Source organism: Sorex fumeus, unplaced genomic scaffold (assembly GCF_029834395.1).
Source record: "Sorex fumeus unplaced genomic scaffold, SorFum_2.1 ptg000240l, whole genome shotgun sequence".
Classification (NCBI taxonomy): domain Eukaryota; kingdom Metazoa; phylum Chordata; class Mammalia; order Eulipotyphla; family Soricidae; genus Sorex; species Sorex fumeus.
In genome coordinates, this window is record NW_026606297.1 from 7,995,039 (window position 1) to 8,067,127 (window position 72,089).

Here is a 72,089-nt window from a genome sequence, read left to right on the forward strand (position 1 = left end):
TCTTAAATAAACATTATCAGGAACACCACACATGGGTAAGGAGATAGAAATATACTTCACAGAAATAAATTCTACTTAGTTTATTAAAATGGCAATGAATAAAAGTCCAGAGGCAGAATAACGATCTCTGGGAATGAGTTCAGTTCCATATTGGTAAGCCAGGGAGAGCATCACATTTGATTTATGAGCTCGTGTGAGATTGTTTTATTTTCTGGCTTTCAACTCCTTTTTACAGATCTGTCCCTTATGCACCGGTAACTATTCTTTTAAAGATCAAATATCATGAGAACCATGCTATCTCTCACTTTAATATTTTGTCAACACTTGTCCCTGGTACTTGATTTTTTCTCATTCTGGGAAACCTCTCATCTGTTGATTAAATCCAAACCTCTTGCTACTCGTTTGCTAGTATTCATTCAGCTGAAAGTGGCTGGAGAAACACATACACACACACACACACACACACACACACACACACACTCACATCAATGCCGTGGATCTCTCGTTAAATGCTTGACTTTGGTCACAAGAGGGCTGTTCACTGCTTAGTGAGTGCACTACATGTCAAGTCTATTTAATTAAAAAATATTATACCTATCTACTTGTATGCAAAAGCAAATATTAGCAATAAAAGAAAAACAGAAAATATCTCTATCAGTGATTGTGCATTCCATTTCTATTTCACTTTCTGTTAGTCTCGTTAAAATATACTATGGCACGTTATTATTCCAACATAATATATATTCTCTCACTTTATGTTTCAAAATTGTTGGCTTACCATTAGAATTATAACGTTTCCATTCATAATGCTTACAGTTTTATGCTAATTGATCACTGGCCATTTTATTTTTTGACTTGACTTTCCATTAATCATTGATTTGTTCGAGTGGGCGTCAGTAACATCTCCATTTGTCCCTGTCGCATGCTAGTGTAGCCCAATGGCATCTGTTCATTCTAGGAACACTAAGAGCCTCAAACCGATCATTCAGGGTCTTGATGAAGAAGTCTGACCATCTCATAGGTGGGGGGCCACACGATCTTTAGACATCCCATGGAATCCAGTTGTTAATGGCTCAGTACAGCGGTTATCTCCAAATCTCATTATATGTCTATGTCTATCACATCTAATTTTCAACGCCTTGGCAAATGAGACCGTGTCCCTGATTCTTGAGCATTGATGGAGGTCAGAACTCCGGATTCTTTCTCTCATTTGAGTGAAGCATGATATTCCAAGCATAGCTCTTTCAATTCCTCTTTGGGAGACCCGAATAGCGTTCTCATCCTGTTTTCGTAGGGCCCAGGTCTCTGAGGCATATGTTAATGCAGGAAGAACAGTGGAATCGAAAAGATATGCCCAGAGTCGGAGGTTCTTCATCCTCTTAGCTATTTCTTCGACACTCTTGAAGGTGTTCAAGCCGCTCTCTTCCTCCTGCGCAAATTTTATGTTAATTAACAAGAAAAATCTCTTTTTCAAAAATATTTTTACTTTTAAAATGTTTCCTATAACTCTCCACCATTGTTATAGCTCCATCTCCTCATCTCCTGAATCTCTACTCACTGTCCCAGCTGTGAGATTCATCTCCTGGATAACAATATCAGGGCGTTTTCAGAACAAACAGCTACATTTCCTCCCTTCTGCTGAGGCCCCAGCAAAGTTCACACCAACTTCTGCCATTTTGCCTGGCTCAGCACCACATCTCCTGAACTGTGCCACCACATGTGCACCTCCATAACATTTTTCCTCACCAAATTTCACAGTTCCTTTTCAAATTTTATTCTGCTCATAGTTATCCTCCTTATCACTGGGTGAAGAATTGTAGGGAAGGAAAAGAGCATTTTCAGCCTACTTACTCAGAAAGTCTCAGGAGGACTGACTACAAGGATTCACCTTCATCACAGAAGGCACACTTCAAATATCATGGGAAGAATCACAGAACCCAACAAGTTCAACAACAGGAAATGGTAAACTAAACGGTTCAGCCAGTTCAGTAAATGTTCCAAGAATGAATGGTGCCTTTGTGAGGCTCTATCTATCTATCTATCTATCTATCTATCTATCTATCTATCTATTACTTTTGGGGTCACACCCATCAATTCTCAGAGATTACTACTGACTCTGCACTCAGGAATTACTCCTGGGGATGCTTGGGGGACAATATGGGATGCAGGAGATTGAATCCAGGTCGGCCACGTATAAGACAAATGCCCTACCTGCTATACTATTGATCTGGCCCTTTGTGAGTATATTTAATGAGCTCAAGGAAATGATGGCATATGTAGTTAGAAAAGCAAAAGAAATTATGAAATGTGAAATGAGGAAACTGTAAGTAGAAATCAAGTGTATATGGTACAATGAGATTAAGGTGTTCAAGATGAGATCGTGGGAACCTCTAGAAATCAATAGAAGTAGAAAGTTTGAAAAGTAACGCACAGCATATAGAGAATTATGGGTGAATTTAAGAGGAACAATATAATAATCACTGGGGTCCCCAAAGAACATGGACATAAATTTGATGTAGAACCACTGGTAAAATAAATCATATGTAAGAATCCCCCAGCATAGGCCTGAAGGATCCTAGTAAAAATAGACTTAAATAGGAAAAAATCCAAGACACATTTAGGTAAATCTCCAAGACACATTGGACTCAATGGGACAAAATCTAATGATAAAGATAAAATATTGAAAGTGGTAAAATAAAACAAATAAGCAAAAAGAAGAAACCTTACATACAAAGGAAAGCACCAAAATTCACCACAGGTATAGTGTGAGTCAGAAAAGAATGAAAAGATACAATATAAAACCTAAGTGAAATGAACATGCTACCACAAACACTCTATCAAGCTAGACTGTTATTCAGGTTTGAAGAAAGCATACAAAGAAACATTTTAGGAAACTCAGAGCCTGGAGTTCAATCATGCAAGAGATTTTAAGATAGTTTCTTTTAAAAAGAACCAGTTTCTCAGATCTTGGCAGTGAGTGTGGTGTTTACTCATAATGTTTATGGTTGCCCTCTACTAGGTTAAGAAAGCTTTGTTTACTTCTAACTTCCAAACTATTTTATACATTCACAACAGTGAATTAGCATTTCATTTATATTAAGTGATATATACACATATATGTATATATAGTATATATATGATCAAGTTTATATTTTTTCATCCATTGAAGTTTTTATTAAATATTTTACTTATTGGAACATAAAGCCAATATCCTATTTCTTGTGATAAAGCACAGTTTATACATAGAGAGAGAAGCCTATAAATTACCATCTTAAATTTTTCTTATTTCTGTTAAGTCTAACTAAATCTTAAATTTGTAAGTTTTATCTATTTCATGTAAACCTTAAATATATTAGGACATAATTGCTATATACCTATAAAAGGTAAAGCTTCTGAAAATAATTACTTAATCATTTTAAGTGTATTTCAATTACCCGTAATGCCATATTTAATTTATTTACTTATAAAAGTGTAAAGTTTTCGAAAATGTACTTTATCAATTAATTGTTGATTGATAATGCTGTAGAAATTTGGGGGGCTAGCTCAATCCATCTATACTCCTGTAGGGGGTAACTTCACAATAAATAAAATGAAAGAACTCTATCTCATATGTGAAATAAAAAAAGAAAAGTTAAAAAAAGTTCATAAAAAATGTAATCATCAGGGGCTGGAGCAATAGCATAGTGGGTAGGGAGTTTGCCTTGCACACAGCTGACCCGGCTTCAATTCCCAGTATCCAATATGGTCCCCTTAGCACTGCCAGGAGTAATTCTTGAGTGCAGAGCCAGGAGTAACCCTGAGCGTCGCCGGGGTTGACTCAAAAAGCCAAAAAAAAAAAAAGATAATTATCAGTCATCAGAATGTAATATTATGTATAGAGAACTGATCTTATGTGGAGGCTGTGAGAGATCTTTGGAATAGTGTTGGCGGGAAGCAGATACTCTGGTGATAGATGTGGTGTTGGATTGATATGCATGAAAAGTAGAATTAATCACAGAGCAAATCTAGTACCACAATAACATTTTAAGATATTTTCTACACAACCGGCCACTCAGGCTGCAGGTCATGCAGAGCTCAGGACCAGCTTCCCCCTAGGCTCTCCCACCCCCCTTCCCCCAGACGCTGCACTCCCATTGCAGACATGCATGCACACTATGCTTTCGGTTAGTTTGGTCTTAACCAAAATGCTCCCTTGCCTATCTTACTACACGAATCAGCTTTGAAAACAATTTATTTTATTAAATGCATCTAGCTTGATAACATAGGTTTTCTCTTTTGCTTATAATAAACATCTGCGTCCAAAAAAAATAACTTCTGTAGTTTACTAATAAATTGATATTCAAGAAATATTTATTCGATAACTAAATTATGTATTTGGTAATAACTTAATGTTAATCACCAATGTAATCACCAAACTATATAAGTGAGTAGCAGCGGTGGCATGGTCTCTCTTGCCTGCCATGTGTGTTGTGTGTTCGGTGGTCATGAGCTGCTTTCCCACCCCTGCCTGTAGTCCCCACCAACAGGTGCATGAAGGAAGGAACGGGGCTGCCAGGCTGATTGGTGATTAGTTGCCCTTTATTCCATTCTCCCCATGTGCCTGTTCCAGTTTCACTAAGTGCCCCACTCCAGTTTCACACTGCCCTTCATTCCCATCTCCTCCTTCCCCTTTGCCAGTCTCTCTGAGTTTAGTCTAGCAGCCACACCCAGGTCAAGTAGCACATATAAAAGCCCTTCCTTTGGAGGGGAAGCTCTTCTAAGACAAAGATCTCCCTCAACCAGGAGATCTGCTAAAGAGCAAAATAGCAACAACATAGCATAGACCTGTGTTTCTCCTTTCCCTCGTCTAACAACCATCTTAGATTTACTTACTTCTAGGTAAGCTTTTATTTTATTTTTTCTTTTTTTTGCTTTTTGGGTCACACCCAGCAATGCGCAGGGGTTACTCCTGACTCTGCACTCAAGGATTACCCCTGGAAGTGCTCAGGGGACCATATGGGATGCTGGGAATCGAACCCGGTTTGGCTGCGTGCAAGGCAAATGCCCTCCCTGCTGTGCTATTGCTCCAGTCCAGATTTACCTACTTCTAAATAGTTTTTCTAGTCATTTTTTATGGACACAGTAAAGGTAAAGGTAAAGGCCCTCCCGTTGATCGTCGATTTGCTCGAGCGGGCCCAGTAACGTCTCCATTGGAGACTTTGTTGTTACTGTGTCTGGCATATCGAATACTCTCGGTATCTTGCCGGGCTCTCCGAGAGGGGCGGAGGAATCGAACTCGGGTCGGCCATGTTGGCCGCTTGTAAGGCGAACGCCCTACCGCTGTGCTATTGCACAGTAAGAGGTATAATAAGCTTGTAGGGTAGTTCTCCTGGGGAAGTATAGCTATAGATCCCAGTACAGTGCTCAGGTCAGATTAGTCTTTCCTAAACCTAGCAGGATCCTAATCCAGTTGTTACTTTGGATTATGACAGGATTTGCTCATGACCATGATCTTAATTTATAGTTAAGCATTATGGTCTGGCCCATTTTGATGCCAGTGTAGCTCCCCAGTTGCCCTGGCTCCATCCAGTCCCTCGTTGGGACACTGCTTTTGGGGTGCTAGGAACTAAGGGCACCTGAGGCTCAAGTCAAGAAAACAGGTTGCCCAGGAGTGAATATTATTCAGAGTCAGTTAATGCCCAAGTTAAAAATCATAGCATTGTCTTCCTATGTTTATACAAAAAGGACATTGCTCTGAAGTAAACTACCCAAAGAGCATAACAGAAGGTACAAAGCAATATTTCGCTTACAAATACAAATCCAGAGATTTCTGAGGAATTTGACTTTACAAGTCACAGGTACTGCTTAGGGAAAATGAGTGTCTAATAGATAGAAAAAGCAGAGCACAGAGAAGTTAAAGATGAATGCTGAGGAAATTGGAGTGTTTCAGGAGCACTGTGAGTGGTGTCCCCCAATAAACCTAAGCTTCCTGCAGTCAGGGAGAAATGACAAACCAATGTTTAGTCATTACATGGTATAGTCATTACCCTATACTATGCCACTGACATTTAAATTCAAATACATCCCTGAATTATTATTTAAACAAACATTTTATATAAAATTTCTGTTTTTTAAATTTTGAATTTAAACTAAGCCTTGATTACACCCATTTTTGTAATTCATTTTAATTTTGAATAAATATTTTTTACAGCATCAATAGATTTTTACCTTTCTGATATTATCTTGCAACTGTGATAAGAATCCAGAAGGCAAGGATGTTCTGCTCATTTATAAATATGACATTATTCCATGGAAATTCAAAGTAAAATCTTTAATCTTCTTGTTAGGGAAGAGATAGTAAATCAGAGCAGAATGCTAAATATGTAATTTTGATAGATTAAGTAGGATTAATACCTAGCCTAGGAAGCACTGTGTTTGCACATTTAGCAGATCATTTAAGCAACATGAAAGTTCCACGTAATTTATAATTTGTCTAACTTTTAAATTCTAAAACTTTTGAACTAAATGTCTAAACTTCTAGTAACAATAAAGAAGAAATGTCAAATGAGCTTCACAGTAAGTTCATAATAGCCTTGATAGAGTCAGCTTCAGACCTATCTATCTTGTCATGCAATTGATGTGTATAGTAAATGATCATACAGCAGAGATTCTCTCATCCTTATGGAATATATTCTTTGTGACTGATAGATCTTTCTAGTATATAAAAGATTGATCACTTTTATATACACTAATATATTAAAAGTACATTAGCTGGACGAACAGTTGACATTAGAACTGAGCTAATATGATCGGGAATTTAGCATGCCAAAGATTTGTGAAATAAAGACTAGTGGTAAGGACAAATAGAAGAATGTGTGTTTTCAAAGGGCTGGCGATGCTCAATCTCTCCTGTGTTCGGTGGTCTCAGGCCATTTACCACACTCAGTGAGGAGGTCAATGATGATGGACAGGCAAAGAAAGGAACGAGGGCCAGGCTGGTTGGTATCAATTGTAGTTTATTCCAATCTTCACTCCCCTTCTCTCTCTCTCTCTCTCTCTCTCTCTCTCTCTCTCTCTCTCTCTCTCTCTCTTTCTCTCTCTCTCTCCTGAGCCCCTCCCACTTCTGAATCTGCCCTCTGGAGCCCGAGCCCCCTCCGAGTTTACAGTCTTAGTTTATATAGCAATCATGTAGGGTGGTGACACAAAGGTGGGTTGAACATTAACAAATCAACAAAGAGAGGTAAGAAAGACCACTCCTCCTTGAGATTAACTCAAGGATAAAATCTCATCTAAAGAGATTACTTCAGATTACTGGAAGATCCGCTCAAGGGTGGGATCCCAAAGAGGGTGTATTGGTTCTTCCTGAGAATATCTCAATATATATTCATATATATATATATATATACATATATATATACACACACATTGCACCTCAGTCCTTAGGCCAGGTTAGTCTTCCCAACCCCAGTAGGGTCCTAGTCTCGTAGTTACTTTTGGATCATGACAGCATTTGTCCATAATCATGCCTTAACTTATAATTGAGTACCATGGTGTTTTGGCCTGGCCCATTTTGATGCCAGGGTAGCTCACAACTTGCCCTGCGTCCATTCAGTCCCTCGTTGGGACCCTGGTTTAGGGGTCCAAGGAACTAAGGGCAACTGAGTCAGGAAAACAAGATGCCCAGGAGTAAATATTATTCTGAGTCAATCAACTCTCAAGTTACGAAGCATAACATTACTTGTCTTCCTGTGCCCATGCAGAAAGGACATTGCTTTAAGACATAACTTAAATACATGTTAGGTATTCTTAGAAGGATCTTATCTTACAAGCTAACAGAATCTGATTAGGGAGAAAAGGTGATTAGTTGATTGGGGAAGAGAGCACAAAGAAAAGTATACAGATAAATACAGAGGAATGGGAGTGACTCTGAGCACTGTGATGGATGTAACCTGATAAACCTAAGTTCTCTGTGGCAGGGGAAAAAGGACAAAACGATGTTATCTTACAGATAAATAAATGTAAATATCTATAAGAAAAATAAGGAACATTATTTTCGATTGTGTCTACCATATCTAAGGCTTGAATCTAGATCAGGCTATAATAAGTATTCATAAAGTATCATGTTTCTCTTTTACCTCTCCGATAAATATTCAGGTTCATTTTTCTTTCCTTAATTTTGTTCCAGAATTTCACATTGAGTTTTGCTTAAAATAAATGGACCATAAAGTTGACTTCTTGGGTACAAACGGACACTAATATGCTCAGGGCATACTCCTGGCTTTGTGCTCAGGGCTTATTCTAAGCTCTACTCAGGGAAAACTCCTGGTGTTCTTGGAGGATTACATATGGTGGCTGGGATTAAACACAGATTGACTAAGTTTAAGGCACATGCCCCATCAGATGTACTATCTCTCAAACGCTAAACTAAGCTTGTGTTAAGCAAAAATATAGGATTTATATTAATATATATATATGTATGCATGCATGCATGTATGTAGCACTACACTGTAGCACTGTCCTCCCATTGTTCATCAATTTGCTCGAGCAGGCCCAGTAATGTCTCCATTGTAAGACTTTTTGTTAATGTGCTTGTCATAATGAATACATCATGGGTAACTTGTCAAGCATTGCCATGCGGACAAGATACTCTCAGTAGCTCGCCAGGTTCTCCAAGAGGGGTGGAATAATCAAACTTGGTTTGGCCGGGTCGGCCTCATGCAAGGCAAAACGTCTACCCACTGTGCTATTGCTCCAACCTGTGTATGTATGTATGTATGTATGTATGTATGTACGTATATAATTTTTTAGTGAAATAAAATTTTTATTCAAATGTAGAAAATTGTGAGGGGTGAGAAATAGAGGAAATAAGTATTTAAGAGAGAACTTGGGCTTCTCCAAAATGGAACAAAGATACACGGAGGCAGAGAAATGAAATATGTGTTGCACACTGAGTTAATAGATTTTATTTAAAGATACATTTTTGATGAATTATTTTACACCTATTTTTAATCTTCTGCTACTTTCTTTGCTGTAGAAAGTAGAAAGTTCTGCTACTTTTAACCTTGTTGCGAGAATGCTGCTCTATGAAGTACCTCTGTCTAGAGACAGAGACTCATTCTTGATTCTTCACAAAAGTCTTTATGAAAGACTTCCACATGATTATACAAATTGTATACAAATATAGGAGTTGAATCATGGGGTTCCAGAAAGATTGCCAGTGATATATCATGTACACTGACTGGGGGTTTATTACATGTGCTATAGTGAGAGAGAGAAAAAAAAAGTAGAGAGTGGCAGAGAATGAGAGTTACAGATGGATGTCATACCTATACATTTACAAACACATATGTTCAAATTTACACATAAACATATACAAAGATATTTTTTCTCTCCAGTATACCATTCCAGGAGAACTAGTAGATGCATTGAGCTACTGAGTAAACTGTTAACCAATATTCAAAGATACAAATGTTAAATTTTCATCACGATCACGATCACGACCATCCTGTTATTTGTCGATTGCCTCGAGCAGGCCCCAGTAATGTCTCCTTCATCCCAGCCCTGAGATTTTTAAGAAAGTGCCATATTCAAGGCTCTTTTGGAGAATGGGACCCAAATTTTCATGGGCTTCCAAAATTGAAATTACTGCTTCTTCAAGTCAATATCACCTTCACTACACATGATTGTGCCTCCACTGTTGTACTTCATCTGAGGTTATAAAACACTGTCACTTAAATAAACTTATTAAAGCAGAAGTATAATTATTCCAGTTAAAAAAATCTATGCTCATGCACTCTTCTGTCATAAACCATATCTTTAGACCATGGATTGGTACAAAGTTGTTTCTAAATAATTTAAAAAGTAGAACAAAGAAATAACATGGAAAATATCAAGGTTAGAATTTCTTTTTCCCTTTACATTTTGCTCTGTATCTCAAATATGCTGTTTGGAAAATATGATTCAATTGCAATATTAAAATATTACTATATTGCTAAATTTGGAACTTTCATTACCAGTGAAATGACATATTAAGAATACACACACTGTCACACTGTCCTCCCGTTGTTCATCAATTTGCTCGAGCAGGCCCAGTAACGTCTCCATTGTGAGACTTCTTGTTACTTTGTTTGGCATATTGAATATGTTATGGGTAGCTTGCCAGGCTTTGCCATGCAGGCGAGATACTCTTGGTAGCTTGCTGGGCTCTCCAAGAAGGGCAGAGGAATCAAACCCAGCTCAGCAGGGCTGGCTGCATGCAAGGCAAATGCCCTACTGCTGTACTATAGCTTCAGCCCATATTAAGAATATTGAATATAAGTTTGGAAGTTGAGTTGGGTTATTTGTCTTAAATTTTTTTTTTTTTTTACTGTAGTACTGTAGCACTGTCCTTCCATTGTTCATCAATTTGCTCAACCGGACACCAGTAACATCTCCATTGTGAGACTTGTTGTTACTCTTTTTGGCATATTGAATACACCACGGGGAGCTTGCCAGGCTATGCTGTGCGGGCAGCATACTCTTTGTAGCTTCCCTGGCTTTCCAAGAGGGAGCAAGGAATAGAAACTGGGTCAGCCACATGCGAGGCAAATGCCCTACCTGCTGTGCTATCGCTCCAGCCAAAAGTCTAAAAAATATTGCATTATTAAAAAAACATACTATTTAATTGGATGAGGGTGGTAAAGTCGGTAGAACTTGTATTTATCTCCTCCCCAAAGTACAGCAAATGCAAACCACAGCCTGAATAAGTCCGAAGGGAAACTGTCTTGAAACCCAGACCAACAAAACAGTTTAAGTAAAGGGCAAGAGGACAAAATCTTGATGCATAGCAAAGATGCACCTATGCCAATAGAAGCCCTGTGATGTGGCAACAAACTTCGATTAATGGGGACTGTACCCTGGGGAGAAGAGGGGATTTCTAAGCAAACAGTGACCCCAATCCTATGATTCTTGTTTCTGCTTTTTCTTTTTGAGTCACACACTGGAATGCTCAGGGGTTACTCCTGGTTCTACACTCAGGAGTTACTCCTGGAGATGTTCGGTGAACCATATGGGATGCTGCGGATGAAACTCAGGTCAGCCGCATGTAAGGTCAATGCCCTACCCGCTCCAGTCCAATCCTGAGGTTCTGTACTTAAGGTGATGAAATGAGAGGGGCAAAAAAACTATCTGGTATAAACTGAGTCAAAATTTCCTGCAGTTGCTGTGTTGGTGACCTCTCGTAACCTTGCAGTTAACAGCACTAGGGGACACCAGGGTCGACCTCACTCACCTGAGCAAGACCCTGAGGGAGGCACCGAAAGGAGTTCCAGACATCTAGAGAGCATAGCTGAAATGACAGACACATGAATAAGCAATTGCTCCTAGAAGCAATTAGAACAAGGCCCCAACTTCCACTGTAACCATGCAAGTGACATAATTACAGTCATCAGACACCCCATGATGTCTGGAGGTGTAGTCAGCCTGCAAGGTAGACCCTGCTTCTGTAGCGCTCCTTTGTAAATTAAGTTCAGGCTCTGTTTCCTGATTCTTACTGGTTGCAATTCTGTCACCCCCTCGGATGGGGGTCCAGGTCTTTTTCCATCCTCCACTGGCCTGAATCCCACCGGGTCTACTCTGGGATTTTACCACGAATCCTTGATGACACCTCAAGCCTGGTTGTCACTGGCCCACCTGAGTTCTATGTCCCGCTGAAGTAGACACTCAAGATTTTGAGTTCCCCTGTTTCTACAAGTCTTTCTTAACTCAGAGCCACAGTTCCATTCATGTGCTCATGGCTGTAAGCTGGCGGTTTCTAGAGAGTATCTTAACCACTGGATAACACAGGGATAAGTGAGTTGCATATTTGAGTGTCTGCATGCAGTGTGACTGAATTAAATGACACTTGGCTGAAGTTGAAGACTGCATAGAATAAGCAAATTTTTCCATTTGCCAGTTTGAAATAGCTTCACCCTTTGACTCTGTCAGATCCCAATGTCTCTAAAATACTTAAAAGACAAGAAAATAGAACCCAAGCGGTCTTTAGGAGAAAGGGCATACAGATGGTAAAGTGCCAAATATCACTGGAAATTATCCTCTGATGGGCCATATAGACCATTAATGGGAGTCCTGAGCAACCTAAACCAGCAGTGTTCATACACCCTAATAAGTGCCTTATGGAGTATGCCTATTGGTGTCATAAAGTATTTGCTATGTTTGGGGTTACTGTTATGTTAAAGCATTTTCATTATTTTATTTTATTTTTTTGGCTTTTTGGGTCACACCTGGCAGTGCTCAGGGGTTACTCCTGACTCTGTACTCAGGAATTACTTCTGGAGGTGCTCAGGGAACCATAAGGGATGCGGCGGATGAAACCCGGGTCAGCCATGTGTAAGGCAAATGCCTTACCCGCTGTACTATCTCTCCAGCCCCAGCATTTCCATTAGTATAAGGCAGTCCACTTGAGAGTTTAATAAACACTTACACAAAAATAATAGAGCTTGCAAATTTTAAGAACGGTTTTCAGATAACTGATTTTTCCTCCTGGATGAAAATGCTAAATAAGGCCTCTAGAATTAACTCTTTATTTAGAATTTGTGAATCGAAGGCCAGTTTTAGGAGTCTACAAGACTTTTTTTACAAGCTAAAATGACTGCCCCAGTTATCTTTGCAGTGAAGGAGGTCTTTGATGCCATCCAGGAGGGAGTCGTAAAGGTTTATGTGCCTTGAACATTTGACATGGCTATTGAGTGATAGAGGCTCAGGTTGGCATAGCAGAAGGCACTTAGAAGAAACCTACATGAACTCAAACTATGCAAAAGAAAAATGTTTTCCTAGGAATGCAGTTTTTAATGGAGCTATTTAGGAAAACATATCCTATAAGTGTTTTGGGAGACTAACTAAAAATTCCATCTTTGAGGGTGGAGCAATATCTCAGTGGGTATGGTGTTTGCCTTGCATGCAGCTGACGCGGTTTGGATTCCCAACATCTCATATGGTCTTCCAAGCACTGCCAGGAGTAATTCCTGAGTCCATGAGCCTGGAGTAACTCCTGTGCAACCCAAAAAGTGTGACCCAAAAAGCAAATAAAAAAATTTCATCGTCATTTATGAATAAAAAGCATAATTGGGGAAACTCAAGGCATGTACCTTTACCAAAATATCAGTGCTTAAGATAGTAAAAACACCTTTAAGTGGAATAAGAGTTTTTTTGTAAAATTTTCTAGGCAAAATATAGTATCATAATCATTAAAGATAGAAAATGGTTCTTCTTTTTCTTCTCCTATTCCATTACCCCTCCTCCTCCTCCTCCTTGTTCTTCTCTCTCTTCTTTTCCTACTTTCAGTTGCCCAGATAAACAACCCTTATAAATATTTCAACAGAGTCAAAGTAACAGTTTTCCTTAGTTTTTCTGTAAAGGTACTTACTCTATTGTCATATATAATTTTCTTATTTTCTATTATTGATCTTCGAGGAAAGCACTATTTTTTACTTACTGTTATCTCACTTTAGTGATTATCCTACTGATCTGTAGATTTGTTTTCAGTAACTATGCTTTATGAATAAAATCTATTTTAGCAGAACACTGTTTTTTCACAAATAATTGAGGTATTAATGGTTATATTGCTAAAATGATTTAGGAAGGAATCAGGAGTTATTCTCATATGGATAATGACATATAGGAAAAGAGAATATTATAACACTGACAAATAATATTATATTATTATATACAATATAATATATATTATTATATACAATATATATGGGCTGGAGCGATAGCACAGCGGGTAGGGCGTTCGCCTTACAAGCGGCCAACATGGCCGACCCGAGTTCGATTCCTCCGCCCCTCTCGGAGAGCACGGCAAGCTACCGAGAGTATTCGATATGCCAGACACAGTAACAACAAAGTCTCCAATGGAGACGTTACTGGGCCCGCTCGAGCAAATCGACGATCAACGGGAGGGCCTTTACCTTTACCTTATATACAATATATTGGTCTATCATATATATAATTTTGTATATTGATTAGGCTGCAACAATGACAAATTATACTTATATGATAAAAATAGTACAGGAAATGTTATATATATTTTTAGTATATAATGGATACACTGGGCTGCAGTGATAGCATAGCAGTAGGGCGTTTGTGCCTTGCATGTGGCCAGCCCGGCTGAATGGGTTCAATTCCTCCGCCCCTCTCAGAGAGCCCGGCAAGCTACCGAGAGTATCGCGCCTGCATGGCAAAGCCTGGCAAGCTACTGGTGACGTGACGTATTCGATATGCCACAACACCGTAACAAGCAGTCTCACAAAGGAGACGTTACTGGGCCCGCTCGAGCAAATTGATGAACAACAGGACTATGACAGTGACAATGGATACACTAAAACATATATTACTGGCAAAATACAAATTTAGTAATGACAAAAGTCAAATTTGGGTGTCAACAATGCAATTCTAAAACAAATAAATCATATACCAATAACTGAATTCTGAAAGAACAGCTCAGCAATTGAAATGGTAACCACTATTCACCTTTCTTTCTTTGTTTGGGTCTCCATGTATTGTTTTAAATAAATATCTACTTTTATATTCTGCTCACATTACTGATACTATGTTCAATATTATATTCAATACTGCTAGAGCCCTCTGCTGTATATCAGAAAGATAGCAACAGAACACATCTGTGTCAAGGCACTGGAAAGAGAGCTAAGAGCAAATGAGCTTGTAATACCCTTCTTATGACTCAAAAAACAACATTTGGGTCCATAGGCTCTCGTGCTATGGCTTGATGACAATTTTGAAATTTAATACGCAGCAATTATGGACTGTATTCCTAAGCCTGAGATTTATAGTTGTAAACACAGAATTTATGCACACATGGGGAGAAAAAAGAAAGTATGACTCAATATCCTCTACTCAGTTTACTTCTTCATTTTTTTCTTCATTAAATACTGTTTTACAAACTTCTGTTTTATTTTAGTTTTTTTTTTTGGGGGGGGCATACCCAGCAAAACACAGGGGTTACTCTTGGCTCTGCACTCAGGAATTACTCCTGGCAGTGCTCAGGGACCATATGGGGTGCTGGGAATCGAACCCGGGTCAACTGTGTGCGATGCAAATTCCCCCTACCCTCTGTGCTATCACTCTAGTCCCTGTTTTTTTTTTCTTAGTGCATTTAGACATCATGTTGCTCTGTTTTAAATAGAACTCTATATTTTAGATTTAGCGTCCATACAAGGCAGTGCTGTGGGAGCCTCGTCTTGGCACTGTGGTAATAATGATGTAGTGTCAGTGATTACGTCCTGGCCCTACGCTCAGCCCTTTGATGTTTCTCCCCAGCTCCTTGAGTATTGTTCACTTTCTCTCCTGCCTTCCTTGTTCTGAAGTTCCTGTCCTCGTTCCTTATGGTTTTTTTTTCTTTTATTTATTTTTCTTCCTTTCTCAGAATACAAAAAAATGGGCATAGGAAGTGGATTAATGCAAAATCAATCTCTATCTTCAGTTCTATATTCAGGGGTCACAGAAGCCAATTTTTTCAATTCTAATTTGCTTTGCATTTTTGGGGCAGCACTATTTCCAGTATAATTCTTATGGCATTAGACAGGAAATTTAATTGTCTTGGGCACAGTTTCTTTACAACTTAGAGACCAGAAGTATAGGCAGAAAAGAGGCTCTCTGTGCAATTGTACAAATATTTGAGAAACAACAATTTGTTGTTGTTTCTCACCATACACCTCACTTTTACTTTACTCTAGGGATAATTTTTTTTAATTATCTCTTACATTATTTTATTTTGGGATTTATTACTGGCCACTGAGAGTCATGCACACACATGTCTTACTCTAGGCTCCGTGCTCTGGAATCACTGCACAGAATCACTGGGCTGGGGAACGATGTAAAGTGTTAAGGATGGAATCTAGGTATGCCTTGTGAAAGGCAAGTGCCTGACCCAATGCATATTTTCTATGGCCTGGAGCCTAGTTTTTAACACTAAATTAAAAAAGCAAACTAAAAATTAAAATCTAAATGTTCAAAGGCTGACTTTAGATTTTTCGCATGTGTCTTTAGGGCAATTGAGACTTTCCTACAAAGAAAGACTCATTTCATTTTGAAAGTTGAGTGAATCATTTTCAGTATTTGGAATAAAACACACAAATACTAACGCTTTAAGCCCTCATTAATTCCCTAGCATGTTCACACATTGCATTGTACACAAATCATTATAACCTGAAGTTGGTTCAAGAAAATTTATTTCTCCATAAAATAAAATCCATAATACTTTGAAAAAGTTATATCTGCAATTTCAATGAGGATATAGTTATACAAAACTTGTAAATTCTACAATAAGCTCTATAGTCTATATATTCTCATAAAGAAAAAAAAACATAGCTTAATCTCTCATATAATAAAGAAATTTTTTGAATTAATTACACAGATTAACTTTATAATATTTTTGTTTCGAAAATATCACTATTTTTAAAAAGTCTGTACTGGCATAAATGTGTGCATAATATATTTGCAATCATTTTTTATTAACCTTAAAGGAACATTACTATTGATTTAGTAATGATTATGTGAGAAATTACCTAGTTAATCTCTAATCCTGGCAGTATGACTGAATACATTTGTGTTACCTTTAAAATATTTTTAGACTATTAAAATTGAGAAATTTTTGAATGCTTGTAAAACAGTGATTACTATATAATTTAATACCCAATTAAATTAAATCTGTAACTATACTTTTAAGAGCATGCAAAACTAGTATTACAAAAACTAAAATATGTTTCTATTATTATAGGGGCATGATTCGATAGTTGTCTATCAACTATTTTTTCCTAGGAGAACCATCTGGGTCTCCATGTCATTTAATAAACACTGAACTTAATGGTGCTTTGAAATCTGGTTTCCATAGTATCTGCATGCTTTCACATTTTAAATTCTAAATTTACTCCACAGCATCATATTGTAAAAGATTTTTACATAAGACTTCCAAAATGAGCAAAATTAAAATGTGATTAAAAACTTTGTGGAAGCATAGTACTAGCTGAGAGCTACAGTGAAGACAGAACCGAGACATAAAATGCCAGGAGGTTTGAAAGAAGATTTAAGAGAGCAGCAGATTAGGATGAGAAACCCTAGTTACGCACAAATTAGGGATAACAGAAGATATGCTGAGGAGGTAAAAGGACATTTTTTGCATGTATATTATTTTTTATTTGGGGGATCTGTTGTTACTGTGTCTGGCATATCGAATACTCTCGGTAGCTTGCCGGGCTCTCCGAGAGGGGCGGAGGAATCGAACTCGGGTCGGCCACGTTGGCTGCTTGTAAGGCGAACGCCCTACCGTACACAGTGGTGGCAGAGACTCTGTGTTCAGGTGCTCAAGGAGACTTAAAGGAGTTCTGGGGATCCGAACCAGCTCAAACATATGTAATGCAAGTGTCCTACCTGCTGTATTATCTCCCGACCTTCTATTTTCAAAATAGCAACAGACAATACAACACACAAAATATAATTGAGACATTATCATTCAAAAATATTTCTGAAACAGTAGTTTATGATGTTCTTTATAAAGATGGAACTAAAATTCTTTAAAAGCCAAAATGAATAAAGCTGAGAAGGTAAATATGCTACTTGGTAACATAAAAATTAATTTTTTTTTTTGCTTTTTGGGTCACACCCAGCAATACTCAGGGGTTACTCCTGGCTTTGCACTCAGGAATTACTCCTGGAGTGCTTGGGGGACCATATGGGATGCCAGGGATTGAACCCGGGTCGGCCGCATGCAAGGCAAAAGCCCTACCCGCTCTGCTATTGCTCCGGCCCCCAAAATTAACTTTTTAATATGAAGAATAAGCAAAACTTGTCAGTTGAATATATCTTATAAGAAGTAGTCAATAATAAGTACTTAATAAAATTTGATAAGACTTTAATAATAGTGCAACAAAAAGCATAGGGGTTAGAGTTGGCATCCCTGGAACCACAGGGTAACTGGAGCATTGCAGATGCAGCCTGAAAGCATCCAGCACTGCAAAGTGTGGCTTGGGTACCACCCACACTGCAAAGCCTCAATAGTATCGCATCCTCAGTCCTTAGGTTGAACCTTCAGTCTGGATGGCAGACAATCACTGATGGGTCCCTTGATCCTCCTGAACCAGCCCTCCAGTCCAAATTATAAGAGGAAAACTTGTATCTTGGAGAACTGGAATGCAATTCAAAGCCAAAATAGCAAAAGAGCACAAAATCAAAGAAAAGTAATTGAGGGGAAAAATTTAAAAAATCAATAATACTACTAAGTTAAATATTACAGACGTATATCTAAATACACTGAAACAATAATTTCATAGTAAAAGTTACACATCATACTATATAACTCAAACTTATATTCTGATGTATATAAATTTCTCAGTAAAACTGGGATAAGTAAATCTAAATATTAATAATAAAAGTTGAACAAACTAAATGTATGTTCAAAACCCTTTTCAGAATTGACTAAAGATTTGTACAATCTAGCTACTTCTGATCATGAACAAAACTATAACTGCTATTAATGTACAAAATAAGTCACTGCAATATGGTATATCGGGAAATTTTTCTTGTTAAAGAAAGTCACTATCTATATGTAGGTAAATTAATTTTGGATATAAAGAGTGAAAAATAACAAGAATATACCCACATTTCTATAGGATAACCATTTGTGCAGTACTAAATGCAAAGAAAAATAGAAATTCTAATTAAGAATTAACAGCCAACCCACTTCAAAATTCCTCCAACTAGATTTTCTGTATCATCAAAGTAAAGATTTGTACAGTGATCTTTAAGAAAAAAATCTTATATTACATAAAAAAAATTATCATTTAGCTTAAGTGAATGTCATTTAAGGTAATTGTGATGAGCTAAAGCAAGTTTATAGGATAATCACTAAATCCAATATGAACAATATGTACTGTTTTCTTATTTCTTTAGTAAAATTATTTTGGTAATCATCAAGCAGTACCAACTCTGCCAACTCTTTGTTTAATATATAGTCATATTTTCTTCTTTTTCTAATTGCCTTCAGGATTGCAATTACGGATGAAAAGATTAAGTGGCAAAAAGTAAGGTCAAATAACAAAAAAATCCACAAAGTTGGAAAAGCTATCCTACTAATTTTATCATTTTGATTATATGATAAACCAATAAGTGCTGATTTATACATCCATTTAATAAATTTTAATTGAGTCCAGCTGAGTTTTCTGAATAGTTGTAAGCACTGAATAGAAATCCTTCACTATTTATAAATCTAAATCCCAGTTCAGAAATAACAAAAGTCCTAGCAGAAAGTTTATAAAAATAGAAAATTAGAAATTCATTATAATGCCACAGCTTGCTTCTCTGTCTCTAATTACATTGGGAAGAAATAACCACAACTTGTTAAACCAGATCTTTCAATAGATGCTCTAATTAATCTATAATTTCTAAGTGTATCAGTTTCTATGGATGGTGGAAGCATAGATATTAAAATAAGTAATTAAATAAGTTTGTAAACCACAATTATAGATTTATAGATGCTCAAAACACAACTCTGCATAAAGTAGCAGGTTTTAGTTAGTTGTTATACTTCTTTGTTCATTCTAATATTTCAGCAAAGATAAATTCACCACTCTTGACCTCATTACATCTACGAATAACAGGCAGTGAGCCTAGGAGTAAAGCAATAAAATTCAAAAGCTATACGAATGATAAAAATTTGAAGTCCAATTTTCATTGCTCAGTTGATAATGTCACATATTAAGTCTCAGATGTAAATTGCTACACAGTCTTGGCCCAACTTGTTATCTGATTTACAGGTTCTTTCTGATTTTTGACACTTATTCTACCAACTGGGAGATCATACCTGCTTTCTTTTCCAAAAAGTGCCCTGTGCTGAAAGGAGTTCTCTTACACAGATCTAGTTCCCTCTCTAGAAGTCCCTTTCTGTGTCTGATCGTGATAGGTATATGAACAACCAACCCAATCCCAAAAGTCTCGCAGACTCTTCCAAGGCATCTATAGAACTTCACTGCAGCTCAGCTTCTTGAAGCTTAGTCCTGGTTGTCTCCAGTTGTCTCAATTTGAATTGCGTAATATAAAGCAAACCATCATTGAAATGTGTTGCCTTAGAAATCTCACCAATTACTGTCAGAATTCGGTATAGAACATAGACTCTAAAATGAATTACTAGCACTAATAATTAGCAGCTGACAAGAAATATTTTACCACTGGCACCAGGTACTCAGTTAAGAGTACTCAGAGTTTCTGAAAATGTTTCAATTGTTAAAAATTTCACTAGACTGATTTGAGATGGCATAATATTGGAAGAGATGAATTGAAATATACAAAGTTTCAGGAGATTGATAGATCGAGCATAAATGTGAAAAATAGAATTATGGTATTGAATGGTTGCTGTTTCCTGATATCAATGCAGGAAGACAGAACAATCATATGGCTAATTATCAATCTGAGTAGAATTATGAAGACGGTTTGCTCACATAAGACTACTTTTCTCAATATCTACATTAAACTGGAGAAAAATACTAAATTAATTTTTAGTGAAGCTCCAAGTAAAGTCCAGTTCTCAACATGAATAAATCTTCTGTACTAAGAATGATACCCAGATTGTAGTAGAGAGACATCATGATGCTTGAAATAAAGAAAAATAGTTTTTTTATTTTAAATATCTTATCTTTATATTTCTCAAAATTCTATGGAACTGCAAGCATGAATTGCTCTGTTTAAGTCTAAATTTCTAATTTGAAGATAAATAAAAAGGGCCTTCCTTACAAGGGTATACATAGTACCCTCAGAATTTCTTCTCTATTTCTTTTTCAAACTTTGGGACTTTAATCCAGGATCCATGACATTTTCGATATGCCAAACACAGGAACAACAAGTCTCACAATGGAGACGTCACTGGGCCTGCTTGAGCAAATCAATGAACAACAGGAGGACAGTATTACAGTGCTATAAGTGATATCAAAGCCTTTTAATGGGTATAGTTTCCTTTTTAAAACAGTACATAAAAAATACAGAACAAATTCCTTATATTCCCAAATAGATATCAGAACAACCCAATAGATGGCATAAGACAAGTTGGTAGAAATGTAAACAACTTTATGTAGAAATTATTTTACAAAGAAGAACTTGTCATAAAGGATTTAGCAACGTTAGAAAGATAGGAGGAAACGACATCCAAACACTGTCAGCACAGGATCATGTCAGCTTAGGAAAGATATGATTGTACCTAATAGTATTTAACAGCCAATCCATCCTGACAGATACTGGGAAAATGTTTTAAAATTTTTAGAAAAGGAAATGTATCCATGCATACAGAACCTCAGCAAAGGAAGGCCTTATTAATTCCATTACATAAAAATCCTAGTGTGGAACGGATTCAAAACACACTATCAGGATAACTCTTGAAACATCCTCCACTATATATGGATGTTTATTGGATAAAAGCTAACAGTCAAAGACAAAAATGGCATGGTGGTCAAAGGAGCAAGTTCATAAAGTATGAAGACTGTGTCACTCTGTGTTGCCTAGAAAAACAGTGGTACTGATACCGCTGTTTTGGTAAAGAAAAGATACAAAGGGGTAAAAAGACAAATGAGAAAATGAATATTGATTTATTTTTTGAGATTTATTCATTTAGTTAAGATTCAAGACAAAGTTTGCATCAGGGGACTTTTCATTTTGGGGGAGGGGGAGATGCAGAGCTTAGGTACTACCAAGGCTGTACATACCATAACACTGTCACTGTCACTGTCACTGCAACTGTCACTGTCCACCCGTTGTTCATCGATTTTCTCGAGCGGGCCCAGTAACGTCTCCATTTTGAGACTTTGTTGTTACTGTGTTTGGCAAATCTAATAAGTCAGGGGTAACTTGCCAGGCTTGGCCGCGCAGGAAAGATACTCTCGGTAGCTTGCCGGGATCTACAAAAGGGGCGGAGGAATCGAACTCGGATTGACCATGTTCACTGCGTGCAAGGCAAACGCCCTACCCGCTGTGCTATCACTCCAGCCCATAGCGGTAGGGCCTTTGCCATGTGCGCAGCTGGCCCTGCCGAGCCGGGTTCGATTCCACCATAACATTAGTCCCTAAAAATGCAGTGCTGGGGGGGGGGGGGTGGTCAAACTTAGGACCTCACATTTGTTTTAGTGAATAACCCATATCTTCAACCCTGAAGTTAGACTTTTTAATTTTTCATCATATAAATTTCCCTGAAAAAAAAAAAAAACACCCAAGGAGCTGGAATCATTTCCCATTGGTACAAGCTGATTCTAAAAAGCCAGAGTATAAACAAAGATCGAGAGGGACTGTAGTGAGTATTCCTCAGACCTCTCAATACAATTCAGCACTTTTTTTTTGTTGCTAATAATCACTTCTGTGTTCTCTTTAAGAACTGTTCTTTTTTGTTTTGTTTTTTAATTTTTTATTAGTGAATCACCGTGAGGTACAGTTTCAGTCTTACAAACTTCTGTGCTCGCATTTTAGTCATACAATAGTTGAGTACTCATCTCTCCATTTTTTTTTATTGAAAGAGGTAGTTACAAAATCTACAAAACTACCCTATTATATTTTATATTAAATATTATAAGTACATAAGTATTAATATGGCATAAAATCAACTTGAATAATATATATGTATATATAATAGCATATATCCATATATATCAGGCTATTTTATACATACTAAAATATAGATGAGTTATGAAAGTATTTAGAAAAGTATGATATAAGACAGTATAAAAAGCCACTTTTCCATATGTTATTCTTGTTGAGTGGTATGTCGGCAGGTGGACATGGCTATCAAAGAGATTTGAGTAGAAGTCATGGATAATCTTCTCCTTCTCCATTGCCCTTCTGGAAGATGTGATAGATCCATCAGGACGTCGGAGGGCAGTCATCTTGGTCTTGTAGTTGGCGAAGGACAGGCGGGCGTTACAAATACTTTTCCCGGCTTCTGCCGCATCTACCAGCACTTCTGCTCTTCTCTCTTTGAGGTCTTCCTTGATCACATCTCTGCACTGCTTTGCGACCTCGGATGTTTCACTTGAATGAGAGAAAGAATTTGGAGTTCCGACCTCCGTTGACGATCAAGAATCCGACGCTGTCTGGTTTGCCAAAGCATCAAAAATCAGACGGGCTGATCACGTAATGAGATTTAGAGATGACCGCTGGACTAGAGCCATTACCAATTGTATTCCACGGGATGTCAAAAGACCGTGAGGCCGCCCACCTACCAGATGGTCAGACTTCTTCATCTAGACTATGAACGATCGGTTTGAGGCTCTTTGTGTTCCTAGAACGAACAGACGTCATTGGGCTACACTAGCACATGACAGGGACAAATGGAGACATTACTGGCACCCACTCTAGCAAATCGACGATTAACCGGAAGTCAAGTGATCAAGTAATTCTTGTTGAGAAAGTGAGTCATGACTTTTAATGAAATTTGAAAAATTATAATGTAGAGCTGGAGACATGTACATCTGATAAGATATTAGCCTTGCACATGACTAACCTGGGTTTGATACCCAAACACCACATATGCTCTCCCAGGCACCACCAGCACTGATTCCAGATTGCAGAGCAATCAGAAGTAAGCCCTGAGAACTGTCAGGTGTAGCCCCCAAACAAAAACAAAATGATGTACTTAGTAAAGCAGCCAAAACATATTAGTGATCAGATATGGTTCAAGTAATATCAACATAATTAATATTAAAAAGCTTATTTTTATACCTGACACTGTCACTGTCCTCCCGTTGTTCATCATTTTGCTCGAGCAGGCCCAGTAACGTCTCCATTGTGAGACTTGTTGTTACTGTGTTTGGCATATCGAATACATCACGGGGAGCTTGCCAGGATCTGCCGTGCAGTTGAGATACTCTCGGTAGCTCTCCGAGAGGGGTGGAGGAATTGAACCCGGGTCTCCCGGTTGGCCTTGTGCAAGGCAAACACCCTACCCGCTGTGCTATCACTTGGGAATTAGAACATATATATATATATATATATATATATATATATATATATGTAGGGCATCACAATAATACTAAGAGCACTAAGAATAGCAATACTAAATATTGCCCATAAGACATATTTGTGGCAAAAATATTAGCAATAAATTTACTCATTTTATTCTTTTAATGATAGATTTTTTTGTGTGTGTGTGTGGAGGCCACACCTGGGTTTGTTCAGGTTTTATTCTTGGCTCTATGGTTCAAGAATCAGCATAGAACATTTGAAGTGTTTGATTTTTGTTTGTTTTGTTTATTTCACTTTTATCTGTTCTTGATGTTGAATCATTCCTTGATTTTCCCCCTGTCTTCCTTTCTTCTGTAGATGACCAACTATTGCATTAGGATAATGTATTCACAAAGAAAAATATTGTTTTAATTTTTTAAATTTCTATTTTTTACATATTGCTCTATTGTTCCATATAATTCTCAGAGATGAAAAGAGTTCATATTTTGCAACACTATTCAGACAGTACCCTAGACTTAGCAGTATATTTTTCAGAAAGGCTCTTGAAAGTCTTTGGTTTTATTTTGATTTGGAAGAACTTTTCTGTGCCAATCTTAAATTTACCAAAAGGTATTAATACTTTTCTATCTTCTAGATAAGACTATTCAATATTAATACCTCCTTTTATTTATCTAAAATATATAAGAAGTGTTTTTTATTTCTATAAGAGGATTTATTTTAGTGTGATGTCTTTACTAGATATTTAAAACTGTAAATTGTACATTGCAATGTTGGTTATTGATATGCAATGTTCTATAAAAATATTGTTTCTTGGGCCAGATTGATAGTACCATGGGTCGGGAACATACCTTGCCACATAGATGGCATAGGATCAATCCCACTTTATAACATATGGTTCCCTGAGCCCCGTCAGGAATGATACCTAAGCACAGAGCCAGAAATAAAACTTGAGTACCACTGGGGTAGCCAAAATCAGACAAACAAAAAATTAACCTTACAATATACTTTACACAGTGTGTATGTCCACTTTCTTTAAAATTTTCTTTTAAAAATGCTATATCATAACCCTTAAGCTCTGTGACATGCATCTTATAAAAATGTACACATATGATGGAAAACTTAAATTTTAACTTAAGTAGAATATTTAAATAATTTATACACAGAAAAAAGATTTTTCTCTGCATATTGACTATCCATGAGTAGACATACATATTTATTTGTGGACACATTAATGTTTATGTGCATACACACATATATATTCTTTTTGCCATGCCTGGTGAGACTCCGCTCTCAGAGATTATTCATGACAGAGGTTGGGGAACCATATCAGTTTCTGGAGTTCGAATCTGTTTGGACTATGTGCACCCAACTTGCCCCCAACTTGCTGTACTATCACTCTAGCTCTATATTCTTGAATTAATGATCTAATAAAAAGATCTTGTATACTTTTTTTGCTCTCAAATCGCCATTTTTATCTAAATTCTTGTTTCCCTATCAGCTATATCATGTTTAGTAATTAAATGTATATGTTTTTGCAATCATCTAATCATTTATCCTTATATATATTTTATAAAAGAGACTATATTACTCTCAAAATATTGAGAAATAATACTGTATATATGTAGTTAAGAGGAATGCTTACATATGCATCATATAAAATTAAGTTGTGGTATATATACACAGTGAAATACTAGTCAGCTCTAAAAAGAGAAAATCTTGCAGTTTACTGTAATTTGTAATGGGATGATATTGATTGAAATAAAAATGAAAGGGAAGGACAGATACTCAATTGTCTCACAAATCTGTGGACTATAGGAAGAGAAAGACAAAAAATAAACTGTTGAGTGATGATAACCTTGTAATACAAAACTGAGATTACTAAGCAGCGGGAGAGAATTGAAGAGGTTAACTTGAAATATAAGTCATGGAAACTTTGATGTGGAGAAGGTGCAGCAATTGTACAGCAAAATATGAAAGTTAAGGCTTATATATAAACTATAATAAAATTCATAAATGACATATAAAGGAAATATTAATTACTAAACATGAAATATTAACTTTTAAGAAGTGTTCACTTTTGAAATACTATACATGTGTGATTTATCAAAAGTTGAGAAGACAGTCATTTCAAAGCAATCTTAAAAAAAGTATTTTGCTTTGTGGGCCGTCCCCCACGCCCCACCGGGGTCGCCAGCTGCCCCCCACGAGCGGCTCTCCGGCACGGCCACGGCCCCGGAGGCACAAGGACTTAGCACAGAGAACCAGCCGCTTGGAGCAGAAAAGCAGATGGACTTGTGTTGATCCGCGCCACCAAGCCTGCCCGGAGGGGGAAGGGCGTTGACCAGCCCGCCCGTTCCTCTCTGGAAAGAAAGATGGCGGCCGCACGGGAGCCTTGTGGAAAGCGGGTTTGAGCCGGGCTCGGGGGGGGGGGGAGCAGCGGGGACCTCATGGGAAGGGGGGCTTTGTGGGCCGTCCCCCACGCCCCACCGGGGTCGCCAGCTGCCCCCCACGAGCGGCTCTCCGGCACGGCCACGGCCCCGGAGGCACAAGGACTTAGCACAGAGAACCAGCCGCTTGGAGCAGAAAAGCAGATGGACTTGTGTTGATCCGCGCCACCAAGCCTGCCCGGAGGGGGAAGGGCGTTGACCAGCCTGCCCGTTCCTCTCTGGAAAGAAAGATGGCGGCCGCACGGGAGCCTTGTGGAAAGCGGGTTTGAGCCGGGCTCGGGGGGGGGAGCAGCGGGGACCTCATGGGAAGGGGGGCTTTGTGGGCCGTCCCCCACGCCCCACCGGGGTCGCCAGCTGCCCCCCACGAGCGGCTCTCCGGCACGGCCACGGCCCCGGAGGCACAAGGACTTAGCACAGAGAACCAGCCGCTTGGAGCAGAAAAGCAGATGGACTTGTGTTGATCCGCGCCACCAAGCCTGCCCGGAGGGGGAAGGGCGTTGACCAGCCCGCCCGTTCCTCTCTGGAAAGAAAGATGGCGGCCGCACGGGAGCCTTGTGGAAAGCGGGTTTGAGCCGGGCTCGGGGGGGGGAGCAGCGGGGACCTCATGGGAAGGGGGGCTTTGTGGGCCGTCCCCCACGCCCCACCGGGGTCGCCAGCTGCCCCCCACGAGCGGCTCTCCGGCACGGCCACGGCCCCGGAGGCACAAGGACTTAGCACAGAGAACCAGCCGCTTGGAGCAGAAAAGCAGATGGACTTGTGTTGATCCGCGCCACCAAGCCTGCCCGGAGGGGGAAGGGCGTTGACCAGCCCGCCCGTTCCTCTCTGGAAAGAAAGATGGCGGCCGCACGGGAGCCTTGTGGAAAGCGGGTTTGAGCCGGGCTCGGGGGGGGGGGAGCAGCGGGGACCTCATGGGAAGGGGGGCTTTGTGGGCCGTCCCCCACGCCCCACCGGGGTCGCCAGCTGCCCCCCACGAGCGGCTCTCCGGCACGGCCACGGCCCCGGAGGCACAAGGACTTAGCACAGAGAACCAGCCGCTTGGAGCAGAAAAGCAGATGGACTTGTGTTGATCCGCGCCACCAAGCCTGCCCGGAGGGGGAAGGGCGTTGACCAGCCCGCCCGTTCCTCTCTGGAAAGAAAGATGGCGGCCGCACGGGAGCCTTGTGGAAAGCGGGTTTGAGCCGGGCTCGGGGGGGGGAGCAGCGGGGACCTCATGGGAAGGGGGGCTTTGTGGGCCGTCCCCCACGCCCCACCGGGGTCGCCAGCTGCCCCCCACGAGCGGCTCTCCGGCACGGCCACGGCCCCGGAGGCACAAGGACTTAGCACAGAGAACCAGCCGCTTGGAGCAGAAAAGCAGATGGACTTGTGTTGATCCGCGCCACCAAGCCTGCCCGGAGGGGGAAGGGCGTTGACCAGCCCGCCCGTTCCTCTCTGGAAAGAAAGATGGCGGCCGCACGGGAGCCTTGTGGAAAGCGGGTTTGAGCCGGGCTCGGGGGGGGGAGCAGCGGGGACCTCATGGGAAGGGGGGCTTTGTGGGCCGTCCCCCACGCCCCACCGGGGTCGCCAGCTGCCCCCCACGAGCGGCTCTCCGGCACGGCCACGGCCCCGGAGGCACAAGGACTTAGCACAGAGAACCAGCCGCTTGGAGCAGAAAAGCAGATGGACTTGTGTTGATCCGCGCCACCAAGCCTGCCCGGAGGGGGAAGGGCGTTGACCAGCCCGCCCGTTCCTCTCTGGAAAGAAAGATGGCGGCCGCACGGGAGCCTTGTGGAAAGCGGGTTTGAGCCGGGCTCGGGGGGGGGAGCAGCGGGGACCTCATGGGAAGGGGGGCTTTGTGGGCCGTCCCCCACGCCCCACCGGGGTCGCCAGCTGCCCCCCACGAGCGGCTCTCCGGCACGGCCACGACTCCAGGACACAGAAACCAATCTCTTAACCAGCTAACTTTTAATAGAAATTCTTCCAGGGTCAATAAGTAAAATAGCAGAAATTCAAAACCGCGCGGCCGCTATCGCGGCCGCGCGACATCATTTTATTCTTAAACCAAGTTGTAGAAAGCAAATCATTTCACAACGCTGTTTCAGCATGTCTGATGGGGGGGGGGGGGGTGGGTCGTAAACTCTTAACAATAATTGTGCATCTTCTATCGAAATAATCTATCTAGTCAAAGTGGATAGAGTATTAACTAGAACTCATCTACCTCACAAGAATTGGGAGGGGTGGGAGGTGGGGGTCTATTGGGGTTCGGGGTTAAAAATGAGTATTGGTAAAGGGAAATGTGTTCGGTATCTACATGACTGAGACCTGAACCCGAAAGCTCTGTAACTTTTCCCACAGTGATTCAATAAATAAATAAATTAAAAAAAAAAAAAAAAAAAAAAAAAGTATTTTGAAATTTTAGTTTAGAATAACCTGAATACTCCAATAAGAATGAGGCATAATGTCACCTTGTTTAGCACCATAAGAAGATATCATTATACCTTATTTCCCACTTACATAGAATAATACATGTATGTATATTATATATATACACACTGGAAATTACTAAGCACATATGTAATAAACAAAGCAATTTATAGCAATATAAAAATAATATTTTTACATAAACTACGTCATTATTTCCATCTATAGTTGTCTCAGTAATAGTTATTAATGTCTGAGAGTTTAAAAGATATTTTATTAACATCAGATTTATACCAAAAATGAAGGCATCTATGTAAAATGAGAGAAAAAATTGTTAGCAATCTCAATGACTCTTGCACAGAATTCTTTCACATTAATGTAGTTAAATGTACATTATGCACAGGCTATGGTACTGAATTCATTAGAGATTCAGGTGACCTCTGAAGTTTGAAAGATTTGCTGAGAAGAAATAAACTTGACATATTGGAAAGAATATCCAAAACGTATAGCTCAATTTTTTAAATGTAAAGAAGTTATAGATTGCATGAATTGAAACTCAGTAGTGACCCAATTTAAAGTGATAAAGAGGAAACAGACCCACAGTCTGAGAAGTATAATTTAAGATGCTAAAGTAACTAATGCCAAGAGTATTTTTATTCTCTGTAGGAAGATGCACATTGCATATTATTGAAGGTGGTAAAGTGTTTTAAATTCTGAATTCACTGACTTTTAACTTCATTGCTTATGGCAAGTGACTTAACTTTTATGCATTCCATATACTTAAACAAAATTTCAATAAATAAAATACACAGAGATATTGTGACCATTTAATTGGCTAGTTCATACAAATTAATAAGAAAAGAATCTTGAGAATAGAAAGCATTCACTAAGTAATACTGAGCATTAGATATATCAGATAATGTCTGAGATCTACATCAGAGCAGGTAAACTTTCTTTCTATTCTGTTTGTCAGTAGGAAGCAAGTTAGAATTCTTTCCTTAAAATTATTAGAAGATATTTTGAAAAACGTTCTCTAACTGCTAATATTAGGTGTAAGGTATATTGATTTAATAATGGATATATGTGTATGTACAAAGAAAACTTAAATTCAAAGCCCAAATATGTCATTAGGGAACACAGAACTTTTTTTAAAAAACTAAATAAATGAAAAACATTTTTGCACGTAATGTTTCAATAAGAAAGTTTCTGATTTGTTTAGTTGGTTTGGATACTTGCTTTATGGGATAAAGGGCATGAAGAGCCTAATACAAGGGTCTGAATAAATATTTCTTGGAACTAGAGATACAAAATCAGTAAAGATTAAGTACAATATTATAAGAATATAATACAATGGGATTTAAATTAATTTTTATCACATATTATGATAAAACATAGGAGATACCAGTAGACATACACTGAAACAAAATAAACCATAGACATGCACTGAAACAAAAAAAAAGAAGGGTAATAAGATTCCAGTACCAACAGTTAAAAATAAAAGTAAGATATTCATTACATTTATATTTCTTTAAAATTATGTTTCTACTAATGCTATTATTTTAAAGGAATCTAGAATATTTGTTTTTTGAGTAGACAAACATATCGTTGGTGTGTTTGGTTCATTATTTACCCTCTAATGAAGGATTGTAAACTGACATCATTATACCACATTAGAGTAATTAACCTATATGTCTCTCAAATGTTTTAATGGAATGATATCAGAATATTCTTAGAAAAAGATATTTAAATATACCAAATTAATTCTACTATTTATGAAATATAAAATGGAACTTAGATACTATTCACTATTGACTCAGGAGTATTCATTGCAGTACTTAGGCAAGAAAATGAAACCATAGTGACACAAAATAGAGAATAAGTCAAACATCACTATATGTAGACACTATAGATAAAAAAAATTCAAAAGTTCCCATGGCCAAACACCAAGAAACTATAAACAGACCAAAATAGGAAACTATAAAATCCTGAATACAGAGCCAGGAGTAAGCCTTGAGTATCACCTTGGGTGGCTCAAATTCAAAAAGAAAAAAAAAAAACCTTTACTTAATGTGAGAAGAGATGTATACATAATACATCAGATAAAATACTAATAATCAAGATATATAAAGTCCTCACAGAGCTCAGCAACAAAAAAGCCGGTAACCCCATAGGAAGGGGATGGGTGGGTGTGGATAAACAGGCACTTCCAGGGAAAGGGCATATAGATCGGCAGTAAACATACAAAAAAGGGGACTCATGGGGTCGGAGCAATAGTAGAGAGGGTAGGATATTAGCCTTGTATGCAGTCGACCCAGGTTCAATCCCTGGCATCCCATATTGTTCTCTAAGCACTTCTAGGAGTAATTCCTGCGAGCAGAGTCAGGAGTTACCCCTGAGCATCTCTGGGTGTGACCCAAAGAAAAAAAAGTTATATCATTACTTATTATCAGGAAAATGCGAATCAAAATAATAAAAGAAGGTATCATCTCACATTAGTGAGATGGCATATTTCAAAAATGCACAAATCAATACTAGCAAGTGTGTGGTAAGAAAGGTAAAGGTAAAGGCCCTCCCGTTGATCGTCGATTTGCTCGAGCGGGCTCAGTAACATCTCCATTGGAGACTTTGTTGTTACTGTGTCTGGCATATCGAATACTCTCGGTAGCTTGCCGGGCTCTCCGAGAGGGGCGGAGGAATCGAACTCGGGTCGGCCATGTTGGCCGCTTGTAAGGCGAACGCCCTACCGCTGTGCTATCGCTCCAGCCCATCGAGAAGAGTATGGGAATTTATCAAAAAGAGTAAAAACAGAGTTCTAATATGACAGAGTGATTCTATTCAAGAAACTGCCCCTGAGATAGAAGAACACAAAGTCATAAAGGTCTGTGCCAACCTATGCTAATTGTAGTACTTAGTACAAGAGTCAAGATATGTAACACCCCAAAATTCCAACAACAAATAAATGGATAAAGAACTCGTGGTATTTATGTACAATGAAATGCTATGTGCCACAAGATATATGATGTATTAAAGGAGTTAATTTTCTAGGGCATCGATTTCAAGTCAGATCCCAAAATAATACCACATATTACTACTAGCTTTCTTGCAAATTGACATCACGAAAAGATTGTGGATTAAGAAGAAGGAGGTGAAGAATTACCAAAAAAAAAATAATGTAGCGCCAATGCAACACTCAAGACATGAAAGAAAAGCAAAATCCCCTATAACAAGCAATTCCTTTAAAATAACAAAGAATTATTGTTATAAGCCATAGAGTGTCAGATGGTTGTATGCAGCACTAAGTTAACTGATAAATTTTATTATAGATTAAAATAACTAAATAGATAGGTTTACTTATTTACTGCTAATAAATTACTAAAGTTGATAACTAATAAGCTTATTAGTTGCATATTTATTTTTAAAACTGATAATTGACTATGTATTTTAAAAATTAGAAATATAAAGAACAGAACATTGTCAAAAGCATATTATATTGGAGATGTAATTAATGACATTAAGCCAATAGTAATATATAGATCATTTTTAAAAAATATAGAGCAATATGTGCAAATTTACATATAATGTTACAGTTGAACTTTTGATCTATCCATGTGTTCCCTTGGGGTTGGGGAGGTGAGCATCCCTTGTGCTCAGGTATCACTGTTGATGGTGTTGGTGTATCTTGTGAGGTGCCTGTAATCAAACAAGGGGCTCAGTCATATGCTGTATGAACCAGCATGTTACTAAGCTGGACTATTTCTTCACACCATTGTTTTACATATTTCACAGTGCTTTACCTGAAACTCTTAATAAAATATGTCCACAATTTAAGTTTGATGAGCCCATCATTTTTGTGACACAAGAAGAAAATATAGCTATGCTACCAAGTTCTAGATTTGAATTCTTTGAAGTGGGAAAGATTACGCATGTAGATTCTATATTGCAGGACAAAAATAGGATGAAAAATCACTATAAGTATTACTGCATATTTTGTCTTTTTAAGACATTAGAAGCTAATAGCTTTATGTTCAAAAACACAAACCCTATTTAAAAACTATTATCAAAATATCTGTTTTGTATATACTGCCTCTAAAATGGTTGTTTTTATGTATTCTATTAGTATAAATGAATAGAAGTTTCTATTGTATAGGATTTTCTAGCTCCAATATTTCATGAGTTACTTTGTTTTTGTATATTATCAGCTTTAATATTCAACTCATTTAGACACATTAAAATAAATCATACTTTGCATTTTGTGTAAAAGTTAACTTTGTGCTCAATTTTAAAATTCAGGGTTTGAAAACCAAGGTAGTTTCTAGAAAAAATCTTAGAATAAAATCATAATCCATTATTAGTTTCAGAAGCTAGAGGAACAGGCTCTTTGGTCTTGTCAGCAATGAAAATTTTATTTCCCTGTTTATTTAATTTAGTAATGGAGCAGACGACATAGCTTCAAATTAACTTTCTTTTTTTCCACTTGAAAAAATGGCATGAAAATTCATGTGTAGGGGGACAGAGCAATAGCACAACGGGTAGGGTTTTTGCCTTGCACACAGCGGACCCGGGTTCAATTCCCAGCATCCCATATGGTCCCCTGAGCACCGCCAGGAGTAATTTCTGAGTGCAGAGCTAGGAGTACTGGAGAGCTAGCTGAAAGGGCAGAGAGTTTAGCTTGCATGCAGAATGCCTGAGTTTGAGCCCTCTCATCACATGGTCACTTGAATACCACTAGGAGTCACTCCTGAGTACTGTGATGTATGAAAGACTCTGTTCACTCTTCTGTGTGTCCCACAGAAAAGAGGAAAAAAGAAGAATGAAAGAAGAAAGGAAGAAAGAAAAGAATGAAGGAAGGAAGGAAGGAAGGAAGGAAGGAAGGAAGGAAGGAAGGATAAACTATATGTATTCAATCTGTATATACAATATAATATGAGTATGAACAATAAACATTCACTTTATGCCGACAATTGGTATGCGGAGAACTTATCCATATAATGGCATGTTTTATATTTTATATTTTATCTATTTAAGGAAATTTCACTTTTATCACAATGTAACACTTTCCAAACCAAGTAAAATTTAATTATAACTGCTGTCAGTTGCTGTCATTTTTATTGAGATTGCCTGAACAAGTGTGAAATAGCTTATGGTTATTCCAATTTTCTCACCTCAGTTGAAATATATACACCAATTATTCCATTTATGTTTGACTAAATTTTGTTTTCACAATATAAGGCAGAAAACTTAGCAGTTGGGTAAGATCTGTAAAAACGGAAAGAACAAGGTTAGAATACTACTGAAACATCTTTTTTAAAAAGAACTGGGCCAGATCGAGCATACAGGAATCAGGGCGCCTTTCTGAACATGGCTGAATTGGGTTCAGTTCCCTGCACCCCATGCAGTTCCTTGAACTCCCGGGAAGGATCGCTCCACAAAGAACCAGGAATGAACCCTGAACACCACTGGGAGTGTCCTCAACCACAAACCAAAGCAACAGCAAAACACTTGTAAGTGTCAAAACTTGACTCAAATTGTAGAAAACACGCCCACCAGATTAAGCCCAAAGTTTGATTTCTAGAAATATATGTCTGTCTTCCTATTACTTACCTGACGTCACCTTGAGAACAAACCAGGCCCAAACATTGAACCATGATGGCTATACGGTCAATGTAAGTTTTATTTTTTTAGACATGTATAAATTCACTACTACAATGTATTAGTGCTGTATTATTTAACATCAGACATATCAAGTCTAAGTCTGATAATCTTAGATTTTCAGAAATTTAGAAAATATTAACATATATTTAACTTTCAAAATAAATATTTTAATAGCAGTTATTAGAGAAAGTGATTCCAAAAGGCATAGTTTTAAGAAAAAGTATTTATTAATTAAGTAAATTAGAATCTAATTAATCAGAAAATAATATGAGAAGAGTGAATAAGGGAAACTATTTTCTTTGTAGGATAGAGATGTGTGCAAAATTCAAATAACTCTGCAGTTGCAGTTTCTGAGATATTAACATAATCATATTTCTATGGTTATAACTTCACTGCTAGTGAATTTCCAAAATAAATTAAAGAGTATTTATCTTCCCATTAGTTGATGAAATTAAGGCCGTTTTTATTCAACAGCTATTATGAATAATGCTCCTATGCACATTTGTGTACAATATTATTTTTGGACCTATGTTTTTTTGTGCACAGTTAGAGAAAGTGATCTTGTTTCATTATCTTACATATGGTTAACTATTTTCAACAATGACTTTTATTTTTGTAAAAAAGTACCTTTTCAATTTTATAGTCTGGGCTCTTTTTTATAAGTTAACTGTCCATATATGTTATATTAATTGATATATATATATCCATATAGATATAGCTCTAAGCTCCTGGACTAAAGATAGAAATGAAGATGAAGCACTGAGCTCCCAATTTGCATATATATGTATACATATATATATAGCCCGCGATAGCACAGCGGGTAGGGCGTTCGCCTTGCATGCGGCCAACATAGCCGACCCGAGTTCGATTCCTCCGCCCCTCTCGGAGAGCCCGGCAAGCTACCGAGAGTATTCGATATGCCAGACACAGTAACAACAAAGTCTCCAATGGAGACGTTACTGGGCCCGCTCGAGCAAATCGACGATCAACGGGAGGGCCTTTACCTTTACCTTTACCTATATATATACTCATGTACATATATGAGTATATATATGTATAGTGCCATACTGCATGAAATACTGAAGCTTTGTTATATAGTTTTAAATCTGAGTAGAAAGGATTTTCTTCTAAGTAGTTATAAACAAGTCTCAATATATTAAATTTATCAAAGAAAATTAAACCCAAAATGACTCTAACTTCTTTTATTATATCAATGAAACATAATTTAAATGTCATTTTAAATATGAGATATAAACACCCAAGAGGGAGGTGTCAAATATAAAATTCTAACTACAAATGAATGAAATACTCTAACTTTTTTGTTCAAATAATGAAATGTTAAAACAAAAATAATATAACCAAAACAAGCCAAGAATGTGTTGCTATCTTAATTGTGATATTTTATGCACTTCACCTCAGCAAAAGATAATTATAAAATTCAATGTTCTACAGAAAATCTATGATTTATTATTTTTCTCTCTCCTTCACTCTATTGATTCCCACAGTTGTAATGATAATGTGTTACAGGCACACAATATTTCAACACCAATCCCACCCTCATTGTCACTTTACCTCCACCGTTGTCTCTATTTTTCCTAACCACTCCTCTAGCCTGCCCCCGTAGCATGCCTGCAAAAATTTATTTGATATTACTTATTATCACTAAATGGCTAAATTTATGATTAGAAAACATTTCTGAAGAAGAAAATTTGTTGCAATTGTTGTATTTCACCATTATATCCTTGTCTGAGATGTTGTTGCAAGTTACAAAGCTGTTGCTGCAAGTTAAGTCTTCTGCGTTAATGCTTTTGTTCATGGAGATTGCTTGGCTTCTATATTACATTCCTTCCAGTCTGGTGTGCTGTTGGGATTGCAGTGTTGTAGAGTTTAGAGATGTCATGTGAGCCAGAAAATTCAAAGTATTTAACTGACATCAGTTAAGTGGCCTGAGGCATGAAGGCGACTTTGAGGTGTGGGAATGAAAACCTTGGCTTTGGGAGAGTGGGAGCTGGCCTGCCCCTTTCCTGAGACTGCCCTGAAGGTCTCAGCCAGAAAACGGTGTCCAAGAAATTTTTATTAGTTGGTTGATCTCTTTTGAGATTTATTTATGTGTCTTTGAAACAAGGCTGGCAGATGAGTGTACACGGTGGCAGCAGTGGGACATGGGTCTAATTTATTCTTTTGAATATCAGAACATTGTGTAAGATAACTGCCAATAAAAATACGTGCTACTTAAAAGTATTCAAAGCAAATAAAAGCAGTTGAGCAAATATTAGACAAATAAAATATCATAATTAAAAAATGTAAAAGTTATATTTAAAGATGTAAAAGCACAGATATGCAAGTAGGGAACATACATGAATTATTGCTGGTGTAGTTTTGAGGTCCTGGATGAGGAAGGTCGAATATTATAAGAAAAAGAAACTTGGATGTAAAAGGAATTCAATAGTGTTGCAGTTATAATTTTGATTCTGAGCTTTTAGTTGATTCTGTGTATTCTGAATCATATCTCCATGACTTACCATGTGACAACATAAAATAGAAAAGACACATTGGCAAAAATCAAGCAATGATTCATGATAATATTAAAGAGGACAATTCCTTATAAATATCCTTTGGGCTTGATGTTTAAGATAAAAATTGATGTTAAGAAAAATCATTTCTCATTTTTGTATTTTAATTTTTGCAGTATGTCGCTGTCACTGTCACTGTCCTCCTGTTGTTCATCGATTTGCTCGAGCGGGCTCAGTAACGTCTCCATTGGAGACTTTGTTGTTACTGTGTTTTGCAGTATGTATACAATTTAATTTTATACTTTTTAGATTTATTTCACGTTCAATTGAGAAGGTCTACATTTAAAATTGATTTTATATTGAAGTTGGTATGGTGCTTCTAAGATTGAGAATTAGAATCTAACAGATTAAGCAAATAAGGTATCCTATAGAAAACTGAAACAATTTTTACAAACATCCATTGGAGTGTTTGAAATGCAAATGTCATATGAATGATTGTGGCTCCATTTATTAGCACTAAGAATTTAATCTCAAATGATGTTAATTCCTTCTGGGCTTAAAATTGTCATTGTTATTTTATTTTTTTAAACTATGAGATAAATGCAAATGGAGAAATTGCCTGGAAATTCATATTGGCCAACATCTTCTAACAATATGTTCTGAGGCATCTGTGATATTTTGCACCATATTTTAGCCCTATTCTAATCTTGGAATGTGGCACCATAGTTAATATGAGCAATTGGTATATCAAGGCCATCTGGCAGTTTTTGGCAAAGAATATTCCAAATTTCATATTGCTATAGGAAATGATGACATATGCTTAGTGTAGTATTCCATCCAAATTGGATAAGTCAATACACTAAAATCCTGAAATTAAACTAACTTGGTACTTAAAATGTTGTGAATACCCTTTTGTAGTGTCATGTGCGTGTTTGTGTATCATTTTTGTGATCTTTTAAAAAATAATATTTTGTTTTTTTTTTCTATCAAAGTGGAAGTGCCTTAAAGCATACATGAAGCAAACCAACATAGTAAAACATTCAGAAGGATCAGGAGACAAGCAAGATTCTTCACCAGTCCTAACCAATTTTCTAGTCCATTGATTAAAATAATGTAACAAATTTTATGCATCCTTTTATATGTAAACTATTGGTCGTTTACATGAGCCACCATATTAGTACCTACTTTAGACTGATAAACTCCTTGCTTAATAAAATTAATATGATTTTAATAAAACTGTAGAATTTGCTTAATTCAAACTTTGTTAGCATCATTGATATTATTTCTAGTGATTGAATTAGAAAAATTTATTATCTTAGTACGTTTATATATTCGTTTATATATGTATATATACTTATTTATATATTTAGTTTAGTTATATACATGTATATCAGCTTATATCTATAATTTTAGTGCACTAGATTTATTTTAAAACTAGAAATGTCGAAACGTGTAACTTATTGCTTAGCATAATGTGAACAAAAGAATATTGAGTTTGAGTACTTTTTGAACAAAAGTAAATAAATCTTGAATATTTAGCATTGTCATCGAATACTTTATAGTGCAAATTAAAATACTTTGGTCCTTTTTAGTACTCAACCTAATATCTATACAAATATGACACTATATACACAGAATTTTTATTTATATTTGTTTCATTTTTATAAATAATTTCACATTTTTCTTGATTCTTTCTATTTGTGTGTTTTGGGACACTCTCAGCTGTGATCAGAACTTAATCCTGATTCTGCACTCAGATGACTTCTGGTGGTGTTCAGTTTGATCCCATAGGCGATGTTGGGATCAAGCCCAGGCTTGGCACATGCAAGGCAAACATCATGACCATTATGCATAGAATTTTATTTCCTTATATTTCACAAATTTTCTTCTGATATGTCTAAGCATCATAATCTATTTACCAAATCCCTTTGGTTCTGTCCTGTTCTTTTCTGTTTACTGTACTTTTATGATCACAGTGTTAATATCCACGTTAAGTTTTAGAGAAATGTTGACTGTATTTCAAATTTTTAAAAGTATTTTTCAAACAATATGTACACTTTTTTCCTGTTTCTTACTGTAATTATTCGTTTCCCACATTTTAAATGTCATTAATTTACCATTTCTTCATTAATTTATCAGAATCCAATACATTTTATATTTATTTGTTTCTAGGCTGCATTTGAATGACACATTATGCCCCCTAGTTCTATTGGCTAAACAATAATTTCTATTTGAATGCTTTATTAAAGAAACTAATGTTTTGGTTACTGTATTTATAATCATTTTACTAGTTTCTGCCTGTCCCCACCCCCCATTCCCCACCTCTCTCTCTCTCTCTCTCTCTTTCTTTTTCTCTCTCCCTCACTACACACCCATTCAATTGAAACATGCAATACTGTTTATTATTTTATCACACAGTTATAACAACTATTTTGGCTTGCAGTCCACGTTCTAGCAACTATTTAATACCATTTTAGTTAACACTGTCATTTTTCAGATGGTGAATAATAATTTAGCAATTCCTACTCCCTGAGTGCAGACAGAAGAGTAAACACTGTGTGTCACTGGTGCATTCCTCTCACTTCAAGAAAAATTAAAATAAAAATATTCTAAAACAACTAATGATAGTTAGCACATTTAAACTAGCAACCAATGTGCCCAATATCCTCTTAGAATTACAACAACAAAATCTTTCATATGAATAATTTCTTTAAATGTTAATGTATATATTAAAATACCAAGAATGACTGTGCCAGATAGATAGCACAGTAGGTAATATACTTTCCTTGCATGCATTGCACTCTGGTTCCATCCCCAGCACCACAATTGGTCCCTCGAATACCACCAATATCTCTGAGGTAGAGCCAGTGGTAAACCTTTGAAATGCTAGGCATGGCTGAAAAGCACAGAAATTTAAATAGAAAAAAAGCTGATGTGATGAATATGTCAGAAAATCTGCTTGCTGCTGCTTACAAGCTAACACAATTTTTCTTTCTTCTTTGAGCTCCTCTTTGTTCGAAGAAATGGAACTCAGAATGAAAAGCTGTGAAAATATATAGACAAATAGTAGGCTAAAATAATCAGGGACCGCCAGTCTTTTATCAGACTAAATAACATTAAAACTAGAGAAAGTAATGACATAGCAATGGATATTACATACTGGTTAAGTGATCAAAAGACCAATATAATTTTACTATACTTGATCATATGAAGGGGAAGCAACTTTATAAAGAATTGCTATTGTGAGATACATTGATGGCAACATGGAGAAGTAGAGAATTTAAGCACTTCACTCTCAACATCAGCCAAGCAGAACATCAGTTAAGCCCTAAATGAGGAGATTCTAGTATAATCGGCCTGTATAGCAATATTTACTCCCAAAGGACAGATAAACAATATTCCCCTGCACATAATACTTAATTCATGATAGAGTACATGTGAGGAAGCATGTGTCCAAAAAAGATTTTTTAAAAATACAAATAATACTAGGAATCTTCTCAGACCACAAGGCTATGAAATTATAGAGCATAGAAGCATTCATATTTATGGTTTTTAATTAGTAAACAATACCAAAAATAGATGGCTTCACATGCAATGTCATTTACACTTTTTTTAATTTCTATGATGGGACATACAAATGTAAAGTTGAAGAAGAATGAACTTGGGTTGAAGTACCTAAGACTTTGAGACCAACAATTGATCTAGCTGAAAATGAAATCATTATGCTTTTTGTTTCTAAGCTTTCTCTCCCTCACTCCCAGCTTAACTGACTTCATGTTAATGTCAAGAAATTGCTTGATAAAGACCATTAGCTCTGTGCTTGAGATTTTTGTAGATACCAAATAGATCTGTCAGTTCACCAAAAGTTTGTCAGACATATATACACACATATATTTCAAGTGTATAATATATGTATATATAACATACAATCATATAATATATAATATTATATATAATATACAATCATATATAATATATAATTGTAATGTATCTATCACAATTAATTCATGTCAGATCTTCCCTTGCAGTCTTATTATTCTGTGGAAATAACCCTCAACTACAAGCAATTGGACATAGAAGGGTGCGCCGTATAAATCACATTAGCCCATAAGAAATTTTGATTTATCCTGTGCAAAGGCTATGTTTTCACTGACTTTTGGAAGTGAAATATTAATTGCCTTATTTATTTTTTTTCTTTTTTTTCCCTTTATTGTATTTTATTTTTTTTAAAGTTGTAGATTTACAATTTTTTGTGCTTTGGTTTCAATTATACAATGATCAGATACCCATCCCTCCACCGGTGACCATTTTCCACCACCATGGATAATATCCCTCCCACCCCCATCCCCCCATCCCCCCTGTCTCTGTGGCAGGGCAATCCCCTGTGTTCTCTCTCTCCTTTTGGGTGTTGTGGTCTGCAAAAGAGGCATTGAGTGGCAAACATGTTCAGTCCATAGTCTACTTTCGACATGCATCTCCCCTCCTGGGAGGATCCTCCAAACATCCTTAATTTGGTGCTCCCTTCTCTATCTGAACTGCCCTTTCCTCTAGGATACCCGGCTGGCCTCTAAGTTATGGAGTAATCCTCCTGGCGCTGATCTCAGCTATTCTTGGGTATTAATCTCTTACTTTGTTACTTTATATCCCCCAGATGAATGCAATCTTTCTATGTCTATCCCTCTCTTTCTGACTCATTTCGCTTAGCATGATACTTTCCATATTGTACCACTTGTATGTAAATTTCATATCTTAAACTAAGAAGCTTCTGCACCTCCAAAGAAACAGTGACCAAAATACAAAGACAGTCTACAGAATGGGAAAGGATATTCGCCGAATACACATCTGACAAGGGGTTGATATCCAGGATATACAAAATACTGGTTAAACTCCACAAGAAGAAAACATCCAACCCCATCCAAAAATGGGGCAATGAAATGAACAGAAACTTTCTCAAAGAAGAAATCTGAATGGCAAAAAAGCACATGAGAAAATGCTCTACATCATTAATCATCAGGGAGATGCAGATCAAAACCACAATGAGATACCATCTCACACCTCAGAGACTAGCCCACATTCAAAAGAACAAAAGCAACCGATGCTGGCGTGGATGTGGCGAGAAAGGGACACTCCTTCACTGTTGGTGGGAATGTCCACTGGTTCAGCCCTTCTGGAAAACAGTATGGACGATTCTCAAAAAATTAGAAATTGAGCTCCCATTTGACCCAGCAATACCACTCCTGGGAATATATCCCAGAGAGGCAAAAATGTATAGTCGAAGTGACATCTGCACTTGTTTGTTCATTGCAGTACTCTTTACAATAGCCAGAAACTGGAAGAAACCTGAGTGCCCAAGAACAGATGACTGGTTAAAGAAACTTTGGTACATCTACACAATGGAGTACTATGTAGCTCTTAGAAAAGATGAAGTCATGAAATTTACATACAAGTGGTACAATATGGAAAGTATCATGCTAAGCCTTATTTATTTTTAACAGATAAATATTGAAGCATTTATGATATTTACCTCCTGATTTTCTGGTTTTGCTTATAACTTCAAGTGCTGTATTAGAGTCATACAAGGTACCTTAAGGCAATTGTGTGACAAGAACCAACAAAATTTTATTTGTGAAAAAGTTATAGCACTGTAGCACTGTCCTCCTGTTGTTCATCAATTTGCTCAAGTGGGCACCAGTAATGTCTCCATTGTGAGACTTGTTACTGCTTTTGGCATATACATCGATATATTTTTTTAACTTTTTAGGCCACTACAATCTACAAAGATTACTTTGCTTCCTTGAGTTGTTGACTGTGTAACCAATATAAGCATATAAATAAAAAATCTATTGAAATAATTCTGTTTTTGCTTATCGCTTTATGGTTGGTGTTATATTTACTGCAACAATAAAATAAAGACACCTAATTTTCTCAGTTCTAAATTAAGGATTGTTTCAAGCATTTTATGGCAAATTTGTGAGAAATAAAGGCCAATGTCCCTTCTCAAAAAAAATTTATTTAAACACCACAGGACACTTAAAATGATAAAACAATAAAATACAATCAAATAATATTTCTTCAGTAATAAAGATTCTATCTTGATAATAAAATAAAACTGTTCATAAATTTCAGTCTGCAGAGGAACAGATGAAATTTAACACAATTTTCAAAAATCTCAAATTTAAAGAAATAACCACATTATATATACTGTCAATTAAATATAAATATTTCATTGTGGAGACTAGAAGTCCAAATCCAGAAGACTAGTGTTCAGACAGCCTTTATTTTTTCAATTGGAGAAAACATTATTTTCCTTCTATAAATCTCAATTTTTACTAGTTAGATCCTCGACTGGACAAAGTCAACCTATTCTGTAAAATATAATTTGCTTTAGTTAATGATCAATCCTTCTCATCCTTCTCATCCTTCCTGCATTAACATATGCCTCAGAGACCTGGGCCCTACGCAAATAAGATGAGAACGCCATTCAGGTCTCCCAAAGAAGAATAGAAAGAGCTATGCTTGGAATATCACGTTTCACTCAAATGAGAGAACGAATCCGGAGTTCTGACATCCGTCGACGATCAAGGATCAGGGACGCTGTCTCATTTGCCAAGGTGTCGAAAATCAGATGGGCTGGTCACGTAATGAGATTTAAAGACGACCGTTGGACTAGAGCTGTTACTGATTGGATTCCACGGGATGTCAAGAGACCGCGTGGCCGCCCACCTACCAGATGGTCAGACTTCTTTGTCAAGATCATGAACGATCGGTTTGAGGCCCTCCATGTTCCCGGAGCGAAGAGATGCCATTGGGCTACACTAGCACGCGACAGGGACAAATGGAGACGTTACTGGCGCCCGCTCGAGCAAATCGACGACTAACGGGAAGTTAAGTGATTAATCACTTAAGTGATTAAGTGATTAATGATCAATCAATAAATGATAATCACATTTTAATGCAAGATCAAAAAGAAATCTTGAAAGCAGTGATTCAAAAAATTATATATATATATATTTTGTTTGTTTGTTTGTTTTTTCTGGAAATATAGTTTGAACTGCTCTCTACTACTATTAGTATAAGAAAATATGACTATTTTTTGAAGAAGGGATAAAATAGAAAAAATAATTTATAACTAAAAATATAGTTGCTATGTTTATCTGCACATATTCAGTGACAGTGATTTTTATATATATACACATATATATGTATATATATATGTATATGTGTATATATATATGTATATGTATATGTATATGTATATGTATATATATAGCACTGTAGCACTGTCCTCCCATTGTTTATTGATTTGCTCAAGCGGGCACCAATAATGTCTCCATTGTGAGACTTGTTGTTACTGCTTTTGGCATATCAAATACACACGGGGAGCTTGTCAGGCTCTGCCTTGCAGGTGAGATACTCTCAGTAGCTTGCCAGGTTCTCTGTGAGGGGCGGGGAATTGAACCTGGGTCTTGTATAATATATATATATCACGATCACGACCATCCTGTTATTCTTCGATTGCTTTGAGCAGGCCCCAGTAACGTCTCCTTCGTCATAACCCTGAGATAGTGCCATATTCAAAGCTCTTTAGGAGAATGAGACCCATCACTGCTACTGGTATTTGGCATATTGGGTACGCCACGGGGAGTTTGACAGACTCTGCTGTGTGGGCAGGTTACATTCGGTAGCCTGCCAGTTTGTCCAAAGTAGGAATGGGATGATAAGATGTCGCGCGGCCGAATTCGCAGCCGTGTGCTTCTGGGAGCTGGCTTTTATAGTCTCTGAGTCTTGGCCCTTGATGGGATTACATGCATGTCTTTACTGGTTGCTGATTGTATATATTTATATACAAGGTTAACTACAGTATTGCTTTTAATTGAAAAAATGGACAATAAAAATAAGCACATATTTACCAACTAGGTTGCATATGAAAGTTTCAATCCTTAAAAGCTGTGTTTTAACTATTTTAACTGGGCATCTGTGAAGACTAATTTTGTCAAGTCAAATTATGTGTCATAAAAGTTTTATATTTTAATTTATAAATTTATTTATCAGACTGTCTTTATTCCCCATGAGAAACTTAGGTCGCAGGGAACTATGACAAGCTCATTTAGGCAAGACAGAAAATTGAGTGTAGCAGACAATTCTTCCTTTCTGCTTATATATTTACAAGGGAATCAAATCAGGGTTAAGATCAAATGGAAACTGAATAGCAACCACTGAAACAATGCAGTTACTTTATCATCATTTATTTTATTGGTGATTTTGTCATTGTGGGAAAGGCACAGAGGACAATGCCACAAACCTGATTGGAAGTCTATTCCTAATCTAGACAGTTTAGAGAGACCACAGGGAATATGACACCCAATGCAGTTTATTAGTTTATAGGATAAAGGCACAATCTAAATCATTCGACAAAGAAATGACCATATTATTTATTCAAAAATATCATGTTTTACTGATGATCTCCCTATCTTCTAAAAATACAGTTCCTCTACTGGCCAATGATAGTATTTGCTCATTCACTTAGCTCAATAAAAGCACATTTATTTTCTGAAAATCTATATTTTAAAATTTCGCCTTATTGATTGCAGCAACAGTAACCATACAGACACTGTAATATAATGAGGTAAATACACGATTCTGCAACAAATTTCTAAAAAATGTATTATTTACTGATAAAGCAGTTACTTTGTGCATTGTCTTCTCAATTTTCATTAATTCTCTTTGCTTAGAAATAGATGAAGAGTGCAGAGATAAACTATCCAATTTAATTAAAAAAAAGTTGTATGCAAAAGGATGTTGCAACAGAAACCACTCATACTGAATTTATTTTTGAAAAGAAAAATGAACATTTTTGTATGGTAAACTACTTCTATTCAGTCTCTTTATTCATTTATTACACATAAATAAATGCATTTCAAATTAATACCATTGGCAAAATTAATAAGTTATTCAGCGTTTATTCATAATATTCACATAAGTGATTCTGAGTATATTTTCAGTATCTAAGACTTTAAGTAGAAAATAAAATCACACCAGAATCTACTTTCAAGTGAAATTATCTATAATTTAAATGTAATATACCCATGACATGTTTGCTGTACTGAGAAATTAACTATTAAGAGATAGCATGGTTGGAAAAAAGAAATTTGTAAAGGTAGGAGAATAAAATGATGAAAACTAGAAGATTATGCAAAGAGAGATATTGAAATAAGACATGACCCATCAGAAATAAGTGAATGTAGTATGAATCACGAGATAAAGGACACTACAATTGAGATGCCTATGTGAACAAATTTGAAAAGTATCAGTTAAGGAACTAAGCAAAGCGATCTACAACCATACACACTGACATTTTATCTGGTAAATGTCTATTTGGAGAGATCATGAGGTAAGAAAACATCAGGTACAGAGTGTGCTCTAACCTACTCAGGAACTGAGAAAACTTTTGTTTGATATTGTTAAAAGTCCATCATGATGAACTTGTACTTTCACGCTCTTGGACTCTTAAATTGGGACATAGCAAAACATCGTTGAGTAAAATTGTAGCTTGTAATTTCAGGATGCAAATATTATGTGATTGGTGGAGAAGTAAAAAGTAGACTCACCCTTTCCTATAGATTTGTTAATTCTGTGTTTATTGTACTTAATATATAATTATAATTAATCCAAGGACAATGTGATTGTAGCCCTTGATTTCCCCTCACATAAACATATTTATATTCCTGCTAAAAATTACTAACTCTAGAGATATTCCAGGTGATGTCTATTTGCAAAGGAATGTGTCTTTCCTTGACTAGCATATGTTACAGCAAGGTACTATTCCTATTAGTAATACAGTGCAAAAATTTTCTGAGCAGAGTATAGAAAGCCAATGAAGGGGCAGGAAAAATTAGTCATTACAAAACACTACCTTAAGAAATAAACCAGTATGCCTCCAAAAATCAGTTTTGTGGGTTCATGTTTTTCAGTGCTTATCTATGGAAATATGATGGCATGCACAATTTGCTTAACTAAAGAAATGCAACAGAATCTTAAACTAATGGGCATGGTGTGCTGTGCTTTAACTTAATGATGTGACACTTTTTGGACTACCCCACTTTATATGTAAATTTCGCTAACCCTTGTAAATGGCAAAATCTCATATAGACTATGAAACATCATTGTATTGCATAAAAATTATATAAAAATGTTTTTCCTTGATGACATACATCCATTAGAGGAAACCCATAAAAATGTTATAAACATATTTGGATCTTGTTGGTAATGATTTTTTTCCTGACAAGCTAATGTGCTATGCTATGAGTGGAAGTGAAGCAATATTGTTGAAAAGAACAAAATGACTTTAGTATCTCTTGTTCCAAGAATTTTTTTTTCAAAAATTGTACTTTCTCTAAAATACCTGTTATTAAGTTAGTGTCTTCAATAAATACACATTTTGGCATGATATTTTATTATATGTGCTTTCTAGATTGATAGAAAATTAATGAAACGTTTTTCTCAAATTGTGATTAAAATTCACTTACAAAAATATATATATCCTTATATAAGAAATAATCCTCCAAATAATTTTCTGTAATTTAACTATGTTTGATAACCAGAACAATTACAATAAACACGATAATTTTCTATGTTATCTTTTAATACTTTTAATATTTACATTGACTACATTTTAAAATGAAGATATACATAGGTGATCAAACTTTCCATTTGTATATAAGTTTTTGAAAACTTAAAACAGACACATACCTTAATCTTGTATTTTTCTTTTTTTGCCTTGATTTTTGGGTCACACCCAGCCATGCACTGGGATTACTCCTGACTCTGCACTAAGGAACCCCTCCTGGGAGTGCTCGGGGGACTATATGTGATGCTGGGAATCGAACCCGGGTAGGCCATGTGCAAGGCAAACGCCCTGCCAGCTGTACTATCGCTCCAGATGCAAAATCTTAATCTTGTTAAATAATCAAGTATTTGATAATTTTCCAAATAAAGATAGCTCTCAAATTCTAAATGTGAAATCAGCTGAAACTAAAGATTAAGAAGCTTATTAAACCAGTCTAAGTAAGAAATATTGTATACATTCTAACAAGGAAAGAAATGGCGCTCCACTTCCTAACTCTGAAAAGAAAATTTTAAGACAAAAGTAATATCACATTTAGCAACTCATAATGCAGTAATCTTTAAATTAGTTAAAAATCATTAAATTTAAATCATTTTAGACTTTGTTTATAAATCAATCACGATCACGGTCCTCCTGTTATTCATCGATTTGCTCGAGTGGGCCCAGTAACATCTCCATCGTGAAACTTGTTGTTACTGTGTTTGGGATATTGAATACGTCATGGGTAGCTTGCCAGGCTTTGCCGTGCGGGCGAGATACTCTCGGTAGCTTGCCGGGCTCTCCGAGAGGGGTGGAGGAATCGAACCCCGGTAGGTCGTATTGGCTGCTTGTAAGGCAAACGCCATACCGGCTGTGCTATTGCTCCAGCCCTATGAACCAATATAACAAAGAAATAAAGCAGTTTCTTCTAACTTTGGAAACATTAATTTTATCAAAATAAGTATTCATTATGTACATATAAATATCACAAGTCTTCTCTCTGATCTGAAGTAACTATTATATTAAGTTCTTAAATGTATCAGAACTTCCTGATACATTTGGCAAGTTTTTGAACTGAGGAAAATTATTCACATTTTGTGCTAATTATCACAAAATTAACTGAAATTAGTAGCTGAAATTTGAGCTAGGAAATTCAAATATTTTGTCAAGATTAGGCACTAGTTTCCAGAAAAACCACGTGTTAGTATACGAGTTAATAAATAAAATACTCCTTAAAATCTAATGTACATCGATAATCATGCAACAGTTAATAATACATATAGTCATTAAAAACTTGTTAGAAATGAACAAAACAATTCACATAGAGACATGGAATCCAAATGTATACTGAACATAAAAGTAATAATTTATAAGCTAATCAATTATATTACATATGTTTCAGACTGGTTAAATCCAAAAGAAAAAGAGAAGGGAGAAGGGAGATTAGAGAGGGTGTAGAATGTGGAGGGGAGAGTTAATGATAGTGAGCGGTAAGAAAATGAAAATAGAGAAGGAAGGAATTAGAGATTTTTACCTACTTTAAGTCTGAATATGTTGTATATGAATGTATGATTAAACCCCGCTAAAAAAAAAAAACAATGCTATTTATGTTATCTGATGCATTCTATTCAGTGGTAGCTCTGTGCACCATCGCATTACAGAACTGAAATGCCCAGAAAGAGGGGAGAGAGGAAGGGAATCATGCAGTAAACTGGAAGTAACATAAAGATGGTCTTGAACACTCTAATAATGAAATTTACGAAATGAATGTGCAAAGGAGGTGGAGTGGAGGAAAAAGGAAAACTTGGACATTGATGAAAGGGTGTTAACGCTGTGGTGTATTTAGATGTGTAACGTTGTAAGCCTGAAATTCTATCTTTAACCCTATTGTAAATCATGTCTAAATGTTTTAAAAAACAGCCTCGTACGTTAATTTAATGGATAAAAGAATGAATCATCTCTAACATACATAGAGTTGTTGGTGTCAGAAACATGTTTTGTAATTTTTCACTTTAAAGTCATTGATATTTTCTTTCATGTGAAATATTAAAGCATTAGTATTGGGGGGGGGGTGAATCAATAGTACTGCACTCTTGTCTTTCATATGGCTAATCAGGGTTTGATCTCCAGCAACTTTTTTTGTTTCCCTGAGCTCTGCCAGTAGTGATTCCTGAGTGCAGAGCCTGGAATAAATCTGGAGCATAACTGGGTGAGACCCAAATTATTTTTTTAAGTAGGATTGGAATAACAGAAGTTTACAAATAAAATTCTAGTGTATAATTAGAGTTATTGTGTTAGACACAATGTATCATTATTGAAAATACCTTTTTTGGAAGTTTCAAAATATAAGACAGATGCACACATATTTTGAAAGATTAAAAAATGATTGCTAAGGGCCCAGAGATATGATACACAGGAAAGGGCCCTTGCCTTGCATGGGACCAACCCGGGTTCATTCCTAGGAACCCCAAACAATTTCTCAAGCCTACCAGGAGTGATTTCTGAGTACCGAGTTAAGAGTTAATGCTGAACACAGAGACAGGAGGCAATCCTGAGTACCTCTAAGTGTGGCCCTAAAACAAATGCTGGAAAGGAAAAAGAAAGACAAAATAAGAAAGCCAAATATATCTCTTTTAAAATTTAAAACAATAAAGTAGGAAGAAGGGGGGAAATAATACTTAAAGAAAAAAATTACTGACATCTTACAAAATAGTGTTTTTTGTTTCATGGACATAAAACAGGAAAAAAAAGCACCACATCTGTAAAAGTACAATGATGCTTTAAATATGTAATGAAAATAGGAGTTGTTAAATTTATATATTTTAAATGCAAAAAAGGAGGAAACTTACCCTGTTCTCCCATGTCCGCCACCAAGAAGTTACTTACACGTAAATAATATAGAATGAAACAAACTTATTAGCAATCAGAAAAAGTTAAACCCAATACAACTTCTACTGTACAAAACTGACAAAGGATAAGAGTTATATTATAGTTTTGTATCTAGCTCAAGTATCTCCAATAGCAAGAAAAGCAACTGAGTGAAGCAGAAAATTTGGTAATGGAAATTACTGAAGGATCGAATTAAAAAGAGAAATATTTTAATATAATTGAATAAATGATAAGCTTGTGAATTTTGTTAATATAACAGAATGAATGATAAGCATAACAAAGACTGAGTAGAATATTATGTTAGAGGCATTAATAAAACAAATGCCTTTGTACTAGTAGATGAGGGTGAGTTAAACTCTTCATTAAAATATTCAATTATATTAGCAAAAAATTAGACACAAAAATTTCTATGTAAGCTACACAGGAATAAAAGGTCCAAAAGAGAGAGAGAATAAAAAAGATATGGTATTAATAAAAATAACATTAGGTTAGTCTTCACTTTGTAAATAAGTTTAATATTTTGAATGAATCCAATGTACTCTGCAAATGCTGGGATATTTACATGCTCTTACTCTCTTTGTTAATTCTTTTGCTGTTCTGGGTTGACAAGAAAAGAAATCTCCTTCTGTCTGCACAGTCTATTTATGTTGTTTCAACAAAAAAGCTGTGAGCTTCCTTCCCTCTAATTGCAGATCATATTCAACAAATTACATTTTGCCAAATGAGACTGAAGCTGTATAGCCATTGACTCTGTCTCTAAACACTCTGCTCACATTCACTAAATTTGGGCTTGTACCCTCATTTAGATGCTCTTAGTGATTACAAACGTCATTGTCATCAGGTGTATATACTGTTTGCATTTTGTTTTGGGTAGATTTTGTGAAGAATACAACTTTTCGTGTAAAGTGCAAAGACAACTTTTCTTAACAATCATTAAATTGGGTTATTTTGAAGTACAATTAGAAACAATGTGTTCAATGTGTATTCAATGCCATCAATATTTCAGAAATCAAAATCATATTTAATTCTTGGCTAGCAAAATTTTAAAATGTATTCTAATAAATTGTTAAAGCTAAATTCAGATCGTTGTGAATAAATAGACCTTTGTTATTTTGAACATCTTTATTGTTGACTGATAAGAAAAAAAAAGAAAAATTTGCTGTTCTGTGTAATTAAGTTCCACTCTGATATCGATCACAAAAATAATGTTTATCATCAGTCCTTGTGATATCATTGTCAGTCCTGGTAGAATTGTTCTTCATAAGCTTAGCAAATAAACATTGATTTACTTGGCTTTCCTTTACATCATAGCTTTCATGCTTCCTCTTTTCTCTGCCTAGAAAATGATACTTTACTATTTAAAAAAAAAATACTTGTCTTTCCAGATGCCAGTTGAATTACCAAGCATTCTTTTTTTTACATTTGGAAATGTCTTTTTTTCAAAGAAATGAATAGTCTTTTAGTAACTGAATTCTCTAGAAGCCATTAACTTGCCATTTCCCACGTAACTTAAAGTAACTTAAAGTTCTTCTATGGAAAAAAAAATTATATCTAGGAATGAATATGTGGTGAAAACTTGAGTGGGAGTGATAGTACAGTAGATAAGGTGCTTGACCTACATGTGGTAAACTAAGGTTTAATCAGGACACCACACATGGTTTCCTGAATCCCACTGGGAGTGATCCCAGGGCAGAGCACCAAGAATAAGCCCTGAGCACATTGCCATGTGCCTCTTAAAAGAAATCAGGAAAATTTATATTCTACTAGATATAAGAAGAAGAAAGAAATGTATGCAGCAAGAACTTGGACATTGTTTTTTTGTGTACATTTCATGTATGCCATACCCACTATTCAAAATAAGATTAAATTAGTGCCCATGTAATTAAAAATAATTAATTAAATATTATATTAAGTAAAAACAATTTTTTTGAGGAATCATAAAGAGAAGTATATCATTTTCATCAATAGGAAGGGAAAACTGATTGCACTATGAAAAAACATAACACAGGAAATAGATCATGAGTTAATATAGGAAAAATGTTAAATCTCAGACAATATTACAGACAATACAGATTTCACAAAGCTGTCATATTTCATATTTATATTTTCTATGGAGAGTTATTTTCTTATTATTGTAATTATTAGTTTAAAGATAACATTAATTTGCTTCTGATTATTATCAGAGGCAGTCAATGAGTTAGAAGAAACTTTCAATGTAACAATATTTTTGAGGTGATATGGTTGAATGCTCAAAACCCCTACTATTAACTTCTTATGTCAACTCACAATTCAGTTAGAATTATTTCTTTATGGTCCAGGGCTGGGGCGATAGCACAGCGGGTAGGGCGTTTGCCTTGCACATGGTCTACTTGGGTTCGATTCCTCTGCCCCTCTTGGAGAGCCTGACAAGCTACTGAGAGCATCCTGTCTGCATGGCAGAGCTAGGCAAGCTCCCTGTGGCATATGCCAAAAACAGTATGCCAAAAACAGTAACGACAAATCTCATAACGGAGACGTTACTGGTGCCCTCTCGAGCAAATCAATGAACAATGGGAGGACAGTTCAGGACAGAGACAGTGCTACTTTATGGTCCAATTCTAGCCATAATATTTTCTCACTGTGCATGTCTCATTGTTTCCTCTATAATTGAGTTCTGTATTTATAAATCTATATTGACTCTCATCAACTTTTTAAACACTTTAAGTTTCCCTCCTATATATGGTGGAGGAATCTGGAAATCTGCAAAATAAAAATGCATTTCAAATGATCCAGTTTTGATTATTAGACAAAACTCAGTATGCACTATTCTTCAAAATACACAAACTGTTATGACCTCTGTACATTTTGTTTTTTGTTTATGGTCTAATATTTCTATCACTTAAAATATCTATCTGGAAATATTAAATTATATAAATTGTTAAATGTCTTCATAGAACACTTACCTATTTATCAGCTTAGAGAATCATAATCAATTACTTAACATATATGTTATAAAAACTTAAGCTAGGAAAGACATTGTTAAATTTATGTCTATATTAATATGACAAATAGAGGGAAGGAAAGAAAATAAGTTTTCAAAAATAAATATATATATATTATGATATCCAATGTGCAAAGCTAAGATTATTTGAGTAACAAAATTTTAAAAATGTTATTTTATAAAATTAATATAAAATAAAAACCAATACATACTAATATTCTTATATATCACCATGTTTTTTTAAAACAATAGTTTTTTAAGAATGAACTATACCAGATGGAATCCCAGTGACCATGAGCTTCTACAGGCATGGCTCTGGCATGCAGGTACCAGGACATTTTTTCTGAACTGCAATGGGGCCGCCCCAGCTCCCAGGTAACCTCTGATTCCGGAAGTCACTCCCACAACTTGCCCCCTCAGCGCCATCTTACAGCACACAGCAACAAAAAAGAAAACAGGCTGGAGGGCCCCACAGCTCCAGGAGAATGCTCTGGGCCCCAAACAGAGCCAATATCACCGGGAGGTCCCAGATGGGGTAGGTGCTGTTGCCCGGCCTTCTCCAGATGGAATCCCAGTAATCATTAGCTTCTACAGGCATGACTCTGGCATGCAGGTACCAGGCCATTTTTTTCTGAAAAGTGCAGCCGCGTAAGCCACATTTCCTTATATGCAAAGTGATCAATGGAAAGTATATCATCCAACGTTTCTCCCTGAAAATCAGGCTTGAATGGTGGTGGGAAAATCTGAACAAAAGATGATGTGCAACTGAAATGCATCTGAACTGTGTATTTAACTATGGTGCTATGCAACCCAGGGAGGGGAAGGGTGTCTGTCTCTCCACCTGTCACCCTCTGTGGCAGTAACATGGTGTCCTGCATGTTTTAGAGCCTAATGAACAGCTAGGTATGTGACTGCATTGGCGAGGCACGTGAGGCTTCATGGGATTGGGGGTGGAATTGGCCCTGCTCCTCGCCATGACAATGCTCCTGGTTGCCACCCTCAAATGCCTCCTTCCTCCAGCTTCTGACCAGGGGCACACATACTAATCTCGGAACCTAGGGGCTTCTGGCAGTAATCCCTCTAGGTTTTTTACTAAAAAATTAGAATTCCAAATTTGTGTGGCCGCTATTGTGGCCACACAACATCCTATGATCTTCATAATCAACATTAGAAAAACAAATTTTCTAATGATGTCTTTGTGGCAGGTCTGAATGTTGGGGAAAATTCCACATAACAGTGGTGGGTCTTTTGCTGTAATATTGAATGTGATCAAGAGAGAGAGAGAGAGAGAGAGAGAGAGAGAGTAAAGTGGAAATCTGCCACACAGGTTGGAGGTGGGTGGTAGAGGGGTATATTGGGGTTCTTGGTGGTAGAAAATGTGCACTGGTGAAGGGACGGGTGTTTGATCATTGTATGACAGACCGAGACTTAAACTGAAAGGCTTTGTTACTGTTCTCATGATGATTCAACAAATAAATAAAAAATATATTTAAAAAAAGAATGGACTATAAATGATAAATGTGCTATAAAATAAAAAATAAATTTTATGACATGCAGAATATTACTGTAGGCAAGTTTCACTAGTTAATAGTACATGTAATGGTCAGTGTAAGGAGAAAAGATGGTTGCAAAACCTCAAACACATTAATTAATTAATTTATTTATTTATTTATTAAATCATCATTTATTAATTTCTATGATGGTTTTAACATACCTTAAGCACATTTTTTTAATGCTCTCCTTTGGCTTTGGGGCTTATATTTTCTAATTTTTTATGAACCTGGTTTTCAATGATATATTGCTAATTAAATATAGGAAACAAAAAATAAAACCTTGTATATATATAGACATCTAGCAAGCAATTCCGGGACTAAAATGATCAATATTTACACATGCATTAATTAATCATGTCACATACACACTGTTGTGATATAATTGGAGGCAGTTAATCTCTGTGATATTCTTTCATAAATATATAACATCTTACTGTGACTAACAAAAAATAAATGAAAGTAAATTGAGAGAAGATAGACAAAATATTTGCCTTGAAAAACATTAAAAAATTTTATGACTTGTAAAATGTCTAAAGAATAAAGGGATACTGAGAAACCAATTGTCACAGCTCAGAGATGACCAAGTCAACAAGAGGAATGAGTATAACTTGTATAAAATAACAAGACATTTGAATAATAACAAAAATAAAAATAAACGTGGGTCATTAGTGAAAAAATGTGAACCCCAAGTCAGTTGTTAATTTTGCTAACATGAGTATCATTACGGTCTCAGTTTTTTCCAAATGCCAGGAGTAAAGAAGTTAACATTAAGAGAAGCTGGGTTAAGTGGATGGAAAGAGTCTACACTATATGCCCCCCTGCCACCTCAGAGAGAGAGAGAGGGAGAGAGAGAGAAGCTGAATTAAGTATGAATGATTATTCTACACTATTGGCAAATTTTCCTAGTAATTTAAATCTACAATCAAAGAAAAAAAAACACAAAGGTTAAATTTAGCAGAAACTTACCATTATAGAAGAATATAAATTTAAATCTCAATTGTAGCAACAAATCTATATGAGATATTCATAAATAAATGCTACTTGTGAATTAAAATTGTAGGAGAGGGGAAAACTTACCCCATACACTTCCATATTTTTATTGAGATATCCTTTACCAAAAGGTTTGCAGGAGAAAAACATAATAGCATTATAATTCCTGCATACAAAGAAAAATATAGGAAATCTTAGTAAATCTTCAAACTTAGTAATAAAAATAACATTTAGAATTTTTTGCTTGTCTTTACAAATCAAAGCAAAAGATATGCATATGTAAGATAGAGATAATTTAGAAAGAAGGCAAAAAATACAGATCTTACTGTACATATTTGTATAACTGACACATGTCTTTTGATTGGGATTTCTATAAACCTGAACATCTTTACTTCCAGCTCAAAGGGAGGAGATCTTCTCACAGATGAAGGTTTGCTTCTAAATGTAAATTTTTCTTACAAAAGGGTTAACTCTAGTGGGAGCTTCAGTCTTCCCTGTGTCTGTGTTTCTTAACAATAATTGTAATATAATTATAAAATGATAAAACTTCTAAAGAAACATTTTTTCAAAGCTATGTGTACTTCTTGCAATATGCTTTTAACTTCATATGTCTTGTGTTTCCTGAATGAGAGTATTATACTATCCTTGGAAAGCTTGGAGAAATACTGAGTTTGGGAAAGTTGACTGACACTGACACTGACACTGTCCTCCCGTTGTTCATCGATTTGCTCGAGCGGGCCCAGTAACGTCTCCATTGGAGACTTTGTTGTTACTGTGTTTGGCATATCAAATACGTCACGGGGAGCTTGCCATGCTCTGCCGTGCGGGCGAGATACTCTCGGTAGCTTGCCAGCCTCTCGGAGAGGGGCGGAGGAATTGAACTCGAGTCGGCCATGTTGGTTGCTTGCAAGGCAAACGCCCGACTGCTGTGCTATCACTCCAGCCCGGGAAAATTGAAAGGATTTTATATACTACTACTTTAAGGAATAATCTTCTGCTTAGAAAGATTTTAATATTTTGGGAAAATATAATTAATTATGAATCACAATCACGATCACGACCATCCTCTTGTTCGTCGAATGCCTCGAGCAGGCCCCAGTAACGGCTCCTTCGTCCTAGCCCTGAGATTTTTTTTAAAAGTGCCATATTAAAGGCTCTTCCAGGGTTAGGAGAATGAGACCCATTATTGTTACTGGTATTTGGCATATTGGGTATGCCACGGGGAGTTTGCCAGACTTTGCCATGTGGGCAGGTTACATTCGGTAGCCTGCCTGTTTGTCCAAAGTAAGAATGAGATAATAAGATGTCAGCTTCCGGGAGCTGAGTTTTATAGTCTCTGGGTCTTGGCCATTGATGGGATTACATGGCACCAGCGGGCCAGTTGGTGGGTGTGACCCCTGCCTACTGGAATTTGGAGGATCTGGGTGGAGGATGCTCAGCCCCAATCCGAGCAGGCTTGGAGATCTCAGCCCCGGGACCCGCATGCCTTTGTTCCTCTGCCGGTACCTTCATGCCTGTGGAGAGTGGTCTCAGCATGGTGGTGGCTGGTTCTGGAGGTTTTCAGCTGCTGGAACAGCCGAATTATAAATTATAAATAGTTTACTTTATTCAGAAAATTGACATGAAATTAAACAAAATTGACATGAAATTAAACAAAATCTGCAGACAAGACCAAAATAAATAGTATAAATGATTGAAATAAATATTGGTGCTATATTAAAGATCTTTGGAAAGTGTTTCAAAAGATTTCCAAAACAAATAGCAGTGTAGCTCTCTAACAGTGTAGTCCTGTTGTTCATAGATTTGCACAAGTGGGCACCAGTAACATCTTTGTGAAACTTGTTGTTACTGTTTTTGGCATATTGAACACACCACAGGGAGCTTGCCAGTTTCTGCAGTGTGGGCAGGATACTCTCGGTAGTTTGTCGGACTCTCCAGTATTAATAGTGTAGTTAAAATGTTTGAAATATAATCTTTGTTTTCTGTAAAAAATAAAATCAATTTAAACATGACTTTCCTTGTTAATGAAGTAGTGGTATAGGACAAATTATAACTAGTTTTCTGCCATTAGCCCCTGAAAATTAAACTGTGTGGTATTTTGTTTAAATAAAATGTGCCCCTTACATATTTTGCTGTTACCAAGTTTTTGTGGAAAAGAACTTGTGATTGATAAACATAGGGAGAAAATTCAAGATATCCAACTATTCTTAATCATAGCTTCACCTCTTTTAAGTAACCATAGTGTTATAGGGTGTGCACTTATATTAATCATATATGCTTTGAGCTTGCTATTTGGAACTTCTTCAAAATTATTTAGAAATTGCTAGAGGAATAAACTGTATAAAACCATTTTATTTAAGATAAAAATAATTGAAACTCATAGTAATTTTTAAATTTTAAAGCTGGATTTACTTGAATAGTGTTAATATATTAGAGGTCTCTGTGATATTCCTTTAGCCCATGAACCAAATGATCATTTAACTGTGCACTGTTAATTTCATTGCAGTGATTAATAAACCCTGTCACTATGCATTTATAAACCTGTTATTTCAGGGTTGCATTTATTGCTTGCCTTTTTTCAAAGTGCCTTTTCATAGGAGCAGTTTAACAAATGTTAAATTTCAAAGACAGATAATAGATAATTGCAGACATTTAAATGATGGATGTTAATTTGATTATAATAAAATGTCAGGTAAATTAAGGTCATGTCTATAGAAGACAGTTATTCAAAACTAAATTTTACTCTTAGATAATAAATATGTCTTCCCTCATATCCTACCCAAACAGTTATCTACTCAGAATTTAATACAGATTTAAATAAAGGCTAGCTGTGACTAAGTATTTCTCATCATTCATCTACACAGATCTAAAACAAACCATTAAGTAAAACGTTGTAACAGTAGAATGCTATTGAATAAAGTCATGATGCACCTATAAAAAGAAACTAAAGGACTATAAGAAAATTTTCAAAAAGAAATGCAACAGTTTGATGATGGTGATAGAATATTATCTAAACAATTTTTGAATTATTGACATGTAAACAGGAAGGTGGTATTTTTGGAGTTGGGGGCATTTGGCCACCCCACCATGCTCAAGGCTTACTCCTAGCTCTGTGCTCAGGGGATTGCTCCAGGTAGGCTTGGAGAAAAGCATAAGGGTGTCGCAGATGGCACTCAGGTAAGCTATATGCAAGATAAATGTGCTACCCATTGTCCATTTGCTCTGAAACTGGAAGTTATTACTGAAAAGTTACTGAGTTATACATGAATATCTAGTTTAAAACATTTCAGTTGCAATAGAAGTTGTGCTTATAACTGTGCTTTTAACTCATCTGCAATCTGTGTAAAACTAATAAGTAATGAACACTCTCAAGACCATTGTATTTGTGGCTGAAATATAGTCAATACAATTAAAAATGTTGGTCTAATATTATTTCTAAAGTCTGACTAAATTTGGGGTATGGTGCCACCAGCAGGTCAACTGTACCTGTGAGGCAAGTGCATCAGCAGCCTGATGGTGTCTTCAGGCTTCTAGATACCCCAAAGTTGCTGCCGTGTCTTTTACCAGACCCCAACAACTTGGGGCCAAGTTTGCCAAGAAAGTAAACAGCCAAAAGTTAGGTATGTGGAAGACACACCCACAAACCACCTCTGGCTCAGCTATATAATTGGAGGCAAGACCTCTCTAGTTTCTTTGTTTCTTTCTTTCTTTTTTTTTTTTAACACTGTCATGGCTTTATTCAAAACAAAGTTGCACAAAAGTATTAACTTCAAAGTTTTAAAAGGACAGTTTTGAGGAATTTAACACACTATATACATTCTGCCATATAAGAGCGTTAAAGTAGGACCAAAAACTTCTACAAAATATAAAACCCACCACTAATTATCTGCATGAAAATATCACCCACAAAACTAAACAAGTCTTAAAAAGTTATCTGAAGGGTCTAAGAGTTTTTTCAAGCAAGAAACTTCTAATTTAGATTGCATAATATGATGAATGATAAAGTCAATGGTTAGCTTTAACTTTTTAAAAGTATGGTATAATCTGGTATACAATGTAATGAGAATACATTCTCAGACTAAAATTGGGCTTTTCAATTAGTTAAAAGGAACAAAAAAATGCTAGCCTTTTGGATACTTCAATACTTCCACTAAACTAATCCCAGGAATCTGAGTTCAGTCAGTTGTATATCTTTTTTTAGTTTATACACAAATAATTTCATAGATTTCACTTTAAAACCCCAAGTCATATTTAAAACAACGAAGAAATACTACACTTAGTAATTTAAATGTGCTCCAGTGTGGCAGGGAAACTTCAACTAAGGCCTCTCTGGTTTCTGATCAAACTACTTAATGGCCATGATACCAGAGACTCAGAAGCAAATCCCGGAAACCAGCAGTTTTTGGCAGAAATGTGTCTGGTCTCTACAGTAGGTTACCGGCGCCAAACCACCCCAGGGAGGAAAGGGTGCTGTCCCTCAGTATGCTCCCCCTTGGAGGCTTGGTGGCTGCCATCCTCCAGAGGCCATTAGACAGTCAGGTTTGGGCCCACAGTGACAAGACATGCGAGGCCTCACAGGATGGGAGTGGAGCCAGCCCTTTCCTCCCGGCCCCAACAAGATCCCAGGTGGCCACTCACGAATGGCCTCTCTGGCTCCTGATCAAGCTGCTTAATGGCCATTATCCTAGAGACTCGGGAACAAATCTCAGAACCCAGCAGGTTTGGGCAGAAATCCCTTTAGATTTAATCATTAAAATGTCAGAACTCCAAAATTGCGCAGCCACTACTGTGGCCACGTGACATCATATGTCATTCATAATCAGCAATAGAAAACAAATTGTCTACAGTTGCATTCGGCAGATCTGAGTGTTGGGGTAAAATCTCAAATAATAATGGTAGATCTGGTGTCGAAATATTGAATGTAATCAAAGTAGAGAGAGAGAGCAATGTGGAAATCATCTGCCCCACAGGTAGGGGGAGGCTGGGATGGGGGGTATACTGGGGATTTTGGTAGTGGAGAATGGGCACTGGTGAAGGGATGGACCTTTCATCATTTCATCATTGTATGACCGAAACTTAAATCCGAAAGCTTTGTAACTGCTCTAATGGTGACTCAATAAATAAATTTATAAAAAGGAAAAAAAAACTAAGGTGGAGTTCATGCCCAATTCAATTAGCCTAATCATTGGCTGAATAACTAGCAATATCCCTACATTAAAATAAAAATAAAAGTCTGATTAAAGAAAATAGCATTGCACATATGTTATTGTAAGTGAGATTGGTTTGAAATTATAAGTTTAAATATGCATTATAATTTAACCTCTCTCTATATGTGTATACTCACACACACACACACACACACACACACACACACATATGGACAGAGCGATAGCACAGTGGGTAAGGCATTTGTCTTGCATTCAGCCGACATGACTTTGATTCCTCTGTCCCTCTAGGAGAGCCCAGCAAGCTACCGAGAGTATTCCTCCCACATGGCAGAGCCCGGAAAGCTATCCGTGGCATACTTGATATGCCAAAAACAGTAACAACAAGCTTCACAATGGAGATGTTACTGCTGTCCGCATATATATGTTCCCCACCAAAAATTGAGCTTCTATAGTACACCATATAGTTGACACTCTAGAGAAATTACCCATCCACCTTTTTCTTTTCCTTCTACTGAATACCATTTCTTTCTTAATTTTTTATTTGCTCTTTATACTTTGCTATTTTCAATTTTATTTCTTTATCTTGTATGTGTATATAAAGATCATAAAGATCATAAAATATTTGTCTAATAATTCACTTAGAAAAATGCACTCAAAGTTCATCCATGTTATCATAAATGTCAATAATTCATCTAATTTAATAGTTGAATTTCATTCCATTCTGTGTATATGCCACATTTTTATTGATGAGAATTTAACTTACTTCAAAATATTAGATATTATAAATACAGTGACAATGAACAATGGATACAGTCACTTGTTTGAATGAGTGGTGGGGAAAATAAGACTTTTAGTCTTTAAATATTCTGTAGAGCATTTACGGTCAATTACTAACTGATGGCATTTTGGTCATCCTCAACAAGTTTATCTTAGACATGAAGAAAAAATTCTGCTAAATTTAAAATAATGATTATTTTTATGAAACACACAGGATGGATTTCAATACAAATGGATGAAGGAATAATAAAGAACAATATTAAAACAAAGCAATTTGTGTTAGAAATTTCCTATGAATATATACACCAGAAAAACAAATTAATTTGCTCAAATTATTAAAAAACAAATATCTAACACAATACCCAGACTAATATGTTCATTTTTATTGAATATATATATGTACATTTTAAACAATCATATTTTTGCATAACCTTGTTCAATAACATGCATTTTGTTCATTTTATAACTATTACAGGCCAGAGTATCCACAAAGTAATACAATAGATTAACAAGTGTGATGCGGTTTTGTGTTCATGTTAACAAATTCTATCTTTGAAACTTAAATACATGGGGCCTGAGTGATAGTACAGCTGGTACAAAATTTACATTGCACACTGCTGACATAGGTTCTATCTCCAGCACCCCATATGGCTCCTCTGAGTCCTGCCAAGTGTGTTCCCTGAACACAGAGTCAGGAATAAGCCCCTAGCACAACCAGGTGTGCCCATCAAAAAACTAGTCATACTGATTTTTCCTTGTTAGTAGAAAAAAATTATTGCAAGAATGAATATTTATACCATTCATTGCATGCTATAAGCTTTTAAATACTCACTTTGCAACAAAAACTACAAAAACTTCTAAGTGAACTTTATCAGAATACCAACATTTTCTCTATATTGAAAGATGTGCTAGTCATATGTATCAAACAAAAGTTTGGATTTAAAATAAAATATGTAATTTAAATACGGCTTAAAAATTAGTATAGCACCAGGATTTATGAAGTTGTTCACAATGCAGCTTTTTCAATGTTCCAACACCAATTCCATCACCAGCATGACCTTCTCTCCACTAGTGTCCCAGGTTTTTCACTCAAACTCTCACCAACCTGCCTCTTTAGCAGGAACAAAAAGCTTTACTTCATATTGCTTGTTACAACATGGCAAATGAATTTTAGCACTGTAGCACTGTCCTCCCATTGTTCATCGATATGCTCAAGCAGGCAGCAGTAAAACGCCTCACAACAAATTGTGAGACTGTTTGTTACTGTTTTTGACATATAGGATATGTCACGGGTAGCTTGCCAGGCTTTGCAGTGCGGGCAAGATACTCCTGGTAGCTTGCCAGGCTCTCCGAGAGGGATGGAGGAAGGCAAATGAATTATCAAACAAAAAACAGATTCATAAGAGTCAACAGTGGTAGGGCATTTTTCTTGTGCGCAGCCATTCTGATCCAACCGGGTTCGAGTTCTCTGCCCCTCTCGGAGATCCTGGCAAGCTACTGAGAGTAACAACAAGTCTCAAAGTAGAGATGTTACTGGGCCCGCTCGAGCAAATCAATGAACAACAACTGGAGGACAGTGCTACAGTGCTGTAGTGTTATATCTCACAATGGCATGATTGTCCTAAAGTTACTATCTGATGCTTTACTGAGCTGATTTGTGCTACTTACTACTGATTGGAAACCTTCCAAATGCCATGGGGTGTGGTTCCTCCAAAAGCAAAACACTAGGCCATAGTATGGGAATACTGTGAATTTTTGAGGTGTCACCCATATGTGACACATATGTGGCCACACACTCCAGAACTCTGGAGCTGGGACAATTTCATGGCTTGGTGGATTTAGATTTAGTTGTGGAATTGAAGAAAGTCCCATTCTGGTCTGAATAAAGTCTACCTGTGACTATTCATGGTTTGTTGTTCTTTTGAAATTAGTCGTGGAGCTGAGACATTTTTGTGCTAGAGAATTCCTGCATAGTAGGGGCTGCTTGACTCTCTAGTGAGGAATATGAGGAAATCTTCCTGCCCTCATTCGGAGAAGTCCCAGGGTTCTCAGCCTGGACTTCAGTCCACCTGGGATGGTTTAACAGCTCGGCATTCTTTTTTTTTTTTTGAAGTTAGTTGTGGAGCTTGTCCATTTTTACGCTAGATTACTATAAATGCAGTTTTGAAAATTTAATCTTAAAAAAAATTTAATTCTGAAAATTTGATGATCTTGCACAGTTGTAAATTGAGAATGGAATATTGTAAGCTTATTTTTAATGTCAGTAAGTGGTATTCATGTTATTATAAGTATTATTCATGTGTATTATTCAAGTTCCCAGACTAGGGTAAATTTATCTGGCTCAAGAATTTACATTCTTAATTTTGAGTTCTATAGTGGATATTACAAATATTTAAGAAGAAAATTGCTTCTCATGATTTTAATTTTAATGTAGTGCTAATGTTTTCTATATTCATCTGAATACATTCTTAAATTACTGATTTACTTAACTAAGATACTCATATTGAAAAAAAAGATATTGTTATAAAATTACTAAAATTTTAAAAGGATAATCTTCGTAAGATTATCTTTATTTTCTATGTAATTGACTACTGAATTATATATTAAATAAAATAAAAATATAAATTTATTTGAAAATGAGGAGTATTGACAAAATTAGAATAACTCTGGGTGCCCCTGAATAACAATAGATTTTGTAATTTTATTTTTTTGTATTTTACACATGCTATTCATATCATGATTTCAAAGTAATAAGGCAGTGCTTGCAAACAACCTTGGAGACATTACCAGCACTGTATATGGTTCCACTGAGCACCACCAGGAATGACCCTTGAGCACAGAGACAAGAGTAAATCTTCAGTGCTATAGGATGTGGTCCTGCCAAAAGAAAAAGACTGGAACAGAGATGTGGAGCAGAGGGTAAGGCACTTGCCTTCCACATAATTGATCCCAGTTCCTGACCTGGCACCACATGCTGTGCCATGAGCACCAGCCAGAATGATTCCTGAAAGTAAAGGAAGAAGCATACCCTGAGCTCTGGCAGGTGTAGAAACCAAAATAAATAAATAAGGACAAAAATAATTAAAAAAAGCAATTCATATACACTTGGAACTTTAATTAAATGGCTAGCTCTTGGTCATTTTATAAGCATCAATATTTTATAAGCCTCAATGATTTAACCCAAGCAGAACCATAGTCTTAATTATTACCATGGGAGTAATGCCCAAATAAGGAATATCCAATCAGAAAAAACACCATCACATTTGCTAGTCATGCTTGCAAATTTAGTACATATTTGTTTTAGATAAACTTCCTTAGGGACAATCTCAGTGCAGCAAGAACAAACAATTTCTGGAGAACTGAAGATAAGAATATTTGTAACTATCGGATAAAATCTCTGACCTGAAGTGCTTGTGTTATGCTCATTAAAAATCACCTCCATAATGTACATTTTTCTATTTTCAAGGACTGAAATAATATATTATAAAATAATGAGACAATTGTTTATTTTTGTTCAGAATAAAAATTATCCAGGATTTTTATCAAGGGCATAAGGGAGCATAAATTGGCCTTTCCTTTTGGTTAAAGAATTTCAGTAACAAAACATGATTTTTTAAAAATAATTGATTAGATGGCCACATCCAGCTGTGCTCATGGCTTACTTCTGCTATGTGCCCCGAGACATGCCTGGCAGTGCTCATGGACCACATGTGGTCCCAGGGATCAAACCAAGGTTCGCTGTGTGCAAGAAAAATTCCCTACTTGCTACACTGTTGCTCTGGCCAACAAATATGATTTTTAGAAAGAGAACATATGGAGACTGTGATGAATCAAAACTTTCAAATTAAGTATCAGATTCTGATTCAATTCGCTAAGTAAAAAGCCAGTTTAAAGAAAGTTTAAAGAAACTCTAAAAGACACCGCCCAGGCTGAACCACATATCTGGGGCAGCTTGGTGTGGGGCAGATAGAGGAACCCGCCTACTCCAACAGAGCCCGCCAATCCAAAAACATCCAGAATTCAATTCCAACCATGCTCACAGCTAGTCTCCACAGGTTTGGTTGATTCTCATCCATGAGTGAATCTGCTTGAAAAACTCAGGTATATGGGTTTTGTGACTGAAATCTCCAGGCTTGAAGGGAGTCAGGAATAGGTCACCTCCCCCCATAGTCCTATTATTCCAGGAGTTTGGCAGTCACATCCACAAACTGCTTCTGAAGCCATACAAACTCATTAACAGTCATGATACAGAGACTCACAAATAAATCTCGGAAGACAGCAACAAGTTGTAGACATGCCTCCAGATCTCAAACTCACTTTTCAGTTAAAAACTTAACTCCAGCTTTATCAAGCAATTTAAAATTTTAGAATTTATGGAGCAACCTCTCATAATCTATACCACAGATGTACCAGAAGTATCACAGCACACAACATTGGACAGGGTTGCATTGATGATGAAAGGTCTGGGGCACTGGTTGCGTCAAGTGTGGTAATTATGAAAACTCATTCACACTAAAGCAAGCATTTGACCTAAAATACATATAGTGAAAAAAATTATTATGACAAAAACTAAAAAGTAAAACTCATGTCATGATAGAATGCTACCACTGGAAAAAAATATCACTGACACTCTGATTCTTTGTCAGGAAGTAGTTCAGATAGGGAACAAGGATCTGTACATCTGGGCATGTGTATTAATTCATATTTTAGAATGGCCTCCAAATAGTTTTGCAAATTTGGTCAAATTTCTAAATGTTTGATGCTTCAGATTGAGCACCAAAGGTCTACTCATAATTTCAAATCCTTGTATTTGGAAAGAAGGAAGCTTATAGAATTTTGTTTAATCCTATTTTCCTTCGGTTCTCATCCCCTTCACACAAGATGTCTAAGTAATATGCAAACATTTTGGAGACTAACTGGGAAATTGGAGTTAAATTGTCAAAGGTTTAATATTTTCCAAACGACAGTTTTACAGTATTGGAGAACTTTTTAAATTATTAATGATTACATTATGTGCAACTTTTAAAAAAGGCATAGTAAGGTTGCCATTTAAGCCATCATCATTACAATAAAATAAATAAATAAAATATGATCACACTTCTTGATAAAAGGCAAAAATAGAACAGTTTGACATGATAAAACCTGTTTGATACATAAGGAATCTTTGACAACCTATCATAAACTTTATGCATTTCCTTCCATTCTACAGTATAGAAATGAGAGTGATGGCAATATTCATTATATTCCTTGTATACTTTCCATTCTATTTACTTCATATCATTTTTTCAAATGCTAGACATCAGTAAACATTGAAATGATTTGAACAATAAAGTTGTATCTAGGAAGTCTAAATTATTTTAATGAATATACATAGTGTAGTAATAGATTTAAAGGTACAAAATGATGTTTTTTGGTTTTTTATTTTGGCTTTTAGATCACACCTGGGTTTACTCCTGATTCTCTGCTCAGTGATTACTACCAAGAGGCTCCAGAGACCAGAAACTATTTTTTTTCAAGGTTGTTTGATATTTTTAATTATTATTGTTCAAGTTACACATTTACAACATGGCTTATTTCATGTTGATATACAAATTATTGTATCTCATCAATAGCAAATTACCCAACACCTTCTATGAATGTCTTTATGATGTTACTTCTAGTCTTCAAAATTAATTTAGTTGTAAAATAAGTTTCAAATGTGCCATTTTAAGGACTACAGTTGATGGATTTTAAACAAAAGTGTCTAACTGTTAAATACCAGCACAATGAAGAAATAAATATAAATTGCCAACCTGTCCAATGCCTTTTGTCTTTTAAGATCTATCTCTGAAATTGGCTACAGGTAGTAACATCTGCCTTCTGTTATTATAGATTTTACATATTTTCTTCTTCTAAAATGGATTATACATGAATATAAGCACTATCTTTTCTATTTTTGCCCAATGTCTTTCATTCACCAAATTGCTATTTTTGTGTTTATAGAGAACATTCTCTTTTATTGGCAAGATGCATTCTATACTATAGATTTTATTTATCCATAAGCCAAATAATTTTATCCATTTTTTAGTTGATGGGCATTTGAGATGTTCCCAGATTGAGGCTATTATGAATAAAACTGTTATAAATATTCATATGCAATTTTGTATCTTTTGGATGAATACCAAGAATGGACCACTAGGTCATATGTTATGCTAGTGCTTAGAGTACGAAAATCTGTTTTAGAGGGGAGCTGTACAATTTTACGTTATCACTAGCAGTTTCTACGGAAACAGATTCTCTACTACAGCATCTTCATCATGCTTCACATTGGTGGTATTTTGTTTTTTCTTATTGCTGCTGATTTACTTGAGTTTTAATATTTCAAGTGAATAAGTCGTGGCATATTATTCTTTTGCTTTTCATTTCCCTAAAAATTAAAATTGCTCAGATTATATCTGTGAATTTGTTGTCTTTTGTGAAGCAGTTTTTTGATTTTTGCTTTGTACTTTTTGTTCATTTATGAAATAAATTATAGTTCTGGTTTAATATTATTGTAACATAATTATTTATCTTACAGTATTTTTAGCTTATTAATAATTTTTGAAGGATAGGTTTTTTAATTTTGAAGAATGATCTGCTCTTGTTTAAATAGGATACTGTGTACTATATAAGAAATATTTTCATGTTCAGTGTAACAAAATTATATTTTTTTCTAGAAATTTTGTCTTAGCATATTCTAATTACATTTTAGAAGGCAATATTTGCCTTCACTGAAAATATTTTATATGATTTTATATATATATATATATTTTGCTTTTTGGGTCACACCCGGCAATGCTCAGGGGTTACTCCTGGCTCATGAGCTCAGGAATTACTCCTGGCGGTGCTCAGGGGACCATATGGGATGCTGGGAATTGAACCAGGGTTGGCCATGTTGGCTGCGTGCAAGGCAAACGCCCTACCTGCTGTGCTATCACTCCATCCCCTGATTATATTTTTTACAGAATTATTTTTAAATGATCATATTGCTCCATTGAATTAAATTAGCATCTCTGTAAACTTTTCATTTACTATACATGTAATAAAGTCACACTCATTGTTTGTAGATCTCTTCCTGAATTCCCTTTTCCCTTTTCACTGAGCTAAGTAGAAGATACATATACTTGTTAATATATTACATTCTATGTTGGACTACTTTATTATACAATTTTAGTCTAAGACAGTGTTTCTCTTAATTTGAAATCTACCACAAACCAGATTTGTCATTCTTTTCAATATATTCACCCCTTGGTCCATTTTGCTAGCCCCCCGTTCACTTCCCAGAGGGGAATTTCCTTCTTTTAATCTGATGTTTGAATTTTATTTTATTTGATAATTACTTTTATCTTCTTACTTTTTAGGTGGGCTAGGGCTATAGTACAGCAGGTAGGGCATTTACCTTGCACGCGGCCAACCAGGGTTCGATTCCTCTGTTCCTCTCGGAGAGCTCGGCAAGCTACCAAGAGTATCACACTCGCGCGGCAAAGCCTGGCAAGCTCCTTGTGGCATATTCGATATGCCAAAAACAGTAACAACATGTCCCACAGTGGAGATGTTACTGATGCCCACTTGAGCAAATCGATGATCAATGTGACAATAGTGCTACAGTGTGGTTCTACTTTTTAGGTATACACTTAATGTAATTCAGCATTTGTTTATAGTACATTAGTATCACCAACAAAAATGTAGTCTCATTTATCCCAAGGCAACTGACCCACTTTAAGTCTATTTAATTATTTCTAATCTTTCTTATATTGCAATACATTATCATGTTATTGGAATTTAAGTACTTATTTTGCTTTGTTTTCTGAATTTGCTTTGCTAATATTCCCAGTAAGTGAAACCATATGGTATTTGTCCTTCTCAGTCTGAAGTATTTAACTTAACATAATCTTCTCAAGATGCCCTCTTGTTATTGAAAAGCATCGATATTTTCACTGATGAATTATTTATATTTATCGATACAATATGCTTTTTTTTTCTTTTCTTTTTCTTTTTTTGCTTTTTGGGTCACACCCGGCGATGCTCAGGGGTTACTCCTGGCTCTGCACTCAGGAGTTACTCCTGGCGGTGCTCAGGGGACCATATGGGATGCTGGGAATCGAACCTGGGTCGGCCGCGTGCAAGGCAAACGCCCTACCCTCGGTGCTATCTCTCAGCCCACAATATGCTTTTTCATTGTCAAATTTAATGTTGCTTTATTATATATGTTATTTAACTAGAATTTATTTAATCAATTAAGAGTCAGAATATTCTTGTATCACTCTTCTGATTATAATTCACTGTAATAATACTAGTGATGTATAAAAGCACAACATAACCTTATATCCATCATTATGCACAAGTATTATAATTACCATTGCTTATATTTATCAGGATTTGTAAAAATACCTTCACTCAAAGAAATAACACATGGAAATAATGGAAGAATATCACAAGATCCTCATAATTATAGAATAGTTACTGTCTAAGAAGACATTAAAATAAATAGTATCATGAATAAAGTCAGATTTTTTTATTTAAGTTGGATTTGTGAAGAAATTGCTAACATGCCACTATCAAAATTTTGTAGACAGCAATGCATTTGAAGACAAAATGTTGCTGTCATTAGTAGCAGGGTATTGAAGGTGAAATGGCCAAGAAATGTATTTAAAATAATCATTAGGGACAAGTAAAAGAAAATAGAAAGATACAGGTGAAAATTAAATCTTAAAAATATGCAGTGTGGAGTCAATCACACCCAGAGAATGTGAACAACAGACTAGTTTCCTGTCTTTAAAATATATATTCTGCCACTTTTCCTTTAATGCAAGCTGCTATGAGAACCGAATCTTGACTCAGTAACGAATCAGTGAATCCACCAGGACTGATGGCAGGCACTGGTTAATTCCTTTATATAAATTCAAGTTCTGAAATAGTGGTAAATGCTACTCTTGCAGCCACCTAATACAAGGATGTAAATTCATCTTGCTTATTAAAAAAAATGCAACCAGCCAATCTGGCATAGTTTGACCTTTATCCATGTGTGTGGTTGTCACTTCTTAAATTCACAGGGGACATTCCTGATGCAGAAAAAATATATAAAAAATAGTTGGTTAAGAAAAAAAACTATAAACTGGACAGAGAAATGGTGCAGTGAGTAGGGCGTTTGTCTTGCACACAATCAATACAGGTTTGATTCTTAGCACCAAGTATGATCCCCTTGAACCCCATCGGAAATGATCACAGAGTGAAGAGTCAGAAGTCAGTTCTCAGCACATAGGTGTGACCCTAAACAAGCAAAAAATGTTAAATACAAATTAAAAATTCCACTGTAAAAATTGATATATTGATAACATAAATTTACATAAATGATCAAAGATGATATAAACTTGACAACTGCTTTATTTTCAAAATTACAAATTTGTCCAAATGTGTCAATTGTTAGAGAGTAATCAATAACATTCATTTGAATGTGGTTATAAGTGTTCAGTTCTCTATTTTCTTTAATACAGTATAAGATATGTGGGGATAAATTATACAAATTGATGTATTTCTATTAATAAAATTTACATACTAATCAATAAATTAACAACATAACAACACTGTCCTCCCTTTGTTCTTAGATTTGTTCAAGCGGGCCCAGTAACATCTCCATTTTGAGACTTCTTGTCACTGTGTTTGGCATATTGAATATGTTGTGGGTAACTTGCCAGACTTTGCTGTGCGGGCGAGATACTCTCGGTAGCTTGCCGGGCTCTCCAAGAGGGGCGGAGGAATTAAACTCGGGTCAGCAGGGCTGACTGCATGCAAGGCAAACACCCTACTGCTGTGCTATCACTCCAGCCCTCACATATTAATCAATAAATTAAGAATCTATAGAAAACAAATGAAGAAAATAAGAAAAGATAGAGGCACAAAATTAATATTACAAAGTAATGTGCAGCGTATATGGACTTCAAAACATTAGTTAATACAACGTTTTGTATTAACTAACATTAATTAATTGGCTGATACATTAGTTAATGTATTAGTTAATACAAAATATTACTTAATATAAAATAAGCCAGTTATAATAAAGGAACACTGCTTTCATTTATATAAATGAAATATATAACTTAGCTAATACAGAAAAGTTAAATATATAAAAGAATGGTGG